Source organism: Hevea brasiliensis, chromosome 6 (assembly GCF_030052815.1).
Source record: "Hevea brasiliensis isolate MT/VB/25A 57/8 chromosome 6, ASM3005281v1, whole genome shotgun sequence".
In the NCBI taxonomy this organism is placed as follows: domain Eukaryota; kingdom Viridiplantae; phylum Streptophyta; class Magnoliopsida; order Malpighiales; family Euphorbiaceae; genus Hevea; species Hevea brasiliensis.
The window spans coordinates 54,609,923-54,682,011 of record NC_079498.1 but is presented as its reverse complement, the minus strand read 5'-3'; positions in this window follow the sequence as shown (position 1 = coordinate 54,682,011).

Below are 72,089 nucleotides of genomic sequence, written 5' to 3'. Positions count from 1 at the left end.
AAGAGGCAAAAATCTCGATTTACTCCGTGAAGAGGAAAATAGTCTGGTGCATCAGTAGGTAGTTCTCTGGGTTTAGCTACATAGGGATCAACCCCACCACCTACTTGTGCACATTGTGGCAGACCCACAGAGGAGAGTGCAGATTGTTGACTGGTGGATGTTTTAGATATGGGTCTATGGATCACTTCTTGAAGGATTATCCACAAAGGAATACTAATGTTCCCACTGCTCCACCCCAGATGGAAAGGTCTACCCCTGTAGCACAGTGGGGTAGAAGACCTGCGAGGCCTGATACAGCTGGTACATCACAGAAGCCTACTGTAGAGATAGTTCAGAGGCAGAATACTAGAGTAGCACCTCGTGCTTATGCTATGAGAGCTCGAGATGAGCCAGAGCCAGCTGATGTCATTAGAGGTACATTTTCTCTTTATAATCTGTTAGTATGTGCATTGATTGATCTGGGTTCCACACATTCATATGTGTGTATCACACCTCCAGTTGATAGTAGGGTACAAGTAGAGGAGTTAGAGCAAGACATACAAGTTACAAACCCTCTAGGCCATAATGTCATGGTGAGAAAGGTCTACAAGGGTTGTCTTCTGAGGATACAGGGTTATGAGTTTCCAGTTGACTTGATTGAGCTACCATTCCATGAGTTTAATGTGATATTGGGAATGGATTGTTTATCACGTCATCAGGCGATAGTAGATTATTAGCTAAAGAGGATGTCACTACAAGCAGTAGAACGGGATGAGATTACAGTTGTGGGTGAAGGAATGAGTTATCTTTCTACTATCATATCAGCCACAGCAGCCAGAAGAATGATAAGAAAGGGTTGTGAGGCTTTCTTAGCACATGTGGTTAACACCAGGAAGACTAGCCCTAGCATACAGGAGATCCCCACAGTATGTGCATTTTCGGATGTGCTTTCGAAAGAGTTATCGGGTTTGCCACCTGATAAAGAAGTGGAGTTTGCTATAGAGGTTATGCTGGGTACTGCACCGATTTCTATTGCTCCATATAGGATGGCACCCACTAAACTGAGAGAGTTGAAAGTTCAGTTGTAGGAGCTACTAGATAAGGGTTTTATACGCCTTAGTGTGTCACCCTGGGGAGCACCAGTGCTATTTGTGAAGAAGAAGGATGGTACACTTCAACTATATATAGACTACCAGCAGCTGAATAAGGTGATTGTGAAAAACAAATATCCTTTACCTCGGGTAGATGACCTATTTGATCAGTTGAGGAGAGCTGGAGTATTCTCCAAGATAGATCTCAGATCAGGCTATCACTAGTTGAGAGTGAAGGACACAGATGTTCCTAAGATTGCTTTCAGGATCCGGTATGAACACTATGAGTTTCTAGTGATGCCATTTGGGCTAACAAATGCACCAATAGCTTTTATGGACATGATGAACTACATCTTTCATCCCTACTTGGATCGATTTGTTGTGGTCTTTATAGATGATATCTTGGTGTATTCTAAGAACCAGGAAGAGCATGATGAACACCTGAGAGTAGCACTACAGACACTGTGGGAAAAGTAGTTGTATGCCAAGTTGTCTAAGTGTGACTTCTGGTTGGATGAGATATCCTTCTTTGGACACATTGTGTCAATAGATGGGATCAAGGTAGATCCAAAAAAGATTGAAGCAATAGTTGAATGGAAGCCTCCCAGAAATGTAACAGAGGTCAGAAGCTTTTTGGGGTTAGCTGGATACTACAGGAGATTTGTGAAGGGATTTTCCCTTATAGCAGCCCCACTGACTAAGTTATTGCATAAGAATGCAACGATTGACTAAAATGATAAATGTTAAACCAGCTTTGAGAAGTTAAAGGCTATGCTTATGGAAGCTCCAGTGTTGACACAGCCAGAGTCAGAGAAAGACTATGTGGTCTACAGTGATGCCTCTCACAATGGGCTTGGGTGTGTTCTGATACAGGAAGGGAAAGTAGCTGCCTATGCTTCCAGACAGCTAAGGTCACATGAAAAGAACTACCCAACTCATGATTTGGAATTGGCAGTGTAACACCCCTAAGTTCGGTAGTGCGTTCTACTGTTCTAGTGACTAGTGTTGTCCAGACAGCTAGGATGCCTAGAACTACACTTCGATATGAGTGAGGAGACATAAAATAATGAAATACAAGAAAATAAAATGCAAGAAAAACAAAGGAAAAATAATAGCAAATAAATGTAACCAAGTTAAGCGAGCCGAGAACCCTAGCGATGGGTGACCGCAACGGGAAGTCACGGCGTGGACCGTTGACTAGCCCTGGACCGCGAGGAACCCTGAAAAATATTTTTAGGACTTAGATAGACACCTATTGAAGTATAAATACCATTATAAATATCAAAGAAAAATTAATTAATTAGTACAAAAAAAAGTGAGAAAATCAAAAAACGGATAAAACCCGGTGTTACCGAAAAATCGGGAATGCAACCCGAACAGGGGCATTGCGGTCATTTGACACACCGAGTTGTCTTTTGACCTAAATTTCCATTAAAAACACATGATATTACACTTGGAAAATATAATGAAAAATTAAATTAGTGGTACCTAATGTAAATAGCAAAAATGGAGTGTAAATTGAGTAATAAACACTCAAAACATATTAAATCATTATCTTAGCGTGAGTGGAGCACTATGGGGTTAAAAAACCATTAAATGGGCAGGTGTAAATCCACTAACAAATCTGTAAACTCATCTTCAACCTTCATTCCTTACCCATGCCGAAATGAAACTCTCCCAATCCACCATGGCCGAATCTGGTTCAAGCTTCCTAATCTCCTCCATTTCCAACCCAAACACGTAAGCCACTTCACAAATTTTGATCCCCACCTAACAAGGAAGAAGTTGATACTAAATTCAAGGGAGTTTGGTGAAGATTTAACAAGCCCCAACAATAGGTAAGTGTTTAAATTGATTTATTTCTTAAGTAAAGTTTATGGGAAGCTTGAGATGATTGAATTGATGAAGAAATTTTGAGGTTTTGGTGAATTGTTATTATGCACTAGTTTAGGCAGCCATGGCAATTAAAGAACTTGAATTATTTTCACATGCAATTGATGGGTATTAGTGTTGATTAAAGTAAATCAAAGTTTAGTAGGTTAATGATTGGTGTATGTTAAGTTGAGCACTTGAGTTGGAATTTTTTGTTGAATTTGAAATTCTATACGTGATTGCCTAAATGGACAGCCATGGAATTGTACACTAAATGAAATATTATTACATTTATTGTGGATAATTAATGTTGACTAATGTGATTTAAAGTTTTGGTAAGTTAACTTCATGTATATGTAATGGTGGACCAAGTGAAAATTTGAGTTTGAAGGCAATTACGGAGGCTTTACAAATGCGGCAGTTTGTTAACTCTTGAAGAATGTTGGAATTCATGGAATAATAATGTTAAATTGTGATAGTTGTTATGGCAGCTTGGGTATATGTATGATGGTGTGAGGTTGGACATGTAAAAATGTTTTGGTTAGGTGATTGAATTGTTGTAAGTGAGTTTGACAAATTCGGCACTATATGGTGTATGTTGAGTGTGATTATAAGCTGCCAAAATAATCAACAATATGTTGTAAAATTTGTTTAGGTTATGGTACAAACCAGATTGGGTAAGAATGTGTAAATTGGTAAATGCTAAAAGTGATCTTTGATGAGTAATAAAGGAAATGCAATAGGGCAGTTTATGTTTTGGACCTAGAACCTTAAGTGTGTAGCTCCAATTGTTATGAGACCAATTGGAGGTGAAACTAGGCACAAAATGTGCCAACTTTCACGAAGGAAGCTTGCCAAAATTCTGCTTGTAAGGTAACTTGAAAAAAGACCAAATCCGGATTAGTGCATTTAAGGCCTGAAAATTGACCATTTGGGCAGCAGTTAGTATTTTGGCCATAACTCACTCAAAACAAGTCCAATTGACCTGAAATTTTGACCATGAATATTTAAGACCTATATCTACCAATCTTATGAAGACAACAAAGCCCAAAAATGACCATAAGCAAGTCAAACAGCTTGCACAAGTTCGGGTTCAAAAACTGGCCGAACCTAAAATGACCTAAAATGACCTAAAGTGACCAATTTTGGTACATTCTGACCAGCAATAGTAAAATGACCATAACTTGGTCTAGTAAACTCAGAATGACCTGAAATTTTGCCCCGTGTGCAATAAGACATAGTTCTACAAGTTTTTAGTTTTGACCAAAACCCGAAAACCGAGAGAACTAGGTCGTCCGGCTAGGTCAAACTAGCATCCCAGAAACCAGCAAATTGCAATAAAACGCAATATACATGAAAATGAATTTGGTAACATGTACCAATACAAAAAGGCTATAAAATGTGACATATTGGTAACATTAAAACCTAACTCACCTAGACTGCATCGAGGGTCAACATCTTAGGTTGACTAAGGAAATAATAGAGTTCAAAAAGTTAATTATTAAGCTTTATTCTTAGAGACAGTTTAAATGAGTACTGAAACACTTCAAATTGTGTTTCTCAGTTAGCAAAGACTCAGGGAAGGGGAAGGAAACACTGAGTCAGAGCCAAGAGACAGTTATCAGAGGTTTGTGCACAACTAGTTTTTAACTGATTTTGTTTTGAATATTTCATATGATTAAATGACATTTTTTTCTTATGTATTATGTTTAACGAGCATTGGATTTAATTCAATGATTATTGAAATTGTTATAGTATGTATGACTTTAGCTTTGTGAAATGGTATTTCCACAAGTATTAAGCATTGTTATGGATTGAATAAATTACGTTTTGAAAAATTGTGATAGGACATATTTTGAATTGTGATGGTAATTTTCATGGAAAAATGCAAATTTATGATTTGAATTGTGATGAGCATAAAAATTATTGGATATTGGAATTGAATTTAAATCGAATTATATTGTGATTTATGCTCACTAAAAGGATTGTGATATTGTTTTATATCTCACTATAGATGCTTGACTAGGTTATTACCCGTCTCTCTCATTTATTTAGAACGCAATGGAGTTAGTTGTGTTTTGATTACCATGGTACGTGCACAGGCTTAGATTTTCCTCTGATTTGAGGTTAGATCTAAGTTTTTTATTATTATGGCCCTTGAGGAAGATTCATTATTGTGATGTGTACTGTGCACGATGATTTGACCTCCCCGACCATAGGGAGTTAGAATCTGATTCGACCTCCCCGACCATAGGGAGTTAGAATCACATCGAATATGGCCCTTTCGGATTAGTCTTGCATAGTTAGTGAGATAAAGAATGATTTTTGAGATACAGCATGGTTTTTGAGATACACAATGGTTTTTGAGATACAGAATGTTTTTTGAATAGCAAAGAATTGTGATTTCAATTATGATTTATGTATAATTGATTTTGTTGGAATTACCTTAAATGGTTAGTCATGATTTGCTAAATTGAATTTCGTGATCAAAGTCATTTCATACAAATGATTTACATTATTGGCAATGAATATTTTGAGTTTTGAAATTTGATGAGTATTCAGATTTTCAAATTATTTGCTGTAAATTTTGTCAATGTATATTGTACTATGTTTTAAATTATAGTTGTGCACCACTGAGTTCACCACTCAACGATAGCTTTGCATGCTGTCGCAGGTAAAAAGAGCATAGAGCAGTGAGTAAGTTTCTTTAAAGACACATTCAGATCAGCTCCAGGTATATCATAGGTATACCCCTGTACATAGGTGTGACACCCCTTACCCGACTACAATGTAGCCGAGCAAGTTATGCCACTCAGTGTGCCGAGCACTCTATTTTATCTTAATTCATTTTTATTCTTCCTTTTGAATATAACTTGTGAAATATAATTTATTTAAGCCATTTATCGAAATTATAATTTATTTGAGGTTCCGAGAATTTTATAGAAAATCCGGCGAAGTACCAGCTAAAAATGGAGAAAACAGTTCTTCGGAACCTGTGAAAAACACTTCCTATGATCATATTCAATCATCTCATTACTCTCAAACTTCAATATCAAAATCTCAACATTTTTCACCATTCATTTCTCAATCATTCATCTCATGTGATATCATGTATAAATCACAGATAAACATTCACTTTTACATTCACTAATACGATTTTTCATTATTTACATGAACCTCAAAATACATTCCATAAGTTCAAATACATATGAGAAAATAGAAATTAGTTACAAAATGTCAAAATGAAACCTAGTGTCCTACCAATGCACTGTGGATGGTGAGGTGACACGGACACTATGCAGAACTGTGAACTGCCTTACCGAATCTGTGGTCTACTGGGCCCTCTGTCCAAATCTTCAGTACCTACGCGTTGCAAAAGCGACGCGCTAAGCATAAAGCTTAGTGGTGCAAATAATGCAAGAAAATATAATATGCAAATAAAAATAATAATTTCCTTGCTATTGTGTTCATAAGAAATGAATAATTACTAACTTATTGTTTAGTCGAGGGCTAATCATGTTTTATGATATTAACTTCTTCATGCATTTCGTTAATTATTTTCTTCATGATCTTGAGCTTCTTTGTATTTTTGTAATCATTCTTGATTCTTAATTTTCGTATTTTCTTTAATAATCAGCTCAATCACAGTTATACTTTTCCATGCCCAAGTAACCTATACTGGACGACTGGACTGGATAACGGGTCGTTGGCACTGGACACCGCGGTGCCTCGGGCCGTCATACCATGGGACGCAGAACATCTACCACGTATGCAGTCAGTATGGCTAAAAAGCCATGATATCACATAATTGGGCATAAAAGCCATGAATACAGGCATAAAAGCCATGAATACGGGCATAAAGCCATGAATACAGGCATAAAGCCTTTCGCAGTACTGCTAAAACAATACCCTATTGGCATGCCAAACTATCCAAACCACTCTTGTTAGGTATACTAGGGCACATAATATCATTAAATGTTCATAAGTTTTATTATTTCATTTTATGTTCCAATTATCGTTCATAGTATTTTAATTTTATTTATAGTAGAAGCATAAATCTTCAAATCTCATTTTTATATAATTTATGCATTCATCATACCATTCACGTTAATTGCAATTTACATCAATCGATTTTCATGTACCATTTGTACATCGAAATATTTCCATTTCTCCCATGATGAGAGCAATTAACCCATTTACACATCCATGTGATTCATCTAATCGTTACAATATTTATATGAATTAGTATTCACATTATTACCTCTCGTGTACCAATTTTTGTACAAGGTATTATAATCCTGTTTGAAACAAAGACGTAAATCCTAATGATAACTTTATCTCATTTATACTCTAAACAATCCATTTGTGTTAATTACATTTTATATTTCAAGTTGTATTACTTATGTAATATGTGTCATTTTGTTTACTATTCACCTTACTAGTCAACCAAAATGTTGACTTTTTCATACACAATAAATGTATTGAACCTAAGTTCTCCAAGATACCACATTTTGCATTTAAAACTTGTTGGAATTGAGCACCCATACCATTTCTAAACTTAAAACCAAGGGAAACAAAATTTTCAGTTTTTGAAGCGTAACTTTACTATTCCATTAAACACTGTTACAGTGGGAATTTGATGAAATGGTAAACATGAAAGTTGTTCCTTATTTTGTCTAGTTGAATTTCGTTTTTTGAATCACTCCATTTGGAGTTTTGTAGCTCAAGTTATGGCCAAAATAAGTTTACTGTTCACGTGTACTGTTCCTGCTGAAATTTTGGGTTTTGGCAGATTTTGGTCCAACTTTGGTCAGTAATTTAACCAAGTTAAGTTCATAATTTGTTCTAACTTTCTCCATATGAAATGTTCTACCATGCCTTAGGTTTCCATAGGTTCAAGAATCGCCTAAATCCGAGTTTTCTAGAGAGAGTTATAGCCATCCAAACATTACTGTTCAAATGTAAATCTGCAGAGTTGCAGGTTTGATAACTCAACTTTGTTCAATAATTTGAATGGGTTAATGGCATAATTTGGGGTGATGTTCTTCATGAAAGTTGTTTGTATATATCATATCTTGTTGCTGTAAAACTTTCAGGTCAATTGACCAACTCTACAGTGAGTTATGGCCAAATGAACAGTTACTGTTCATTTGGTCATTTCTACAGGTGCTGTTGCAGGGTATCCGGATTGGGGCCAACTTTTTGGTCCACTTGCTTTGGTCTTTTGGGCATGGTTTCTTCAGCAAAAATGTGCCATTATAAGCCTAGTTTCATGTCCAATTGGCCAAACACCAATTGGACCAACACAGCCCAAGATATGGCAGTCCAAGTGGACTGAAATTTCAGTCACCCTGCTGCACTTACAAGGCAGCCTACTCATTCCCTTTGCCATGCTACATTTCAGTCCAAATTATGGTCAACTTACCTAAAATGGTCACTAATTGACCCTTATAATGTTCTTTCACAATTTCATAAGCTAAATCCAAGTTTCACACCTCAAAACCCTAATTTCCATTATAAATTTTCACAACTACCTTAATTAATCACTTTCATTCCTTACATATATATATATATATATATATATATATATATATATATATATATATATATATATATTTAAACATACTCTCTAGTTCACTCTAAGTCCATCAAGACACTCAATCATGTTCCTTCTTTAGGGCTGCCAAAAATTTTGGTGGACATACACATAACTTTTATTCATTTAAGTTACAAATTCATGCTTGTTTCAAGTCTCTAGCATGGGATTAAAGAGTTTTAAGTATATATGTGCACTAACCTCTTGTAGGGTAGAATTTTCCCAAGTTAATCTTCACTTTCTTTCCCTTTCTAGGCTGCCAAACACTTCCCAAGAGGTAAAGACAAGTTTTTAGTGAAGGGACTTAGGGTTTTAGGGTGAGGAAAGCATGGAAATTGAAGCTTTAAAAAGTTTGTTAATGGAGGAGTGAGGCAGGAGGTGAAAAACGTTTTTGAAGGAGAAGAAGGGCTGCTGTTTGCTTTTTAATTCTTTGGTCTCTTTTGACTCTTTTTATTAGTTAATTTGATGGTTAGTTAATTGTGATTGGTGGACAATTTTAAATGACCTCATAATATGTCATAATTGGCATTTTATTGTATTTTCTTTTCTCTTCTTCTCTACTCACTTTCAATTAATTTTTTATCAATATTAATTCATATTTTATGTCATAATAATTATTTACTTAACTGGACAAGTCCGCCAAAAATCACCTCTGAAGGCGAAATGACCAAAATGCCCTCCGTTTGGCTTAACGGGTCAAAATTGTCTGTACCGATTGAAAAATTTTTCTAGGTATTTTCTTGGCATTCTAATGTCATAGGAACCTCAATGACCCTTCTCTGGAGTCCCAAAAATTATTTTATGAATTTTTCCCCCGGGTCTAGGGCTCCTCGTTGCGAGAACCGCAACTTACCTCTGGTTACCCATCGCTTGGGCACTGGCTCGTTTAACTTGGTTGTATTTTATTTCTAAAATTTTTACTAAATTTTTCTTATTAATATTTGAGTTAATTATGGTCCCTCACTTTAGTTTAAATATTTTTTTCCAGAAGTTCTAGGTATGCGGACCGACACCGATCAAGACGATGGTATGCGGAATTGTTACCGGGAGGATGTTACAATAGGTTTTGATGTATGCATGTAATAATATGTATGTAAATTATTTCAGCAGTTGTATAAAAACTCTTGCAAAATATTTTGGTATATAATTAAATGTAAATTATTGTAAAGGTAAATTTGGGATTTCATTTATCTGAATAGTTTTGTAATACTAATTTTGAGTCTTGAAATCAATGAAATGTTTCTTTTATGAGGAGATTGATTTGATTATTGAGATTTAAATTATGGGTTCAATTGAAGTTATTGAAGTTGTATTTGAGAAAACATATTGGGAGTGTATTCTTTACAGGTTTTGAAGAACTATTTTCTCAAAATACAACCGGCACTTTGCTGAAATTTTTAAAAAAATTTTATAACACCAGATTTTAATCGATGATTTAAATTTCATGAAAATTGTTTTAAAATCTCTTGTAGTATATTTAATGGATTATCGGTAGGTGAAGTACGGTAATTCATTAGGTGTACTACGGAATCATGTTACATCTTATAGGGGAGTAAGGTGTGACATGTTTTGTGGTATCAGAGTAATGGTTTTAAAGTAAATTTCGAACTGTGAATTTGAAATCTTTTTGTCGGTAACTACAACTGCTCAAATGTTTGATACATATAGTACATTTACATCATAAATATGAACTAATGGAGAGGAATCTCCTTATGTTGGTTATATATGAATAGAAAATCTTGTGAAAAGATATGGAAGGGAAGAATGAGACAATAGAACAGTCCGTGATGGCAGAAGTACAAGTTGATGTCCCAACTCTATAAAGTGTCGAAGGCCCGACTGTACCAGTTTTACTGGTACAAATTACTGCACAAATGGCCCAGCAAATGGCCACTTTCTTCCAACAAATGACTGATAATCTGTCAGCCCAAGCCCAAGTACAGACCCAACCCCCACAAGGGCAACATGAAATGGAGAAGAGTGAGAAAACTATGGGTCAGAGCTCGAGCAGTAATTTGGGGAAAAGAAAAGAATTTGAGGAACCCCGAGCTCAGGATACAATAGAGGCGGATCATCAGGGCAGAGAACTCCAAGATCTAGTCGTCGAACAACCAGAAGTTCCTATTCTGCCCATTTCTGCCATGTTTGTGGTAAGCTACATAGAGGTATTTGTCGAAGGGCCTCTGGAGCCTGCTACAATTGTGGAAAGCTTGGACACTTGGTTTGAGATTATACTAGACCACCTCGATCTACTCTCCGGAGTTCATAGACCGTTAGTCAGAGTCGAGATAGAAATAGAGTTGGTACTCCTCACCACTATAACACAGTGAATCAACCCGAATATAGTAGCGCACCAGTCAGAGCATCTACTAAGCGCCAAGGAGAAAGAGCAGAATCTTTGGATGTAGTTGTTGGTAAGTTCTTAATTTTTGAAAGAAATAATGAGTTATTATTTGATCCCAGCACTATTTGTTTATATGTTAGTATTAGAATTCTATGTTTTGTTGCTATTCCTTTACAGAGGAATAAATTTTGATGCGTTTGTAACACCCTCCCGGTAGCAACTCCGTACATTCTACTGTTCCGGTGATCGGTGTCGGTCCGGACAGCTAGAACGTCCGGAAAAATATTTAAACTAAAATCAAGAACCAAAATTAACTCAAATATTAATAAGAAAAATTTAGGAAAAATTTTAGAAATAAAATACAACCAAGTCAAATGAGCCGGGCCCAAGCGATGGGTAACCCAGAGGGAAGTTGCAGTTCTCGCAATGAGGAGCCCTAGACCCGAGAAAAAATTCATAAAATAATTTTTGGGACTCCAGAGAAGGGTCATTGAGGTTCCTATGGCATTAGAATGCCAAGAAAATATTTAGAAAAATTTTACAATCGGTACAGACAATTTTGACCCATTAAGCCAAACGGTGGGCATTTTGGTCATTTCGCCTTCAGAGACGATTTTTGGCCGACTTGTCCAGTTGAGTAAATAATTATTATGACATAAAATATGAATTAATATTGATGAAAAATTAATTGAAAGTTAGTAGAAAAGAAAAGAAAAGAAAATGCAATAAAATGCCAAATATGACATATTGTGATGTCATTTAAAAAGCTTCCTCCAATCACAATTAAACAACCCTTTAATTAACTAATAAAAGAGACCAAAGGAGACAAAAAATTCTGGTCATCTTCTTCTTCTTCTTCAGCCAAAACGTGACCTCCCCTTTTCCATAACCCTCCATGAAAGTTTCCTTTTATTTCTTCCATTTCCCATGAAATTCCACTACTAAACCCTAAGTCACCTTCACTAAAACTTGTCCCCACATCACAAGGCAACTCTAGGCAGCCACAAAGAGGAGAAATTCTAGAGTTTTCACAAGCTCAATATGTTGAGCAAAGAGGTTAGTGCTTAATTATGCATGTATATCTCTTGTTCCATGTTAAGGATTTAAAAATGAGTATGAAATTGTGGATTAAATGAATGAAACTTATGGGTATGTATGCCATGGATTTCGGCTGCCCTAAGGAAGGAATAGGATTGAGTGTTTGTGATGGACTTGGAGTGAACTAGAAACCATGTTTAAAGTGTATAAATATAAGGATAATGAACTAGTAGTTAATTAAGATAAGTTGTGAAAATTCATAATGGGAATTAGGGTTTTAAGGGTGAAAATTGGACTTGGAATTTGAATTGATTAATGGACATTCTAGTGGTCAATTAGTGACCATTTAAGGCAAGTTAATCATAATTTGAAGTGAGTTAATGCATGGAAAAGTGAATGTGTAGGCTGCCTAAAGACAGCAGCAGGGTGATTGAAATTTCAGTCCACTTGGACTGCCATATCTTTGGCTGTGTTGGTCCAATTGGTGTTTGGCCAATTGGACATGAAAGTAGACTTATAATGGCACATTTTTGCTGAAGAAACCATGCCCAAAAGACCAAAGCAAGAGGACCAAAAGTTGGCCCCAATCCGGATACCCTGCAAGCTGATTCTGCAGAATGACCAAATGAACAGTAACTGTTCATTTGGCCATAACTCACTGTAGATATGGTCAATTGACCTGAAATTTTTGTAGCAACAAGATAAGACATAGAAAAACAACTTTCATGAAGAAACCTTCCCCAAATTATGGCCAGAACCAATTCAACAAGGCAGTGGCAGTCACTGTTCATGGTACTGTAGATTTGGTAAATTCTGCAGAATTGAAATCCGGCCAGCTGTGGTTTTTGGACCATATCTGGAGCTACAAAACTCCAAATGGAGTGATTCAAAAAACGAAATTCAACTAGACAAAATAAGGAACAACTTTCATGTTTACCATTTCCTCAAATTCCCACTGCAACAGGACCCAATGGAACAGTAAATTTGGGTCACAAAAACTGAAAATTCTGCTCTCTTGGTTTTAGGTTTGGAAATGGATTTGGTGGTTAATTTCAACAAGTTTTAAATGTAAAATGTGGTACATTGGGGGTGCTAAAACCAATGTACCTATTTTCTATCCAAAAGTCAATATTTTTGTTGACCAATGAGGTGAATAGTGACACCAAAACTTGAAATTCAAAATTTGAAATTAGAAATGCATATAGGGGACTTTAAATTGCAATTGGCAATTAATACTAGCAAATGTAAAACTCAAAATGTGGTATCTTGGAGAACTTAGGTTCAATAAATTTATTATGTATTAAAAAGTCAACATTTTGGTTGACTAGTAAGGTAAATAGTAATCAAAATAATTAGCAAACTAATATGAAGACCTAGAACCAATTCTAAGCTTAAATGCTTAGAATTGTATGACAAATGTGGACTATGCATCCTAGTCAAAATTGTTAAAAAGAAATTAAGGCCATAAATTTGAAATCCATGAAATATTCATGGATTACTTGAAACATGAAAAATAAGTCACCTAATTGATGTGAATAGATAGCTAGGGCTTATATGCCCATCACAAATGGAATTCATAAAATATTAGTAACTCAACTTGAAATATAAAATTTGTAATTACATAAGTAGATTCTTGAATGTATAAATGAGAAAGGAAAAATGTTTTGAATACAATGGTACATGTGAACCATTGTTTAGAATTGTGATCAATATGAATAACATAATGAATAAATAAATAAACCATATTAATGTATAAATGAGACATTAGTTCTCATTATTGTAGAGAGGAGGAGTATTTTGAGTAAAATGGTATAAAAGGATAATTGATGTGAATTGTGATCATATAAATGATCAAATGAATGTATGAATTATAATTGAAATTTATCATGAAATAATAAAGTCATAAAACACAATATATTAATATTTAATGATATTATGTGCCCTTGTATTACCTAGACATGTGTGTCAGATTGGATAGTTTGGCATGCCAATAGGGTATTGTTTTAGCAGTACTGCGAAAGGCTTTATGCCTGTATTCATGGCTTTATGCCCGTATTCATGGCTTTATGCCTGCACTCATGGCTTAATGCCCGATTAGGTAATATCATGGCTTCTTAGCCATACTGACTGCATACGTGGTTGACGTTCTGCGTCCCATGGTATGACGGCCCGAGACACCGCGGTGTCCAGTGCCAACGACCCGTTATCCAGTTTAGTCAGCCTGTCATAGGTTACTTGGGCAGTGAAATTTATTGAAATAAGTTAAGAATATTAGTAATTATAAATATTAGAAATTAAGTAAATGAGTAGGATGACCTAAAATAAATTGGAATAATTATTTATTAGAAATAAATCGAAATGAACTGGACCGATATCAAAATTTACTTATTATGAAATAATCTGAGACAACCTAGAAAGTATTGAGAAAATGCTAAAAATTATAACACACATAAATATTGCAAATGTGACTTACACGATAAAATAAGCATATATTTATTATTTTTAGATCATTTTTTCTTTGTACATTATTACTGTACATTGGCGAAATAAACACTTCTAAAGAAGACTAAATTAGGATAAAACATATTAAATTTTAGAAACCGCATGTGAAGTATAAATAAATCTTAATTATCCGAATTTTGTTTCTATCTTTATTTATATATTATTTCCTTGTTATATTATTGCACCACTAAGCAGCAATGCTTAGCGCAATGGAATTGTTTCCTCGCGCAGGTACTGAAGTTAAAGCCCAGCGAATACTAAACAGAGATTTTGGAGTTTTGATCTCAGCGTTCAAGGTTGTCACCTCCTCAGCAATGCATGTAGATAGGGCTCACCTTAAGCATATCATGTATTTTGTGTATGTTATTTATTTCTTATATTGTAATATAAATTAGCAAATTGTAATTAATTTGTATATCATGTAAATTATGAAATTTTGTAATTACTTTGTAAATTATGTAAATTAAGGAAATTTGAAAATTTTGCTCATGAAATTTGAGAATGTTTACATATGAAATGAGTATGAATGGAAATGTATGGAAATGATTATGAAATTGAAATGTATGGATGAGATTTGAAATATGAGATAATTATGATTAGCATGGATAAGATTTTATTTTGGAAATATTATTGAATTTCAAACAGGTGAATATTGAAATATGTCAAATGATAATAAAATAGGAGAAACTCCGCTAGTTTCTCCGTCGGAAAAAATAATTGATGTCAAATTTAACGAATTCAAAATTATTAAAAAAATAAAGTAAGATAAATTAGGGTGCTTCTGCACCGATTGTAGCACGCCTTGCTCGGCTACATTGTAGACGGGTGAGTGGTGTTACAGCGTTAGTGATTAGTCTTTTAGGATCAAAACTACAATAACAAGTATGATTGACATTAATTTTGGAAGAATTGTCAGCTAAAAGTATTTTCTAACATACCATAAATTATAAAGCTATTTGGCAAGCCTACTTAATGTAAGGCAAGAGGACCTAAAAGTAAGTTACAGTAATAGAATTGCTCTAGATGAGGGCAAAGATGTTACTATTAGTAATTATTAAAGGAAATTGTATTCAGAATCGATTTAGGATATTAGTGGATTCGAGAAAGATAAGATGTTAGAAAACCTAGTCCATGAGGTTATTGAAGGAGCGGAAGCATGAAAAACACAAGTTTATACCATTGAATTCAAAAATTTTCACCTAGGGTCACATGCACCATGCAAGATTTATTTTTATCTATTTGATTTCAATGATAAACAACATATTAAAACTCTTTTAATATGTTTTTGGATCTGTATTTGCCATTTAAGATTTTAAAATTAATCAGATTAATTTTAGAACCCTAGATTAAATCAAGAACGATTACACTAACCTCTTGATGTCCGCAGCGTGTCTGCGCTTTGAGATTCGTCTTGAGGACACGGATGTTGTCCCTCTAGCTTGTCCACACCAAGAACACCTATGGCAGCCCTTGAACAGCTTCTAAAGCCTTTTCTATTAATTAGAAATTCAAGTTCTGCCTTTTAAGAGATTAGAGATGTAAACAGGACACTAGAAACAATTTCTAGTGTTCTTAATTCAAGAGATTGATGGCTAATCTCTTTGAATTGATGAGAGATGAAGAGAAATAGCTGGAGAGGCTCAAAGTGGCGTGACAATTGAGAGGAGAGGCTGCTAGTTATGTTTTCTTTTCATAACCACACTTAAATAGCTAGGTTAACACATTAAACCCTAGCCACATGTCACCTTTTGATTAGCTCTAGGTTTAAGTGACCCAATCACATTGTGCCAAGTGTCAAACCTATATTTAATCTTGATTTTAATCATCTTACATGATTAAAAAACATTTGGCAAGCTTATGTGTTATGCCATGTGTCAACATCTCATGGTGCCACGTGTCACACTGTGAAATGACCAAAATGCCCCTGTGTCTTAATTTTGAGTTCTTAACCCAAAATAATTATTTTCTTCTTCTAATTAATTTATATCAAATATAAAATAATTAATTAATCTCTATTAATTAATTTCTCATCAATTAAATTCATATTTAAAGACTTTAAATATAAATTTAATTTATACTACACATCCAATAATCTAGATTTGGTTTCAAGTCATGCTAGGGACTTTGCAATTTAATTGCAAACCAAATCTATTTAATTAATCAATTAAACTCTTTAATTAATTAATTAATTAAATCATATTTAAATAGGTGATAACTTGTGTATGTGTGTGACTTACTAGGCTCATCACTAATTGGCAATGAGACATGATATCAACTCTTAATATCATCAGAACTCTTTCTTACCATAAATGATTTCTCTAAATCATTTTATGAACCTCATAGACCATGGTTAACACCTAGCATAGCATGCCATGGCCACCCAATTAGTAATAAGATTTACCTTAAATGAACCTATAATCATATGTTACCATGCACTAGAATCTCTATGTTACAAAATCCCAACTCAAGCTGGAGTCATGGTTTATGTCAAACTCCATTTGCTATGAATATTATGTTCTCTTTTAATTCCAGTTCTTGATTAAAAGATTTTTCTCATCAGAAACTCTTTTCTGAATAAATCTATCTGTCCTGGCCAGAACTTGAAACATCAAGAACAATTAAATGAACATAGGATTTTATCTCTATTTACTTAGAGGAACAGATTCCATCTTGATCAACACCTACCTCCATATATAACTAGTAGGAGCCAACACATGCCCATATACCCATACATAGTACAAGTATGAAAGCAGTATCAAACTCAAACTACCTATATACAAGATAACTGTGCTATCTCGTGTCTAAAGATTATATGCATCGATATGATTTATGACAAAACATTGACAAGAGTAAACTCCATGTGCTTGTCATAAGTGTCACCGGTTCGGCCTACTTATCATTTATAAGTGCCTATCATGTTTGTTATATGGCATGAGACTCACCATTCCATCTTATTTATATCTCATATAAATAACTTGGGAACAAACATGAATACAATCTTTCTGGATAAGTCATGTCCTTATTATGAAGTATCCTCGAATGTGAACCTATTTATGATACTTTGTGCTAGAAATATTGTCACTCATATTCTTAACAACTTAAGAATAATATTTCTAACAAAATATCAATGGACATTTTCTATTACACATAAATATATTATGTAAACGGAAAAGTGGAAATGCCTTTTATTATTAAAAATATGTACAAGATACATACTAAATGATATGCTCTAGGGCATACTACTAACAATCTCCCACTAGCACTAGAGCCATTCATCACAATATCTTAGACCTATCTTCTCAAGATGTCGGTCTAACTGAGTCTGTGACATAGGCTTAGTGAATGGATCACTGGATTTTCACCGATGCTATTTTCTGCATGGCTACATCGCCGCCCAACTATTTCTCCGATAATGTGGTAGCGCCTTTCTATGTGTTTGGATTTCGTGAGACCTTGGTTCCTTAGCTCAGATGATCGCTCCATTGTTGTCACAGGTAATGGAACTGGCGACTCAATGGAAGGAACTACTGTAAGTTCTCACACGAACTTCTTTATCCAAACGACTTCTTTTGCAAAGATTCGATGCAAAGAATATACTCGACCTCGATAGTGGAATCTGCAATGTGCTCGCTTGGAACTCTTCCAACCGATCGCACCTCCATTACATATTAACACATATCCATAGGTAGACTTTCTATCATAGATATCTGATTGGAAATCATAATCGATAACCATCCAATTGCAAGTCTCCACCTCCATAAATCAAGAATAAATCCTTAGTTCTTCTCAAGTACTTAAGGATATTCTTGACACTATCCATGTTCCAAACTGGATTGGATTGATACCGCTAGTCAAACTAACAAAGATATGCGATATCCGCCTAGTACATAACATTGCATACATTAAACTTCCAATAGCCAAGCATATGGAATCTGGCCATCTTATCTCTTTCTTCGGTGTCTTTGGAGACATCTCTTTAGAAAGGTGGATACCATGTCTCACTGGTAACAATCCTCTCTTGGAATCAAGCATCTTAAACCTCTTTAACACCTTTTCCAAGTATAGACTTTGGGATAAACCAATTATTCTTTTCTCTCTATCTATATAGATGCGAATCACAAGAATATATGTTGCCTCCCCTAAGTCTTTCATGGAGAATGTATTTGATAACTATACCTTTATAGTCGTCAACATACCGTATCATTACCCATCAACAAGATGTCATCCGCATATAAGACAAGGAAAGTGATAGCACTCATCACTAACCTTCTTATATACACATGGCTCATCCTCATTTTGATAAAACCAAAAGATTTAATGGCTTCATCAAAACGGATGTTCCAACTCCTCGAAGCTTGTTTCAACCCATAAATGGATCGCTTTAGCTTGCATACCTTGGAACCATCTTGGGATTCAAATCCCTAGGTTGTTCCATGAAAATGTTTTCTTCAATGTATCCATTGAGAAATGCTGTTTTGACATCCATCTGCCAAATATCATAATAATAGTATGCAGCTATTGCTAATGAAATCCTAATTGATTTAAGCATGGCAACAGGCGAGAAAGTCTCCTCATAGTCTATTCCTTGCCTTTGGCGAAACCCTTTCGCTACTAGCCTTGCCTTATAGGTCTCTACCTTTCCATCAGAACCAATTTTCTTCTTGAAAACCCATTTGTTCCCTATAGGTACAATACCTTCAGGTGGGTCAACAAGATCCCAAACTTGATTCTTATACATGGAATCAATCTCGGATTTCATAGCATCAATCCATTTTGAAGAGTCTATATCTGATATAGCTTCTTCATAGGTAAGTGGATCATCTCCATGATCTACTTCTTCATGAGTAGACAACTCTTGTTCTTCTTCATGAAGAAAACCATATCTCACTGGTGGGTGAGATACCCTAGTTGTTCTACGAGGAACAGCTGTAGATGTTTCATCAATGGGTATAGGTTGACTAGATGGATCTATATCCATCTGATCTGTTGGTTGGTCAGAATTCTCCAATTCTAACTCTATTTGCCTTCCTTTGCCTCCTTCTTGAACAAACTGTTGTTCAAGAAATGTGGCATCTCTACTTATCACAACCTTTTGTGAAGTAGGCAAATAAAAATAATATCCAAAACTATCTTTTGGATATCCAACAAATCGACCTCTTTCTGATCTGGTCTCCAATTTATCAGTGTTCAGCTTTTTGATATAAGTTGGACAACCCCAATTCTTAACATGCTTAAGACTTGGTTTTCTTCCATGCCATATCTCATAAGGTGTGGAAGAAACTAATTTTGATGGAATCCTATTCAGAATATATAAAGCTGATTCTAATGCAAATCCCCAAAAGGAGATTGGCATATCAGTATAGCTCATCATACTACGTACCATATCCAATAAGGTACGATTTCTCCTTTCAGATACACCATTCAGCTGTGGCGTTCCTGGAGGAGTCAGCTGAGAAACAATGCCATGCTCTCTCAAGTATTCATCAAATTCAGTACTCAAATATTCACCTCCACGATCTGATCGAAGAGCTTTAATACTTTTTCCTGTTTGATTTTCTACTTCAGATTTAAATTCCTTAAACTTTTCAAAGGATTCATGTTTGTATTTCATCAAATACAAATACCCAAACCTTGATTTATCATCAGTAAAGGTAATAAAATAATGAAAGCCCCCTCTAGCCATTTCTTTAAACGGACCACATACATCACTATGTATTAGTTCCAAAATATTTTCAGCTCTTAGCCCTTGTCCAACAAAGGGTGATCTAGTCATTTTGCCTTGAAGGCAAGATTCACAAGTTGGAGTAGGCTCAGAGCCCAATGAGGATAGAATCCCCATTTTCTCCAATTTTGAAATCCTATCTTCTGCAACATGACATAACCTTAAGTGCCAAATATATTTTGAACTTGAGTTGGTTTTCACCATGGCATTGTATTCTTTTAGATCACTTGCATTCAATTTGTGTTTGTCATTATTATCCAAATAATAAAGACCATCATTCATATAACCCGAACCAACATATTTATTTCCAAAATAAATATTGCAAACATCATCTGTGAACTTAAATTCATAGCCATTTCTAGTCAAACTAGATATAGAAATGATGTTCTTAAAAGCATCAGGTACATATAAAATATTATCCAAATACAAAACATGTCCAGACATGTAAAAGGATTTAGATCCTATAGCTAAAGCTTCAACAGTTGAGCCATTGCCAATCCGGACTCTAATATCTTGAGAACGCAAGTCGCCATCGCTTGCTAGTTCTGCATATCATTAGAAATGTGAGAACCGGCACCGATCTAAAACCCAAGTCAGATGAACTATGAGTATCATCAGAATCTAAATAACAAGATATGGACATACCTTCCGAAGGTGTATCCTTCTTGTCCTTCAGAGAAGCAAGATACTCTGGGCAGTTCCTTTTCCAGTGCCCATCCTTTTGGCAGTGGAAACACTTTCCTTTGCCTCCATCAGCTTTAGTCTTCCTTTTCTGTTTAGATATTTTCTTGGAAGGACCAGGAATCTGAGGTTTCTTTTTCTTATTGCCCTTCTTCTTGTTGGACTTTCCAGCAGAAAAAGATGCAACCAAAGCTACCTCTTTTCCTTTATTGCCTGGCATATTCTTTTGGGCAATTACCAGCATGTTGAGTAATTCAGCTAAGGTGCATTCCTGTTTAGTCATATGGAAATTTGTCACAAAATTCCCAAAAGACTCAGGAAGGGACTGAAGGATCAAATCTGTTTATAGTTGGAAATCCATGTTGAAGTCAAGATGTTCCAACTGCTCAATCAGCCGAATCATCTTGTGGACATGATCCCCAGCATTCTGTCCCTCAGACATCCTCATACGGAATAACTGTCTAGATATCTCATACCTAGCATTCCTGCTGTGCTCACCATACAACTCTTGTAGGTGAAGGAGGATCTCACTCGCACTCAGCATGTTCTCATGTTGCTTCTGTAACTCATTACTCATAGAAGCAAGCATGTAACACTTAGCTCTCATATCATGCTCCTTCCACTTGTCCAAAGTTTCATGTTCCTCTTGTGTGGCCTCTGGAGGTAAGGGACTAGGAACATTTGAATCTAGAACATATCCTATATGTTCAAGGTTCAGGACAAGTTTCAAATTTCTTAGCCAATCAGACAGATTTGGTCCTGTCAACCTGTTGTGATCAAGTATGCTTGCAAGGATATTGGATGGTGGTGGTTGTTTTTGTGCTTATTTTTATCAGAAAATTAACTGCAGAAAATAACCAGATTAATTAGTAAATGTATCATGTAATTAACCAAAATGATTATGGTCTTTTAATCAAATTGGTCCTCCCACTAACTTAGCGAATCCTACACTTCCAAAGTAGAAAACGGAAATCCTAGTTGGATGGATTTCTAGTGGGTGATTGAATTCTTATAATTCTATTGATCATCCTCAGGTACATCCATTATTGGAATTACAATAAACTATAAGTGAGCAACTCCTTGCCCATCACATCTCATGTGAGGTTCAATCCTTTACCTAGCCCCTAATGCTCAAAATCTCAGGTACATCCATTATTGACTTATCTTGCATTAGTTAAGTTGATCCCATTGAGCCAGTAATTATGCAAATAATTTTAATGTCCTCAGGTACATCCAATATTGGCCACCAAACCATTTACATATTTACAACATCTCATGCTTAACAATTATTCTTAAGAAAATCTCTTAAATTAATTGCATCTCATGCAATTATTTAAAATTTCTTAAAATAATTGCCCCAATGGAGGGCTTATGTTATAATTACTTTAATTATAGCATTTCCAACTTAATCATTTGTTTGGAAGATTTTATAGCCATCCTAATTACTATTAAGGTCTCACTTTGCACATTATCCATTTAGCATGCATATATCATATAATTGCATACATTCCCATACATCTCATGCATTCATGGATAAGCAGTAAATATGGTATGATCATGAACTTTCTAAGGGATTCAATTCTGAGCCACCAAGAATTGAATCAGGGCATTCCTAGGTGCATTTCATTCATTCATTTTACAAGAGTTGCTGAAGGAGTACATAATCAACACTTGATATTGAATTCCTCCCACTGGTCCCACCAATGCTCTTGACCTCCTTGAACTTCTTGCAATCCAATATTACATTGTAATCCTTGGCATACCAAGGCGAATTTACAAGAACTTAAATAAATGAAACTACAACCCAAAAATATTACAAACTTAATAATACATGCCCAAAATAAATTAAAATTAATTAATTAATTTACAATCCCAAAGAAACATAAAAGAAATAAATCCAATCACATTGGTCTTTTATAGTCCATGATCATCCATCATGCATATCACTATTTAACAACTAAATAAAACATACATACTTAAATTAAATTGAATATCTCATATTCAACTTAAAAATCCAGATTTGAATATGATTCAAATAAATTTAAAAATTCAGATTTGAATCTCATTCAAACAAATTTAAAAATTCAGATTTGAATCACATTCAAACAACTTCAAAAATTCAGATTTGAATCACATTCAAACATTTTTTAAAAAATCAGATTTGAATCACATTCAAATATTTTTTAAAAAATCAGATCTGAATTTTATTGCATCAATTTTAAAAAATTAGATTTAAATATGATTCAAACAACTTTAAAAATTCAGATTTGAATCACATTCAAACAACTTTTAAAATTCAGATTTGAATCACATTCAAACATTTTTTAAAATTCTGATTTGAATCATAATTTAATTGTGTGATAAAAACAACTAATTAAACACTTTAATTAGTCGAAGAATAGGCCTTAGATCATACAACAATTGCAGAATTAAAAGCCAAACCTTGAACCACCCATGGAACCATTGTTGCCGCCACCAATGGTGGCTTCACCATGTGTGACGCCACACCTCATGATCCAACCAGCAATGAATCTCTTGATCTCATGATCAAACACACAATTAAATCATATAATCAACAATCTAAATGGCAAATATAGTGGCTCTGATACCAATTGAAGGAGCGGAAGCATGAAAAACACAAGTTTATACCATTGAATTCAAAAATTTTCACCTAGGGTCACATGCACCATGCAAGATTTATTTTTATCTATTTGATTTCAATGATAAACAACATATTAAAACTCTTTTAATATGTTTTTGGATCTGTATTTGCCATTTAAGATTTTAAAATTAATCAGATTAATTTTAAAACCCTAGATTAAATCAAGAACGATTACACTAACCTCTTGATGTGCCGCAATGTCTGCGCTTTGAGATTCGTCTTCGTGACACGGATGTTGTCCTCTAGCTTGTCCACACCAAGAACACCTATGGCAGCCCTTGAACAGCTACTAAAGCCATTACTATAAATTAGAAATTCAAGTTCTGCATGTTAAGAGATTAGAGATGTAAACAGGACACTAGAAACAATTTCTAGTGTTCTTAATTCAAGAGATTGATGGCTAATCTCTTTGAATTGATGAGAGATGAAGAGAAATAGCTGGAGAGGCTCAAAGTGGCGTGACAATTGAGAGGAGAGGCTGCTAGTTATGTTTTCTTTTCATAACCACACTTAAATAGCTAGGTTAACACATTAAACCCTAGCCACATGTCACCTTTTGATTAGCTCTAGGTTTAAGTGACCCAATCACATTGTGCCAAGTGTCAAACCTATATTTAATCTTGATTTTAATCATCTTACATGATTAAAAAACATTTGGCAAGCTTATGTGTTATGCCATGTGTCAACATCTCATGGTGCCACGTGTCACACTGTGAAATGACCAAAATGCCCCTGTGTCTTAATTTTGAGTTCTTAACCCAAAATAATTATTTTCTTCTTCTAATTAATTTATATCAAATATAAAATAATTAATTAATCTCTATTAATTAATTTCTCATCAATTAAATTCATATTTAAAGACTTTAAATATAAATTTAATTTATACTACACATCCAATAATCTAGATTTGGTTTCAAGTCATGCTAGGGACTTTGCAATTTAATTGCAAACCAAATCTATTTAATTAATCAATTAAACTCTTTAATTAATTAATTAATTAAATCATATTTAAATAGGTGATAACTTGTGTATGTGTGTGACTTACTAGGCTCATCACTAATTAGCAATGAGACATGATATCAACTTTTAATATCATCAGAACTCTTTCTTACCATAAATGATTTCTCTAAATCATTTTATGAACCTCATAGACCATGGTTAACACCTAGCATAGTATGCCATGGCCACCCAATTAGTAATAAGATTTACCTTAAATGAACCTATAATCATATGTTACCATGCACTAGAATCTCTCTGTTACAAAATCCCAACTCAAGCTGGAGTCATGGTTTATGTCAAACTCCATTTGCTATGAATATTATGTTCTCTTTTAATTCCAGTTCTTGATTAAAAGATTTTTCTCATCAGAAACTCTTTTCGAATAAATCTATCTGTCTGCCAGGAACTTGAAACATCAAGAACAATTAAATGAACATAGGATTTTATCTCTATTTACTTAGAGGAACAGATTCCATCTTGATCAACACCTACCTCCATATATAACTAGTAGGAGCCAACACATGCCCATATACCCATACATAGTACAAGTATGAAAGCAGTATCAAACTCAAACTACCTATATACAAGATAACTGTGCTATCTCAGGTCTAAAGATTATATTCACTGATATGATTTATGACAAAACATTGACAAGAGTAAACTCCATGTGCTTGTCATAAGTGTCACTGGTTCGGCCTACTTATCATTTATAAGTGCCTATCATGTTTGTTATATGGCATGAGACTCACCATTCCATCTTATTTATATCTCATATAAATAACTTGGGAACAAACATGAATACAATCTTTCTGGATAAGTCATGTCCTTATTATGAAGTATCCTCGAATGTGAACCTATCTATGATACTTTGTGCTAGAAATATTGTCACTCATATTCTTAACAACTTAAGAATAATATTTCTAACAAAATATCAATGGACATTTTCTATTACACATAAATATATTATGTAAATGGAAAAGTGGAAATGCCTTTTATTATTAAAAATATGTACAAGATACATACTAAATGATATGCTCTAGGGCATACTACTAACAGTTATAACGTAGTGACTATGTAATATTCTCGATGTTTGTATTATAAGCTGCAGATTACAGTACCGACACGGGATTATTGTGTAGAGCTACGTGCTTCCTCGTGGCACAATAAATTAAGAATATTTGTAAGTAATCTATAAATTGATACAGTTGCGCCCGAGTAGAGTACTATTACGGGAAATAAATGTGAAAATTCTAGTAAGAAATTTAAAACTTCAGAACTAGCCTATCAAATGACTACACTTGTAAGGTAGCTAGAGTCAGTGACTCAGTTACATTAATGTGAATTACCTGTACCACAGTAATTGCTATAAGCTTAGAGATATCAGTACGATTTATCATCCTCAGACGGATGGACAGTCGAAACAAGAGATTCAGGTAAATTTTGAAACTCATTGAATTTTTATAAATAATGAAATGAAATGATAATAATAACTTGTAATATGTGATAAGCCCTCAAGAATATATTGAGAACTTGTGTCATTGAATCCGAGGGGAAATGGGACAGATACATCCCACTAACAGAATTTATATACATTAATAAGTGTCAAGCTAGCATACAAGTGGCACCCTATGAAACATTGTAAGGGAACAGATAACTATGGATTTTGTGATGAGATTCCGAGGACACAGAATAGTCATGATGCAGTATGGGTTATAGTTGATAGACTAACTAAGTCTGCTCACTTTTTGCCAGTCCGGATGGACTATAGCCTGGGCAGATTGGCCAGATTGTACATAAATGAAATTGTAAAGCTACATGGAGTGCCAGTATCAATTGTATCAGGCAGAGATCCTAGGTTCACTTATAGATTATGGGGTAGTCTTCAGAGAACCCTAGGAACTAGATTGAACTTCAGCACGGCATTCCACCCACAGATAGATGGCCGGTCTGAGAGGGTAATTCAGATATTGGAGAATATGCTACGGGCTTGTGTGATTGAGTTTGAAGGTAGTTGGGATACACACTTGCCTTTGATTTAGTTTGCTTATAACAACAGCTACCAATCAAGCATTGAAATGCCTCCATATGAAGCTTTGTATGGCAGGAAGTACATAATTCCCCTATGTTGGGATGAAGTAGGTGAAAGGAAGATGATTGGGCCAGAAATTGTTCAGCAGACAGAGGAAAAGATCAGATTGATCAGAGATAGACTCAAGGCTGCATCAGACCATCAGAAGTCCTATGTTGGTCTGAAGAGAAGAGATATTGAATATGCAGTGGGTGATAAGGTATTCCTCAAAGTTTCTCCTTGGAAGAGGATTATGAGATTTGGCAGAAAGGGAAAACTGAGTCCTCATTTCATCGGACCATATGAGATTCTAGAAACAGTGGGTCCTTTGGCATATCGGTTGGCATTACCTCTGGAGTTAGCAAGGACACACAGTATCTTCCATGTGTCCATATTGAGGAGGTACAGATCTGACCCATCTCATGTACTATCAGTTGAAGAGATTGAGGTAAATCCAGACCTCTCATATGATGAAGAACCCATAGAAATTCTGGCATATGAGGTGAAGCAGCTGAGGAACAAACAGATACACCTGGTTAAGGTGCTGTGGAACCATCATTCAGGCCAGGAAGCTAGTTGGGAACGTGAAGAGGATATGAGGAGACAGCACCCACAACTGTTCGAAGACTAATGCCAGGTAAAATTTCGAAACGAATTTTTTTTAAGGGGGGGAGAATTGTAACACCCATAAGTTCGGTAGTGCGTTCTACTGTTCCAGTGACTAGTGTTGTCCGAACAGCTAGGATGCCTAGAACTATACTTTGATATGAGTGAGGAGACATAAAATAATGAAATACAAGAAAAGAAAATACAATAAAAACAAAGGAAAAATAATAGCAAAGAAATATCACCAAGTTAAGCAAGTCGAAAACCCTAGCGATGGGTGACCACACCGAGAAGTCACGGCGTGGACCGTTGACTAGCCCTGGACCCCGGGCAACCCTAAAAAATATTTTTAAAACTTAGATAGACACCTATTGAAGTATAAATACCATTATAAATATCAAAGAAAAATTAATTAATTAGTACAAAGAAAAGTGAGAAATCGAAAAACGGACAAAACCCGGTGTTACCAAAAAATCGGGAATGCAACCCGAACAGGGGCATTGTGGTCATTTGACACCCCGAGTTGTCTTTTGACCTAAATTTCCATTAAAAACACATGATATTACACTTGGAAAATATAATGAAAAATTAAATTAGTGGTACCTAATGTAAATAGTAAAAATGGAGTGTAAATTGAGTAATAAACACTTAAAACATATTAAATCATTATCTTTGCATGAGTGGAGCACTATGGGGTTAAAAAACCATTAAATGGGCAGGTGTAAATCTACTAACAAATTTGTAAACTCATCTTCAACCTTCATTCCTTAACCATGCCGAAATGAAACTCTCCTAATCCACCATGGCCGAATTTGGTTCAAGCTTCCTAATCTCCTCCATTTCCAACCCAAACACCTAAGCCACTTCACAAATTTTGATCCCCACCTCACAAGGAAGAAGTAGATACTAAATTCAAGGGAGTTTGGTGAAGATTTAATAAGCCCCAACAATAGGTAAGTGTTTAAATTGATTTATTTCTAAAGTAAAGTTTATCGGAAGCTTGAGATGATTGAATTAATGAAGAAATTTTGAGGTTTTGGTGAATTGTTATTATGCACTAGTTTAGGCAGCCATGGTAATTAAAGAACTTGAATTATTTTCACATGCAATTAATGGGTATTAGTGTTGATTAAAGTAAATCAAAGTTTAGTAGGTTAATGATTGGTGTATGTTAAGTTGAGCACTTGAGTTGGAAATTTTTTGTTGAATTTGAAATTCTATACGTGATTGCCTAAATGGACAGCCATGGAATTGTAAACTAAATGAAATATTATTACATGTATTATGGAGAACTAATGTTGACTAATGTGATTTAAAGTTTTGGTAAGTTAACTTCATGTATATGTAATGGTGGACCAAGTGAAAATTTGAGTTTGAAGGCAATTATGGAGGCTTTACAAATGCGGCAGTTTGTTAACTCTTGAAGAATGTTGGAATTCATGGAATAATAATGTTAAATTGTGATAGTTGTTATGGCAGCTTGGGTATATGTATGATGGTGTGAGGTTGGACATGTAAAAATGTTATGGTTAGGTGATTGAATTATTGTAAGTGAGTTTGACAAATTCTGCACTATATGGTGTATGTTGAGTGTGATTATAAGCTGCCAAAATGATCAACAATATGTTGTAAAATATGTTTAGGTAATGGTACAAACCAGATTGGGTAAGAATGTGTAAATTGGTAAATGCTAAAAGTGATCTTTGATGAGTAATAAAGGAAATGCAATAGGGCAGTTTATGTTTTGGACCTAGAACCTTAAGTGTGTGGCTCTAATTGGTATGAGACCAAATGGAGGTGAAACTAGGCACAAAATGTGCCAACTTTCATGAAGGAAGCTTGCCAAAATTCTGCTTGTAAGGTAACTTGAAAAATGACCAAATCCGGATTAGTGCATTTAAGGCCTGAAAATTGACCATTTGGGCAGCAGTTAGTATTTTAACCATAACTCACTCAAAAAAGGTCCAATTGACCTGAAATTTTGACCATGAATAGTTAAGACCTATATATAAAAGTCTTATGAAGACACTAAAGCCTAGAAATGAACATAAGCAAGTCAAACAGCTTACACAAGTTCGGGTCCAAAAACTGGCCGAACCTAAAATGACCTAAAATGACCTAAAGTGACCAATTTTGGTACATTTTGACAAGCAATAGTAAAATGACCATACTTGGCCTAGGAAACTCAGAATGACCTGAAATTTTGCCCCGCGTGCAATAAGACATAGATCTACAAGTTTGTAGTTTTGATCGAAACCCGAAAACCGAGGGAACTAGGTCGTCCGGCTAGGTCAAACTAGTATCCCGGATTCCAGCAAATTGCAATAAAACGCAATATACATGGAAATGAATTTGGTAACATGTACCAATACAAAAAGGCTATAAAATGTGACATATTGGTAATATTAAAACCTAATTCACCTGGACTGCATCGAGAGTCAACATCTTAGGTTGACTAAGGAAATAATAGAGTTTAATAAGTTAATTATTAAGCTTTATTCTTAGAGACAGTTTAAATGAGTACTGAAACACTTCAAATTGTGTTTCTCAGTTAGCAAAGACTCAGGGAAGGGGAAGGAAACACTGAGTCAGAGCCAAGAGACAGTTATCAGAGGTTTGTGCACAACTAGTTTTTAACTGATTTTGTTTTGAATATTTCATATGATTAAATGACATTTTTTTTCTTATGTATTATGTTTAACAAGCATTGGATTTAATTCAATGATTATTGAAATTGTTATAGTATGTATGACTTTAGCTTTGTGAAATGGTATTTCCACAAGTATTAAGCATTGTTATGGATTGAATAAATTACGTCTTGGAAAATTGTGATAGAACATATTTTGAATTGTGATTGTAATTTTCATGGTAAAATGCAAATTTATGATTTGAATTGTGATGAGCATAAAAATTATTGGATATTGGAATTGAATTTGAATCAAATTATATTGTGATTTATGCTCACTAAAAGGATTGTGATATAGTTTTATATCTCATTATAGATGCTTGACTAGGTTATTACCCTTCTCTCTCATTTGTTGAGAAGACAATGGAGTTAGTTGTGTTTTGATTACCATGGTACGTGCACAGGCTTAGATTTTCCTCTGATTTGAGGTTAGATCTAAGTTTTTTACATTATAGCCCTTGCGGAAGATTCATTATTGTGATGTGTACTGTACACAATGATTTGACCTCCCCGACCATAGGGAGTTAGAATCACATCGAATATGGCCCTTTTGGATTAGTCTTGCATAGTTAGTGAGATAAAGAATGATTTTTGAGATACAGCATGGTTTTGGAGATACAGAATGGCTTTTGAGATACAGAATGTTTTTTAAGTAGTAAAGAATTGTGATTTCAATTATAATTTATGTATAACTGATTTTGTTGGAATTACCTTAAATGTTTAGTCATGATTTGATAAATTGAATTTCGTGATCAAAGTCATTTCATACAAATGATTTACATTATTGGCAATGAATATTTTGAGTTTTGGAATTTGATGAGTATTCAGATTTCCAAATTATTTGCTGTAAATTTTGTCAATGTATATTGTACTATGTTTTAAATTATAGTTATGCACCACTGAGTTCACCACTCAGCGATAGCTTTATATGCTGTCGCAGGTAAAATGAGCATAGAGCAGTGAGTAAGTTTCTTTGAAGACACATTCAAATCAGCTCCAGGTATATCATAGGTATACCCATGTACATAGGTTTTGATGTATGCATGTAATAATATGTATGTAAATTATTTGAGCAGTTGTATAAAAACTCTTATAAAATATTTTGGTATGTAATTAAATGTAAATTATTATAAAGGTAAATTTGGGATGTCATTTATCTGAATAGTTTTGTAATACTAATTTTGAGTCTTGAAATCAATGAAATGTTTCTTTTATGAGGAGATTGATTTGATTATTGAGATTTAAATTATGGGTTCAAATGAAGTTATTAAAGTTGTATTTGAGAAAACATATTGGGAGTGTGTTCTTTGCAGGTTTTGAAGAACTATTTTCTCAAAATACAACCGGCACTTTGCCGAAATTTAAAAAAAAAAATTATAACACCAGATTTTAATCGATGATTTAAATTTCATGAAAATTGTTTTAAAATCCCTTGTAGTATATTTAATGGATTATCGGTAGGCGAAGTACGGTAATTCATTAGGTGTACTATGGGATCATGTTACATCTTACAGGGGAGTAAGGTGTGACAGGCAGCAATAATATTTGCATTGAAGATATGGAGGCATTACCTTTATGGTGAGAAATGCTGCATCTATATGGATCACAAGAGTCTGAAGTATTTGCTAACCCAGAAGGAACTCAATCTGAAACAGAGGAGATGGATTGAATTCCTTAAAGATTATGACTGTGTGATCGACTATCACCCAGGAAAGGCAAATGTAGTGGCTGACGCACTGAGTAGGAAGTCCATGATGGCTTTGAAAGCACTGAATGCTTGATTGTCTTTAGCACAGGATGGGGAAATTTTGGCTAAGTTGCTTGTAAAGCCAAGCTTGTTATAGCAAATATAAGAAGCGCAGCTAAGGGATGAAAAGTTGCTAACTATTATGGGCAAAACTCAAGTGGGGAAGGAGACTAACTATGAGTTAAAAGGAGATGGTTGCCTGTATTTTAAAGGCAGAATATGTGTACCAGGAGATGAGGAACCAAAGAAGAATATCTTGAAAGAGGCTGTAACACCCCTCGCCCGTCTACAGTGTAGCCGAGCAAGGCATCCTACACGGCGTGCCGGAGCACCTAGTCTGTGATTATCTCAATTTCTGAACTCAATTTGATTTTAAGAAGTCTTTTATGTAATATTCATATCATACTGATACTATTTTCATACTTTAATAAAATCAGTATTTCAAAAATGGCAATAAAAATCCAGCAAGGTGCCGTCTGTATTTTGGACAAACTATCCTTCTAAACCTATTAAAAACAGTTCAATAAGATAATCTCAACCTTCCAACTAATTTTTTAGTCTCACAATTTCATAATTTCAAAATATAGTCCATCATATTTTACATTGATCAAAACACTATCCATAGGAGTTTAATATATACAAATTATTACAAACTTTAAAGTTTTATAATATTTATACATATTACATAACAAAATGTTAAAATACAATTGATAGTCATTGCACAAGATCCTAAGTCCTACCATGTATGCAGTGTAGTGCAGATGACTCTGGACTCCTGTGCAGAGCTGATGTCTCACCCGGTCGTAGGTCTGCTGGGCCCCCCAGCTGTGTCTCTAATACCTACCCATTACAAAAGCAACGCGCTAAGCAGTTTTGCTTAGTGGTGCCAAATATAAAGAAATATACACTAAAATAAAGTAAATGAATTATTTATGAATTTATGGCATTGATATTCTTTACAGTTGTTGATTCTACTTTTATTTGCTAACCTTTCATTTTTGCTAATTTTGGTGGTGCTGTATATCAATAAACTGAATTTAGCTATTTGAATTTAATAATGCTTAAGTTAACTACCCGTGTAGCCTATATACTGATCAGACTGGATGAATGGATATACTGGCACTGGGTGCCTAGTACCTCAAGCCGTCACACCATCGGTCACAAAGTGTTTCCTAGTGTACAAACAGTGTGGCTAAAAAGCCATATAGTCAATCTGGCGATAAGCCAAGTATAATAACACAATACATATGCCGTAGGCTATTAAAGTCACAGTGCGGCATAATATGCCATAAAAACACAGTATGGCATAAAGCCATTATCCAAACTAGTCAACTAGGCAAACTCGGGCACATTATAAATTAATTGTTTAATTCTTCAGTTTTTAGAGTTTACTAGCTATTATGTAATTCATAAGTCAATGCATATGTTGAACTTTTTTTAGGAAATATAGATAAGTTGTTTCTAGCATCAACATGTCACAATTTACAATTCAATATGTTGTCAATATAATGCAATGTACTTCAAGCATCATTTTATGTAATTATCAAATTTTCAGTTTTAGTGTTCTAGATTCGTCTAGCTTATTGTCCTATTTCTTTTGGTTTTTAGCTTCTGGTCAAAGTAAAATTGTAGCTCTATGTCTCATTGAACTTTTGACACAAATTTCAAGTTATTCTGAGTTGTATAGACCAAGATATGGTCAATTTACTAAAGCTGGACAGATTGCACCTTTAGTGCAAAATTTGGTCAATTTTAGGTCACATTTAGTTCTGACAATTTTGGTACCCAAACTTGTGCAAGCTATTTGACTTGGTTCTGGCCATTTTTGGGCTTTGGTGTCTGTCTAAGCTATCCATGGTAAAACTTTCAGGTCATTTGGACCTGTTTTGAGTGAGATATAGTAATTTTAATGACTACTGTTCATATGGTCAAAAATCTGGGCCTGCACTTACCAATTCCGAATTTGGTCATTTTTAAGGTCAGTTTCTAAGCAGAATTTTGGCAACATTTCTATATGAAAGTTTGCCAATTTGGTGTCTAGTTTCACCTCCCATTGGCCTCATACCAATTGGGTTCACAGTTTTGCACTTATAACCTAATTTAGGTACTGCCAACACACACAACCTGCATTTGAAAATTACACTTCCAATTTTGACAATCCTCCTCCTCCCAATACTTCAATATTCAATCATGGCACTTCTATATATATTGTACACAATTCTAGCAAAGCATTTTGGGTAGAACACTCAAGTGCTCAATGCACACAATACACCATTAAAGTTCAACATTTACTTCCACCGAAATTCAACATACCTCAACACCAATATTACACATACACTTCCATGGCAACTATACATGCTGCTCATAATTTAACACCATCACATCTTATTAATAAATTACATAAACTCACATACAATTTCATAATATTATAGGCTACCAAACATGGCAGTTTACCAAAGTATCAAAGTCCCATTTTCAAACCCTTAATTCAAGCACTAACATGCACATACTTGGACATTAACCTACTACAACTTCCATTTGAGTTAATCAACCTTAATTCCCATGCATTAGAGGTAAGAAAAACTCAAACACAACAAACTTTCATGGCTGCCGAAAATGGACAAGTTAATATCTCAATTTTTTCTTCCTTTCTCTTCACCAAATTACTCACCTCAACTTAAACACAAAGTTTACTAAAGCAAGGGAGAGGATTTGGACACTTACCACTTGAGAGCTTCCCTAGAACTTCACTAAATCTTCTTTTTCTTGTTCCCATTATCTTCCCCAAGGTTAGTAGGCAATGTAACACCCCTGTTTACATAGCCTGGTATATTTCACTATTCTAGTGACCGGTGTCGGTCGGGACAACTGAGGGGATTAGAACCACACTTAAGACAACTAGATAAGCCATAAACAAAAAAAATTATTAATTGTCAATTGGTTAAGTATAAATAAGAAAAATAGAACATAAGAAGTTAAATGAGCCGAGAGTCACAGCGATGGATGACCTTCTCGGGAAGGACTACGAAGTCGACTTAAACTCAAATTTTGAACCGTAAAATGTGACACCGTGGTCCTTAGGACTATTGTGAACATAGTGGAAAAGAGAAAATCATGAAAATGAACTGTTAAGCCAGTCAAATAATTAGGTCAGGGATCTGGAAGAAATGTTGAATTATTTGTAAACTGGGTTGAACCGGCGAGGGGCAATTTGGTCAATTGACCCTGAAAGCTGACTACTGACCTAACTATCAAATAAAATTGGAGAAAAGAAAATTTCAAAATTGGGAATTAAATTAAAAAACTAAAGAAAAATAAATAGAAAAAAAAAGAAAAAGGAAAAGTGGAAATTGGTGACATCATGCATGACATCATGCATGATGTAATAAACACTAATTAAAAAAAATAAAAATAAATTTGGATAATTTGTGGTCTTCCATAAAGGATAAACTAATAAAAGAAAAAGAAAAGAAAAAAAAAAAAGAGGTCTTCATCTTCATTGCTGTCTCTCTCTCTCTCTCTCAACTCTCCCTCTCCACAAACTCCATTAAAACTCATTTTTGGAGCTTGAATATTACCAAATTCTGTAACACCCTCCCGGTAGCAACTCCGTACATTCTACTGTTCCGGTGACGGGTGTCGGTCCGGACAGCTAGAACATCCGGAAAAATATTTAAACTTAAGTGAGAAACCAAAATTAACTCAAATATTAATGAGAAAAATTTAGTAAAAAAATTTTAGAAATAAAATACAACCAAGTAAAACGAGCCGGTGCCCAAGCGATGGGTAACCGGAGGGAAGTTGCGGTTCTCGCAACGAGGAGCCCTAGACTCGGGGGAAAAATTATAAAATAATTTTTGGGACTCCAGAGAAGGGTCATTGAGGTTCCTTTGGCATTAGAATGCCAAGAAAATACCTAGAAAAATTTTTCAATCGGTACAGACAATTTTGACCCGTTAAGCCGAACGGAGGGCATTTTGGTCATTTCGCCTTCAGAGGTGATTTTTGGCCGACTTGTCCAGTTGAGTAAATAATTAATATGACATAAAATATGAAGAAACATTGCTAGAAATTAAATTGAAACTTGATAGAAAAGAAAAGAAAGAAAAAGGAGCTTAATTGGGAATTATGATGTCATGCTTAAGTAATTAAAAGTGTATTGGCCAATCAAATTTAAGCAACTCCATTAAAATGAAATAAAAATGGGTAATGAGGCAGAATTCTAGAGACCCAAAACCAGCTCCCTCTCTTCTTCTTCACGCCACTCACTCACTCTTACCCATTCCACCATTAACAACCTTTCATCCTTCATCTTTCTTAGCTTTCTTCCACTAAAAACCCTAACTACCAACACAAAAATTCATTCTATCATCTTGGTGATTATTGTGGGAGCAAAAAGAAAAGGAAATCAAGACTTTGAGGAAGGGAAAAATTCTGCCACTTGAGGTTAGTGCATTTATATCTTAAAAACTCATTATTTTCATGGTTTGGGACTTGAAACTAGTAAGGATTGTGATTTAAATTAACAAAAACTTATGTGTATAACATCTTGAATTTTGGCTGCCCTAGCTATGGAATAGGGGGAAGTGTTTTGATGAGCTTAGAGTGGAATAGAAACCATGTTGAAGTGATAAACATATGAGCAATGCATTGGTAGCTACTAAGATACATGGCATAAACCATGAATTTGAATTAGGGTTTGGAAAGGTGAAAATGTGACTTGGCTTAGGAAATTATTAGAGAGCATTTTAATGGTCAATTAGTGACCATTTTAGGTAATTTGACCAACAAATGGACAGAAAAATGAGATTGCAAAGTGAGGATTGCAGGCTGCCCTAGGACAACAGCATAGGGACTGAAAATTCAGTCCCTTTGCACTGCCATAACTTGGGCTTTGTTAGTCCAATTGGTGTTTGGCCAATTGGACATGAAACTAGGCTTATAATGGCACATTTTTGCTAAAGAAACCATGGCCAAAAGACCAAAGCAAGAGGACCAAAACTTGGCCCTAATACGAATACCCTGCAAATAGCCCCTACAGAATGACCAAATGAACAGTAACTGTTCATTTGGCCATAACTCACTGTAGATTTGGTCAATTGAGCTGAAATTTTTACAGCAACAAGTTAAGACATAGAAAAACAACTTTCATGAAGAAACCTACCCCAAATTATGACCAGAACCTAACCCAAATGGCGGTCACAGTTACTGTTCAAACTTGCAACTCTGCAGATTTTCATTTGAGCAGTAATGTTTGGATGGCTATAACTCTCTCTAGAAAACTCGGATTTAGGCGATTCATGAACCGATGGAAACCTAAGGCATGGTAGAACATTTCATATGAAGAAAGTTAGACCAAATTATGAACTTAACTTGGTCAAATTACTGACCAAAGTTGGACCAAAATCTGCCAAAACCCAAAATCTCAGTAGGAGCGATTACCGTGAGCGATAAACTTATTTTGGCCATAACTTGAGCTACAAAACTCCAAATGGAGTGATTCAAAAAAAGAAATTCAACTAGACAAAATAAGGAACGTTTTCTATGAAGGAAGTTTTGTCAAATTCCAACAGTAAATCGAATAATGAAACAGTGCAACTTCGGAGCACCAAAACCAAAAATTGGCAATTTTGCCAAAATGACCTAAGCTTTGAGAAAGTGACCAAAACCAACAAGTTTTAAATGAAAAATGTAGTATGTTTGAAGTGCCAAAGTCAATGTACATATTTTCTATGCAAAAGTCAACATTTTAGTTGACTAATGAATTGAATAGTGACATGAAAACTTGAAATAAGCTTGGAAATGGATTTGGTAATTAATTCCAACAAGTTTTAAATGCAAAATGTGGTACATTGGGAGTGTTAAAACCAATGCACCTATGATCTATGCAAAAGTCAACTTTTTGTTGACTATTGAAGTGAATAGTGACATAAAAACTTGAAATTCAAAAATTGAAGAATTCAAAAGTATCAAATGCCCTAGTAGCCCTAATGTGATTGGTTTGGATAGGTTGGCATGCCAATAGGGTTCTGATAGCAGTACTGCGTATGATGTATGGCTTCATTGCCATTCTGTGATGTGATAGCCTATGACTATACTGATTATGATGTTTTACTTGGCTTTAAGCCTTATTGCTTATATGGCTTATTAGCCATTCTGTTTGCACACCTGGAGACACATTGTGATCGATGGTGTGACGGCCCGAGGTACCTGGTACCCAGTGCTAGTTTACCCGTTTATCCAGTTCGGTCAATTTGTATAGGCTACTTGGGCATGGAAAAGTATAACTCTAATTGAACTGATTGTTAAAGAAAATACGAAAATTAAATATCAGAAATGATTATGATAGAATACAAAGAAACTCAAGATCATGAAGAAAATAAATAAACAAAATGCATGAAGAAGTTAATATCATAAAACGTAATTAGCCCTCGACTAAACATTAAGTTGGTAATTATTCAGTTCTTATGAACACAATGGCTAAGAAATTATGATTTTTATTTGCATATTATTTCTTTCTATTTTATTATTTGCACCACTAAGCTTTATGCTTAGCGCGTCGCTTTTGCAACGCGTGAGTGCGAAGATCTTGATCGAGAGCCGTAGACCACAGTTGGGTAAGTCCATCCTGCAGATTACGCATAGTGTCCGTGTCACCTCACAACTCTGATTGCATTGGTAGGACACTAGGTGTCATTTTGGTATTTTGTAATTGATCTTATTTTCTCATGTGTAAATGAACTTATGAAATGTAATTTGATGCTCATGTAAATAATGAGAATTGTGTTTGTAAATGAAAAAGTGAATGTTTATCTGTGATATATATATATGATTATCACATGAAATGAATGATTGAGAAATGAATGTGAACTGAAAAATATTGAGATTTTGATAAATGGAGTTGAGATGAATGAATAAGAATATAGGAAGTGTTTTTCACAGGTTCTGAAGAACGGTTTTATCCATTTTTAGCCGGTATTCTGCCGGATTTTCTTTAAAATTTTCGGAACCTCAAATAAATTACAATTTCAATAAATGAATTATATTTCACAAATTATTTTCAAAACTACGATAAAAATGAATTAAGATAAAATAGAGTACTCCGGCACACTGAGTGGCATAACTTGCTCGGCTACATTATAGTCGGGTAAGGGGTGTCACAAATTCGCACCATAAAAAATAGTCTATCATAGATAAAACCTTGTGTTGAGCTTTGGGAAGAAGATTGAAGAAGAAAGAAGAGGAGAAAACTTGAAGGAAAGGAAGAAGAAAATTCTACAATTCAAGGTTAGTGAGTTCACCTTAAATTTTAGTTTAATTAAATTATTTATAGCATGAAGAACTTGGAAATATGTTTAAAATGAAAAGAAAATTATTGTGGAGGGACCATATGTGAATTCGGAAAGCAATAAATTTAGGTTGATATGAGTGAATTTGATGTATTTAAATGGTTGTTTAAATTCAATATTGAATATAAACCATGGATTGGTGTTTGGAATGCATTAAAGTTGAATTGCATGAAAGTTAGGGTTTGCACCTAGGGTTTGGAAGACAAAAGTGTGAAAATTTGTTAAATGATGTGTTTGACTTTGTTAGAGATGAAAAATGGTCATTTGTGACCAATTGATGTGTGTTGGAAGTGTTAGAACCAATTGGAAATTCAGACTGGTTATAGGCAGTATGCAGGCAGCATGACCAAGGTCCCTTTCAGGGACCAAAACTGAAACTTTACAAGTCCAATTGGTGTGAGGCCAATTGGGAATGAAAATAGACAAAATGGAACATTTTTTATTTAGGAATCATGCCAAAAAAGTGACCATAGCATAGTGAACAAATTGACCGAATCCGGATTAGGCAATCTGACCTGTACAAAAATGACTAAATAAACAGTGTTTGTTCATTTGGCCATAACTTGAGCTAGGCAGGTTTAAATGACCTGAAATTTTACCAGTTGAAAGCTGAGATATAGACCTAAAACTTTCATGAAGAATAAAAACCCAAATTATATCACACCCTACCCCTCTGTAAGGCATAACATGATCCCGTAGTATACCTAATGAATTACCCACTCCGTCTACTGATAATCCATTAAATACACTACAAGGGATTTTAAAAACTTTTCTTACTTCTTTTACAGTGGTGAGCACTATTTACAGGTATTAAAAACTTTGGTGAACTGAAGTGAAACAACTAACTCATTTGGTTTATTTGGAATTTCTGTAAAAATTTTGGCAGAGTGCCATCTGTATTTTGGACAAAACAGTTCTTCAGAAAACCTGAAAAAAAAGCACTTCAATAATGTTCCAAATCTCAACTCCAATACATTTCTCAACACAACAATTTATCAACTCAATTCCATAGAAATTTTTCAAAGTCAGAGATAAGGAAATATAATACAATTTTTACAAGTCAAATAACTCATAATTAATTTACAACTTCAAGGTACAATTTGAATTTACAACTGCTCAAAACCAAAAACAAAATGTACATACAGTGTCATACATTACAATACAAAATGCAAAATATTGGTATACTCATTATACTAGGTAATCCCTCGCTGGATGTATATGCAGCCTAGTTCACGCCTGCCTCTCTCTCTACTGCGACAAAGAATAAAACTATCATTTGAGACAATGTCTCAGTGGTGCACAACATTAACCAAATACAATTTAAATCACAATTCATAAATCATGTAAATAGTGGATACTTAAAACCATAGTTAAATTCAAGACAATGAATGTCAACAAGAATTTAAACTCCATTTGTCAATATCACAATAATTTTCCATAAGTCAGATCATGTTTGAATTCAAAAGACAGCATATGTCAATGAGGGTTTAAATCCATTTCACAATCTCATAATACACATCAATAAATCACACACAGCTTAATCATGATCCATAGTTCAATTCGTCCCAAAAGCCAATGGCTAATGAGGTATTCAATTCGTCCCAAAAGTCGATGACTAATGAGGAATAACATAGCTAGCTAGCAAAAATATGAGTACTCATCCAATTCGTCCCTCAATGTGCACACACCTCAACACTTCAGCCAGAGAGGGAATTCAATTCTTCCCACTAGACAAGCTAATGAGGAATACAATCAATATACATGATAGCTGTGGTTTCAAACCATTTCCAATGCTTTTCAATCAATAAGTATCCATCAATGTCATTCAAACAATTATTCACAGTTTCAAACCATTCACAATATTTTTCAATCAATAAGTGTCCATCAAACACATTTTCACAATTTAAAACAATGATATACAAATAGTCAATATTTATTTCAATTGAAAATAATTCAAAAGAAACAGTTGTTGTGCACAAACCTCGATGATCTGCCCTCACGGTCCGACTCGGTGTTTCCTTCCTTTTCTTTGAGTCCTTGTTAACTGAGAAACACAATTTGAAGTGTTTCAGTGCTAAATTAAACTGTCTCTATTGATGGTGTTTGGTAAATAATGCACTGAACTCAATTATCACTTAATCACCTAATATACCGACCCTCGTTGCGTTTTAGGTAAATTAGGTTTTAGTGTCGTTAATATGTCACATTCGATAGGGTTTTAGGTTTGGTACGCTTTGCCAAACTCGTTTCCTTGTTTAGTGCATTTTAATGCAACTTGCTGGATTTCGGGATACTAGTTTGACCTAGCCGGACGGCCTAGTTCCCTCGGTTTTCGGGTTTCGGTCAAAACTAAAAACTTGTAGATCTAGGTCTTATTGCACGCGGGGCAAAATTTCAGGTCAATCCGAGTTAAGTAGACCAAGTTATGGTCATTATACTATTGCTGGTCAAATGGTACCAATTTAGGTCAATTTTAGGTCAATTTGGTCAACTCTGGTTCGGCCAGTTTTTGGACCCGAACTTGTGCAAGTTGTTTGACTTGCTTATGGTCATTTCTGGGCTTTGGTGTCTTCATAAGACTTGTAGGTATGGGTCTTAACTATTCATGGTTAAAATTTCAGGTCAATTGGACCTGTTTTGAGTGAGTTATGGCCTAAACACTCACTGCTGCCCAATTGGTCATTTTTCAGGTCCTAATTGCACCTAATCCGAATTGGTCATTTTCTTAGGTCACCTTGCAAGCAGAATTTTGGTATGTTTTCTCAATGAAAGTTGGCACATTTTGTGCCTAGTTTCACCTCCAATTGGTCTCATACCAATTGAGGTTACACATTTAAAGTTATAGGTCTATTTGCACACTGCCCTCTATATGTCTTTCAAACCCCAATTCAAACACACATTTAACTTGCTCTACTTTAAATCCCCATACCTAATTCTGATTTTATACCATTCCATATTCATTTATCACTTCTTACTATGGTCAATTTGGACAGAATACAAACATTCTCAATACATCAAATACAACCCTAAACCACAAAGTCCAAATTTAGCAATATATGTACATAAATACACCTAATCATTGCATATAATCTCCACTACTAATTTATATATACATTCATCAATTCTTCTATGTCAACATTCTGCCAACACTTCCATCAATACATACAATTATTCAAGGGTTCCCAAGCTGCCGAAAACCTTCTTCAACACCACATTGCCCTATAATTCATCAATTCTCATCCAAGTGCCAAAATCACCATATAAACATGAAGTAATTCACTAGGTTATTAAATCATCATGATCAACACCATTTCTCATCAATTATATGCACAAATATCTCATCAAAAACGTGACTCCATGGCTGTCCAAAATGAAAACAACAATAACTCTTCAAACTCAAAATTTTCCTTCACAAAACCAACACCCATAACATGCACACAAAACTTAACAAAGCTATCTTCAAAATTATGAACTTACCTTATGCTTGGAGCTTGTTAAACCTTGCTTAAACTTCTCAAATTTAGTATCAAACTCTTCCTTGTGATGAGTAGACAAAGTTTCATGAAGGAACCTAAGAGATTGGAGTTGAAAATGGAGAGTTAAGAGAGCTTGCATGAAAAATGGCCATGGTGGTTTCCATTTTCTTCAATTCGGCAACTTTGAATCCAAATGAGGAAGATGAAGTTTCTGTTGGTTTAGTGGAAGTACAGCTGCCCCTCTTTGTTTTATTTTATTCCCTTAGTGGTCCACTCATTTAAATTATATCATAAAATAAGTTTAAATGTGTTATTTACACATTTTTCACCCCACTTTTGGCTATTTGTATTAGGTACCCCTCTTTTAATTTTTCATTTCATTTTCTAAGTGTAATATTATTTATTTTTAATGGACATTTAGGTCAAAAGACACTTCAGGATGTCAAATGACCATAATGCCCCTGTTCGGGTTGCATTCCCGATTTTTCGGTAATACCGGGTTTTATCTGTTTTTCGATTTCTCACTTTTCTTTGTACTAATTATTTAAATTTTCTTTGATCTTTCTAATGATATTTATTCTTCAATAAGGTTCTATTTAAGTCCTAAAAATGTTTTCCAGGGTTCCCCGCAGTCCAGGGCTAGTCAACGGTCCACGCCGTGGCTTCCCAGTGCGGTCACCCATCGCTAGGGTTATCGACTGGTTTAACTTGGTTACATTTCTTTGCTATCATTTTTCCTTTGTTTTTCTTGTACTTTTTTTTCTTGTATTTCATTATTTCATGTCTCCTCACTCATATAGAAGTACGGTTCTAGGCATCCTAGCTGTCCGGACAGCACTGGTCATCGGAGCAATAGAACGCACTACCGAACTTAGGGGTGTTACAAATTATGCCCTTAACCAAGTCATTTGGCCACCCAAATTTGGTGACCTAAAACTGCTAGAACCAGTTTGGTGCCCAGAAATCAGGGTTAAGTCCAATCCGATAGCCATGATTCAAATGGCTATAACTTGAGCTAAAAAACTCCAATTGGAGTGATTCAAAAAGGAGAATAAAGTTAAGATAATAAGGAACAATTTCTATGAAGAAAACTTAGCCAAATTCTAATAGCAAAATGACTAATGGAACAGTGCAACATAAAATACCAAAACTGAAAATTTGCAATTTGGCCTAAAAGACCTAAGTTTTGAGAAAACAACAAAAACTAACAAAATTTGTGACCAAAATGTGGTATGTGAGTATAGTTGGAGTTTCCATACCTTTTACGAATAAGAAAGTCAATATTTTGACTTGAATAGTACCATGAATAGTAACCTCAACATGAAAATTTGCAAGAATATATTTTTAAACATATTGAAATTAGTTATTGAAATTGTTATGAAGTAAAAATACTAAGACACTATAAATTTTGTGTTTCAGCTGAAAAAGACTTGGAAGGTCTGAGAGACTGAATCAAGGCCTAGAGGCGACTCACGTTAGGTTTGTGCACAATAAACCTTATTTGAGCATTTTGTCATTGAAAATTTGATTTAGTATAATTTATGAAAATTTGAAGTTAATCATGAATTGTGTTGTCACCTTGTGAATGAAATTATGACTTTGGAAATTTATTGGATTTCTCATGAATCATTTGAATAAAATGTTTGAAATTGATTTTTGATTCACACTTAGCGTGACAGTGCCTTATTATTCCTCCTCTATTTATGGGGTGAGATCGATTATTTTCCTCCCTTTCTGGTTTACCAGTTGAGGTTGTAGATCGGATGAGTACTCATTAGCTAGCTAGCCACCTCCCCCATTGATTTCGATTAGTGGGGTTGTAGATCGGTTTGTCATGGTGTACAATACAGCATTGTTCAAAAATTTTGTGTCATGGCTTAAGTTGTGTATGAATTGGTAACACTATGTTTATTAAATTGTTTAACCAAAATTGTGCTATAATGAGTTTTGATGATTTGTGTAATATTTAAATTGTGATTTATCAATGAATGTTTTATGTACTGCATTTCAAATCTTTATTGTGCACCACTGAGTATTTTTATACTCAGCAATATCTTATTTTGCTGTCGCAGATAGGAGCAAGGAAAAAGCAGCAGAGTGAGCTGCTGAACTGGAAAAGCCTTCGCTGATTTTGTACGGGTATTATTTTATACCCAATGTAATTTAGTTTGATGTAAATAAATATTGTTCATATGTATTAATGTAAAGTTGAGCAGTTGTATTTATAAATTATAATAATATTATTTTTGGGATTTTATATCTGTAAATTAAACTTGTTAATGTAAATTAGCTTTATCGAATGCAATGTTTGTGACACCCCTTACACGTCTACAGTGTAGCTGAGCAAGTTATGCCACCCAGTGTGCCGGAGCACCAATTCATGTTTCTATTACAATTTATCCCCTTTAATTCATTTATTTTCAATTTTTGATAAATCTGAATTTTTTCTCAAATTTTATAGAAAATCCGGCAGAGTGCCGGCTATAAATTCGAAAAACAGTTCTTCTGAACCTGTTTAAAAGCACTTCCAATATAATTTCCAAATCCAAACTCCATTATACACATTTCAAATCAATCTCAAAATCTCAATACTATTTTCATAAATTTTTCTTTTCTGTTCACATCATTACTGGAAGTACATTCATAAATATTTCTCAACATTTCATTTATCAACATACATTATATAGAAAATTTCAATAACATGAAATTTCATATATTTACATTATTACATAGTTACAAGAGTTTATAATTACAATCTAAAACTAATACAAAATGCAAAATACAAAATGCTACTCAAAATCCTAATTTCCTACCATATGTAGTGTAGATGTGAGGTGACTCTGGACCCCAGATGCAGCTCTGAAGACTCACCCTGTCAGATGTCTGCTGAGCTCCCCAGCTAGGTCTCCACTACCTGCACGTGGCAAAAGCGACGCACTAAGTAATTCTGCTTAGTGGTGACAATATAAAATAAAATAAAATATAATAAAAATAAGTATGCAGAATGTATGTTTACATTTTTTAGTAGACTTAATTTTTGATATTATTTGCAGTGTTATTCAAATAAAAATTGGTAAAATTTATTATCATTGCCCGAGTAACCTATATTAGTCGACTGGAATGGATAAATAGATAAACTGGCACTGGGTACTAAGTACCTCGGACCATCATACCATCAGTCACATTGTGTCTCCCAATGTGCAACAAAATAGCTAATAAGCTGTAATAATTATCAGGGATAAAATCCCGAGTGTCACAACTCAAATAACATAGCCAAATGCTATTATGTCAAAGAATGGCATGGGAAGCCATGAAACATAGAATGGCATGAAGCCATATGCAGTACTACTGATAGAACCCTATTGGCATGCCAACCTATCCAAACCAATCTTGCTAGGTGTACTAAGGCATATTACACTTTTAAACTTTACAATTCTTGAAATTTAAATTTAGGTGTTACTATTCATTTTATTGGTCAACTAAAATGTTAACTTTTGCATAGACAATAGGTACATTAGTTCTAATAATCCCAACATACTACATTTTGCATTCTAAATTTGTTGGTATTGGTTGCCAATACCATTTCTAAACTGAATGTTAATTGGACAAAATTTTCAGTTTTCATACTTTATATTTACTATTCTATTAGTTATTTTTGCAGTGGGAATTATGAAAAATGATCAACATGAAAGTTGTTCCTTATTTTGTCTAGTTGCACTTCCTTTTTTGAATCACTCCATTTGGAGTTTTGTAGCTCAAGTTATGGCCCAAAAACCATAACTGGCTGGATTAAAAATTTGTCAAGAATTTCTGGACTTAGCAAATCTATAGTACTTGGAATAGTGAATGCAACTCACTTTTTGAATATGTTATGATCATAATTTGGGTTAGGTTTCTTCATAAAAGTTGTAGATCTATATCTCAGATTTTTGCTGGTAAAATTTCAGGTCAATTGGACTTTTGTACAATGAGTTATGGCCAAATAACTAAATACTGTTCATTTGGTCATTTTGCCCAGGCAGAATGTAGGTCACCTAGATTAGGGCAAACTTTTGGTCAACTTGGCTTGGTTTTCTGGGCATAGTTTCTTCACCAAAGTTGTGCCATTATGTGTCTAGTTTCATGTCCAACCTGCTGGACTCATGTCCAGACCTGTAGGTCACCAAGGGCAGCCACACCAAACCCAAATCCCACTACACAATTCACTTCATTTTTTATTCAAACCAAACCAAATGGTCACTAATTGACTATTAAAACCTACTTTCATTATCACATGTTTAAAGTCTCATTTTTCACCCTAAACCCTAACTCAAATATCACAAACTATGCATTATCTTGGCATTTCATCAATCCATTCAATTCATGCATATTGAGGGCAGCCAAACTATCATTTTAACTTAATAAAACTCATCATAATCATACCCTAACCAAGGCTGCATAAATTTATGGGATGGCATACACATAGTATTTAACAAATTTTCTTTGTAATTTGCACTCATACATAGTCCTTAACATGAATTTAAGGTGAAAATTAAGGTTAGGTCACTAACCTCTATGGAGTGAAGTTTCCCCACTTGCTAGGGTTCTTGTTCTCCTTTTCTTTTTGCTCCCAAAAGAATCACCAAGATGCAAGAACACTTTTTTGTGTTGCTAGGTTAGGGTTTTGTTAGGTAGAAGATAGGGAAATCAAGCTTTGAAAGCTTGAAAATGGGTGGCTATGGTGGGAGTGGTCACGGCAAAGAAGAAAGAAGAAGAAAGAGTTCTAATTTCTTTTCTTTTTTTTTCCAGCCCATTTTTCTCTTTTAAATAAGTTTATGCCATGTGTCCACATTGGGTTGGTTGGGAGAATCTTAATGACATCATTATGATGTCATAAGTCCATTTTCTTTCATTTTTCTCATCTTTTCTTGTCTATTTAATTGCAATTAAATTTTTAACAACATTTATTCATATTTTATGTTATATAAATTATTTATTTAACAGGACAAGTTGGCCAAAAATCATCTCTGAAGACGAAATGACCAAAATACCCTCCGTTTGGCTTAACGAGCCAAAATTGTCAGTACTGATAGAAAAAATTTTCTAAGTATTTTCTTGGCATTCTAATGCCACAAAAACCTCAATGACCCTTCTCTGAAGTCTCAAAAATTATTTTATAATTTTTTCCCCAGATCTAGGGCTCCTAGTTGCGAGAATCGCAACTTCTCACTAGGTTACCCATCGCTAGGGCACCGGCTCATTTAACTTGGTTGTATTTTATTTCTAAAATTTTTCTTAAATTTTTCTTATTAATATTTGAGTTAATTATGGTTCCTCACTTTAGTTTAAATATTTTTCTGGATGTTCTAGCTGTTCGGACCGACACTGGTCACCGGAACAGCAGAATGTATGGAGTTGCTACAAGGAGGGTGTTACAACTCTTCCCCTCTAATAAAAATTTCGTCCTCGAAATTTACCTGATGCAAACAGTTGAGGAAACTGTTGCCTCATTGTCTCTTTACTTTCCCCAGTTGCCTCTTCAGTGTTGTGGTGCCTCCAAAACACTTTCACTAGTCAAATTTTTTTATTTCTCAGTTCCTTCACTTCCCGAGCTAGGATTTGTATAGGTTCTTCTGTATATGTCAAGCCTGGTTGGATTTCAATTTCTTCCAAGGAAATAACAAGTGAAGGGTCTGAGCGATATCTTCTCAGTGTAGAAACATGGAATACATTATGAATTTTATCAAGTTCTGGTGGTAAAGCTAGCTGATAGGCCACTAGTCCTACACGTTCAATGATTTCATATGTGCCAATGAACCTAGGGCTTAACTTACCCTTTCTCCCAATTCTCAGTACTTTCTTCCACGGTGAGACTTTGAGAAACACTTTATTGCCAACTGCATACTCTATCTCTTTTCTCTTCAAGTCGGCATAAGATTTCTGTCTATCTGAGGCAACCTTCAAATTAGCTTTGATTATCTTCACTTTTTCCTCAGTCTGTTTCACCAGGTCTGGTCCTACCAGCTTATCTTTGCCTAATTTAGTCCAACACAGTGGGGTTCTACATTTCCTCCCATATAGTGCTTCATACGGAGCCATTTGAATGCTAGCTTGGTAGCTATTGTTATATGCGAATTCTGCCAGTGGGAGATATCTATCCCAACTCCCCTCAAACTCAATGACACAACTCCTTAGCATATCCTCCAGGATCTATCACATAATTTACATTGTTACTATCATTTCAATTTATTAACTATGAAAATTCAATTAGGTTTTAAATTTACCTGGATTACTCATTCTGACTGTCCATCTGTCTTGTCACACCCTACCCCTCTGTAAGGCATAACATGATCCCGTAGTATACCTAATGAATTACTAACTCCGTCTACTGATAACCCATTAAATACACTACAAGGGATTTTAAAAACTTTTCTTATTTCTTTTACAGTGGTGAGCACTATTTACAGGTATTAAAAACTTTGGTGAACTGAAGTGAAACAACTAACTCATTTGGTTTATTTGGAATTTCTGTAAAAATTTTGGCAGAGTGCTATCTGTATTTTGGATAAAACAGTTCTTCAGAAAACCTGTAAAAAAAAGCACTTCAATAATTTTCCAAATCTCAACTCCACATTTTTCTCAACACAATATATTTCTCAACACAACAATTTATCAACTCAATTTCATAGAAATTTTTCAAAGTCTGAGATAAGGAAATATAATACAGCTTTTACAAGTCAAATAACTCATAATTAATTTACAACTTCAAGGTTCAATTTGAATTTACAACTGCTCAAACCAAAAACAAAATGTACATACAGTGTCATACATTACAGTACAAAATGCAAAATATTGGTATACTCATTATACCAGGAAATCCCTCGCTGGATGTATATGCAGCCTAGTCTGCTGCCCTGTCTGTCTCTCTACCTGCGACAAAGAATAAAGCTATCATTTGAGACAATGTCTCAGTGGTGCACAACATTAACCAAATACAATTTCAAATCACAATTCATAAGTCATGTAAATAGTGGATACTTAAAATCATAGTTAAATTCAAGACAATAAATGTCAACAAGAATTTAAACTCCATTTGTCAATATCACAATAATTTTCAATAAGTCAGATCATGGTTGAATTCAATAGACAGTATATGTCAACAAGAGTTTAAATCAATTTCACAATCTCACAATACATAATAACGCAATTTAGTCGAATAATTTAAGAATACAGTGTTGCCAATTCATTCACAACTTAAGCCATGACACAAATTTCCGATCAATGCCGTGTTGTACACCACGACAAAGCAATCACAACCTCACTAATCGAAATGAATGAGGAAGGGGAGCTAGCTATATAATGAGTACTCATCCGATCACCTCAACTGGTAAACCAGAGAGGGAAAAATAAACGATCACGACTCCATAAATGGAGAAGGAAAATAAATGATCACAACCCCATAAATGGAGAAGGAATGATACGATACTGTCATGCTAAGTGTGAGCACAAAATCAATTCCAAACATTTTATTCAAATGATTCGTGAGAATTCAATAAATTTCCAAAGTCATAATTTCATTGACAAAATGGCAACACAATTCATAATTAACTCCGATTTTCACAAATCACACTAAACTAACTTTCCCACAATTTCAAACCATTTACAATGCTTTTTAATCAATAAGTATCCATCAATGTCATTCAAACAATTTTTCACAGTTTCAAATCATTCACAATATTTCTAAATCAATAAGTGTCCATCAAACTCATTTACACAATTTAAAACAATAATATACAAATAGTCAATATTTATTTCAATTGAAAATAATTCAAAAGAAACAGTTGTTGTGCACAAACACAATTTAAAACAATAATATACAAATATTCAATATTTATTTCAATTGAAAAATTCAAAAGCAATAGCCATTGTGCACAAACCTCTGATGACTGTCTCCCTGGTCTGACTCAGTATTTCCTTCCCTTTCCCTGAGTCTTTAGTAACTGAGAAACACAATTTGAAGTGTTTCAGTGCTAATTTAATTTGCCTCTAACGATGGTGTTTGGTAAATAATGCACTGAACTCAATTATTCACTTAATCACCTAATATACCGACCCTCGTTGCGTTTTAGGTAAATTAGGTTTTAGTGTCGTTAATATGTCATGTAACACCCCTAAGTTCGGTAGTGCGTTCTACTGTTCCAGTGACCAGTGTTGTCCGGACAGCTAGGATGCCTAGAACCACACCTTAATATGAGTGAGGAGACATAAAATAATGAAATACAAGAAAAGAAAACACAAGAAAAACAAAGGAAAAATCATAGCAAAGAAATGTAACCAAGTTAAGCGAGCCGGGAACCCTAGCGATGGGTAACCGCACCGGGAAGTCACGGCGTGGACCGTTGACTAGCCCTGGACTGCGGGGAACCCTGGAAAATATTTTTAGGACTTAAATAGACCCTTGTTGAAGAATAAAAATCATTAGAAAGATCAAAGACAAATTAAATAATTAGTACAAAGAAAAGTGAGAAATCGAAAAAGCATAAAACCCAGAATACTGAAAAATCGAACGTAATCTAACAGGGGCATTATGGTCATTTGACATCCCGAATTGTCTTTTGACCTAAATGTCCATTAAAAATAAATAGTATTACACTTAGAAAATAAAATGAAAAATTAAATTGGTGGTACCTAAAATAAATAGTGGAAATTATGGGTTAAATGTGGAATAAATGCACATTTGGCTTATTATATGATATAATTTTTTTTAGTGGGGCACTATGGGATTAAAATATATGCTAAGTGGGCAGATGGCTTCCATTAAACTTCATCTTCAACATTTCTCCTTACCCATGCCGTAAAGAAACATCCATGGCCGAATTTGAGTGAAGCTCCATCAACCCCTCCATTTCAACTCCAATCCTTTAAGTTCCTTCATAAAAAAATGGTCTACACATCACAAGGAAGATATTGATACCAATTTTGAGAAGTTTGGTGAAGGTTTAGCAAGTTACAATTAAAGTTAACAAGGACTCAGCAAAAGGGAAAGAAATACTGAGTCAAGTCCAGGAGACAAATATCAGAGGTTTGTGCACAACGGCTATTGCTTTTGAATTTTTCAATTGAAATAAATATTGAATATTTGTATATTATTGTTTTAAATTGTGTTTGTGCACAACAACTGTTTCTTTTGAATTATTTTCAATGGAAATAAATATTGACTATTTGCATATCATTGTTTTAAATTGTGGAAATGTGTTTGGTGGACACTTATTGATTGAAAAACATTGTGAATGGTTTGAAACTGTGAAAAATTGTTTGAATGGTATTTGATCGAAACTTATTGATTGAAAACCAATCAAAATGGTTTTTGTGGAAATTGAAGTGAATTACGAATTGTGTTGCCATTTTGTGAATGAAATTATAACTTTGGAAATTTATTGGATTCTTACGGATCATTTGAATAAAATGTTTGGAATTGTTTTGACTCACAATTGGCATGACACTGATAATATGTTCCTCCTCCATTAATGGGGTGAGTGTGATTATTCCTCCCTCTTTGACTTATTAGTCTGGGGTGAGTATGATTATGTTCCTCCCTCTTTGACTTCCCAGTCTGAGGTGAGTATGGATGAGTTCTCATTATATAGCTAGCTTCCTCCCTCATTGATTTCGATTATTGGGGTGAGCATGTCTTGTCGTGGTGTACAACACGGCATTGATCGGAAAATTGTGTCATGGCCTAAATTGTGTTATAGATTGGCAACACTGTATTCTTCAGTTATTTGATCGAATTGTGTTATTATGTATTGTGAGATTGTGAAATTGATTTAAACTCTTATTGACATATACTGTCTATTGAATTCAACCATGATCTGACTTATTGAAAATTATTGTGATATTAACAAATGGAGTTTAAATTCTTGTTGACATTTATTGTCTTGAATTTAACTATGGTTTTAAGTATCCACTATTGATATGATTTATGAATTGTGATTTAAAATTTGTATTTGGTAAATGTTGTGCACCACTGAGACATTGTCTCAGCGATAGCTTTTATTGTCGCCGCAGTAGAGAGAGACAGTAAGAAAGCTAGGTCGCTAGTATCGCCAATGAGAGATTTTTGGGTATAGTGAGTATACCACATGTGGCATTTTGTAATCAGAATGTATATTCACTGTATGTATATTTTGTTCTTGGTTTTGAGCAGTTGTAAATTTATGTTGTACAGTAAAGTTGTAAAATAATTATGAGTTATTTGGCTTGTAAAAAATTGTGTTATATCTTTGTATCTTAGTCTTTGAAAATCACTGTGGATTTGACTTGAGAAATGTGTTATGTTGATAAAAATGTTGGAGTTGAGATTTGAAAATATATTGAAGTGCTTTTTACAGGTTTTCTGAAGAACTGTTTTGTCCAAAATACAAATGGCACCTTGCCAAAATTTTTACAGATATTCCAAATAAATCAAATGAGTTAGTTGTTTCACTTCAGTTCACCAAAGTCTTTCACACCTGTAAATAGTGCTCACCACTGTAAAAGAAGTAAGAAAAGTTTTTAAAATCCCTTGTAGTGTATCTAATGGATTATCAGTAGACGGAGTTGGTAATTCATTAGGTATACTACGGGATCATGTTATGCCTTACAGAGGGGTAGGGTGTGACATGTCACATTCGATAGGGTTTTAGGTTTGGTATGTTTTACCAAAGTCATTTCCTTGCTTAGTGCATTTTAATGCAAATTGCTGGATTCTGGGACACTGGTTTGACCTAACCGGACGATCTAGTTCCCTCGGTTTTCGGGTCTCGGTCGAAACTACAAACTTGTAGATTTAGGTCTTATGGACCGCAGTGCAAAATTTCAGGTCAATCCGAGTTAAGTAGACCGAGTTATGGTCATTATACTATTGCTGGTCAAATGGTACCATTTTAGGTCAATTTTAGGTCAAATTGGTCAATTCTGGTTCGGCCAGTTTTTGGACCCGAACTTGTGCAAGTTGTTTGACTTTCTTATGGTCATTTCTGGGCTTTGGTGTCTTCATAAGACTTGTAGGTATGGGTCTTAACTATTCTTGGTCAAAATTTCAGGTCAATTGGACCTGGTTTGAGTGAGTTATGGCCTAAACACTCACTGCTGCCAAATTGGTCATTTTTCAGGTCCTAATTGCACCTAATCCGAATTGGTCATTTTCTTAGGTCACCTTGCAAGCAGAATTTTGGTATGGTTTCTCAATGAAAGTTGGCACATTTTGTGCCTAGTTTCACCTCAAATTGGTCTCATACCAATTGAGGTTACACATTTAAGGTTATAGGCTAAATTGTACACTGCCCTCACTATGCCTTCCACACCCCACTTCAAACACATATTTACCTTGCAAAGTTTACTTCCATACCCTACCAATCTGTTTTGGTACATTACCAAAAGCATTTTCTACATTACATTAACATGACTTTGGGCAGATTACCATTACCCTCAACACACCAAATATAATTCACATTTACAATTTCTAAGTACCATTACATACACACCTAACCATTACAAATTTTACATACACTTTACATCATCAATCTACATACATGTCCATCAATCCTTCTAGGTCAATATTCTGCCTATACTTTCATCAATACATACAATTATGCAAGTGTCTCCAAGCTGCCGCAAACCATTCTTCAACATCAAAGTGCCGTCCAACTTACCAATTCCCATCCAAGTGCATAAATCACCATATAAACATGAAGTAAATCACTAGGTTACTAAATCACCATGATCAATATTATTTCCCATCAATTATATGCACAAATATCTCATCAAAAACGTGACTCATTGCTGTCCAAAATGAAAACAACAATAACCCTTCAAACTCAAAATTTTCCTTCACCAAACCAACACCCATAACATGAACATAAACTTTAACAAAGAAATTCTCAAAAATGCAAACTTACCTTTAATTGTAACTTGCTAAACCTTCACCAAACTTCTCAAAATTGGTATCAATATCTTCCTTGTGATGTGTAGACCATTTTTCATGAAGGAACTTAAAGGATTGGAGTTGAAATGGAGAGAGGAAATCAAGCTTTACACAACACGTCCATGGAGGTTTCAAGGTTCTTCATTTCGGCAAGTTGAATGCAAATGAGGAAGATGAATTATTCAGCTGCATTTTAAGTGTACACATGTCCCACTATGTATTTAATTAATCCCCTTAGTGGTCCACTAACAAATTAAATCATATTTTAAGCTAACTTCCCACTTATTCCACATTTAACCCATGATTTCCACTATTTATTTTAGGTACCACCAATTTAATTTTTCACTTTATTTTCTAAGTGTAATATTATTTATTTTTAATGGATATTTAGGTCAAAAGACACTTCGGGATGTCAAATGACCATAATGCCCCTGTTCGGGTTACGTTCCCGATTTTTCGGTAACACCGTATTTTGTCTATTTTTCGATTTCTCACTTTTCTTTGTACTAATTATTTAATTTTTCTTTAATCTTTCTAATGAGATTTATACTTCAATAAGGGTCTATTTATGTCCAAAAAATGTTTTCCAGGGTTCCATGATCCAGGGCGATCCAACGGTCCACGCCGTGACTTCCCAAGGATCACCCATCGCTAGGTTTCCTACCACGTACTCGGTTACATTTCTTTGCTATGATTTTTCCTTTGTTTTTCTTGTACTTTCTTTTCTTGTATTTCATTATTTTATGTCTCCTCACTCATATTGAAGTGTAGTTCTAAGCATCCTAGCTGTCCGGACAACACTGGTCACCGGTACAGCAGAACGCACTACCGAACTTAGGGGTGTTACAATTCTCCCCCCCTTAAATAAATTTCGTCTCGAAATTTTACCCAATAGCCATCTTACAATAGTCATACGTTTATTTTCTCCTTTCTATATGGTCGTAAGACTTTTAAAAATCTAATACAATGTTTAATTTGCTTGGATAACCCCAATCTCCTCTTACTATTATGTTGTCTAATATTTCAGCTCACGTTCCTTCTTGAATGACCCTTGAGGTCATGTTAGAATCATTCATCAGTCATTGGTCCTCTGACCATTCTAATCCATAGTCTTCCTCACATTCGTAATATTTCTTTGTTACATATGAATCAACTGTTCAAATCTCTACTTCCGTAACTCTTTTTATCTGTCAATATTCTATAACTTACTTCCTTTTGTACTGAACTATAACCTTTCGATATTCTAACTTTTGATTTTTAGATCCCTAAGTAGGATTTTCAAACTTATTTCTAACAATTAAATTATGTCCTGGCATAACTATACAAAAATAGATGCCGTTGGCAACTATCCTCATCTAGGTGTACTATCGGGTAGTACGTAGCTCTACACAATAATCTCAAGTTAGTACTGTAATCTGCAGCTTATTCAATAGATCAAACTTTCCTGTCTTTTATCCTTTTCGAATTCACTGATATCCGAACTTATTCTGATTACAATATCCATTAACAATTACTGACAGTAACATCTCTGCCTTCATCTAGAGCAATTCTATTTCTGTAACTTATTTTTACGTCCTCTTGCCTTACATTAAGTAGGCTCGCCAATTAGCTTATAATTTTATGGTGTGTCAGCAAATACTTTTCGCCGATAAACTCTTCCAAAACTAATTTCACTTGTTATCACAATCCTTATCCTAAAGGACTAGTCACTAATGCATCAAAATTTATTTCCCTAACCTCCTGTCCTAGCGGACTTGTTACTAGCACCTCAAAGTCCATTTTTGTACATGGAGCAAAGAATGCAATCAATGATGCTAGCACACACATAAGAATGGGTAGAACCCGATCGATTAACACAAACACATCTTGGTTAAAAGTTGAGAAGGTACAGCCACGACATCGATGTCTCGCCACTTCTCTCTGTCTCATGGCATAGACTCGATCGAGCACTATCTTGCTCTGAATGTTTTATCGTGCCTTGGTCACTCTTGGGCTACCTCTACCCCTGCCTCTACCTCTACTGGGTGGTTGTGAACTTCTGGTAACAAGGCTTTGAACTGACCCTTCTGTAGTAGTAGGAGGTGGTCCAACTCTGCGACTCATCGGTGCGATCCTTGGCAAAGTGTCCTATGCCTCCACAGCTTATAACAGCTCCAATAGCCTTATAGCATATCCCACCATGATATCTTCCACAATTTTCACATTGGCGGAATGGTAGGAACCTCCTGTACTATGCCGACCAGATAAAGGAGGTTTCATCACGAATGTTCTCCCTACTGGACTTCTTGCCACCTCTGTTGTGTCCCTCATAGTTCTTCCTCTTTCCAAGAGGGACCACCTGGAACTCGTTTCTCTTGACTTTCCTCTTCATCTGTCTTCTCCGATCTCTTTTCTCAGAGCGGTCTCAAACTCAACTCTTTCCAACTCTAGGGCTTGAGAAACAAGTTCAGAGAAGTTAGTGTTTTTGAAGCCGAGCACTTGTACTCTGATACTGAGCTTCAAGCCAGTTTCAAACCTCTTGCATCTCTCCCTGCTGGTAGCAAGCAAACTTACTGCATAGTAGCTAAGGTGGGAGAATTCTCTTTCATACTCACCACCGACCGCCTGCTTTCAAACTTAGGAATTCTTGCGCTTACGGTCTACATAAGCATCGGGACATATTTCGCTGAATTCCTCGAGGAAGTCATTCCATGTTAGCACTGCAGCTCTACTAGACTGTGGGGAATGGTTTTCCACCACCATAAGCATCCTCAGAACAAAGATACGGAGTATTCAAGTCCGAGCTCTTCAGTACAATGAAGTTTCTTGAATACCCTATCCATCCTCTCTAACCACTGCTCACCTCTAGAGGATCTGCTGTCCCCTTGAACTCAGAGCCCCATATTTCATCAATTTATCATATTGCCTCGTAGGAGATCGTGGTTGTACCATCGTGTCTGTATTGGGACTTGAGTAGGCGCATTACTAGCCATTTGTTGGAATATTGCAGCCATCTCACGAGCGAATCGAGCAGAAATGCAGATGCTGGGCCGGGTGCTATTGAACCATCGACATTATGTAGGCATGGGGCATCCTTGCACCTCGGCCTCTATCGATTGATCGATGAACGATCACCCTCTTCCATAGTCAATTCGAGGATTTTAGACCTCTGTACAATAATACAAGGAGATTTCCTCCGTTAGTGCATATTTATAATGTAATGTCTTGTATGTATCAAACAATGATATTGAGCGGTTGTCTTGTGAAGAAAGAATATTCAAGTAACAAGTGAAAATAGAATTTAAAAACTTTGCTCTGATACCACTAAAACATGTCACACCCTACCCCTCTGTAAGGCATAACATGATCCCGTAGTATACCTAATGAATTACCAACTCCATCTACTGATAACCCATTAAATACACTACAAGGGATTTTAAAAACCTTTCTTATTTCTTTTACAGTGGTGAGCACTATTTACAGGTATTAAAAACTTTGGTGAATCAAGTGAAACAACTAACTCATTTGGTTTATTTGGAATTTCAGAAAATTTTGGTGAGTGCTATCTCGTATTTTGGATAAAGCAGTTCTTGTAAAACTCAGAAAAAAAGCACTTCAATAATTTTCCAAATCTCAACTCCACATTTTTCTCAACACAATATATTTCTCAACACAACAATTTATCAACTCAATTTCATAGAAATTTTTCAAAGTCTGAGATAAGGAAATATAATACAGCTTTTACAAGTCAAATAACTCATAATTAATTTACAACTTCAAGGTACAATTTGAATTTACAACTGCTCAAACCAAAAACAAAATGTACATACAGTGTCATACATTACAGTACAAAATGCAAAATATTGGTATACTCATTATACCAGGAAATCCCTCGCTGGATGTATATGCAGCCTAGTCTGCTGCCCTATCTGTCTCTCTACCTGCGACAGCAATAAAAAGCTATCGCTGAGAGAATGTCTCAGTGGTGCACAACATTAACCAAATACAATTTCAAATCACAATTCATAAGTCATGTAAATAGTGGATACTTAAAATCATAGTTAAATTCAAGACAATAAATGTCAACAAGAATTTAAACTCCATTTGTCAATATCACAATAATTTTCAATAAGTCAGATCATGGTTGAATTCAATAGACAGTATATGTCAACAAGAGTTTAAATCAATTTCACAATCTCACAATACATAATAACGCAATTTAGTCGAATAATTTAAGAATACAGTGTTGCCAATTCATTCACAACTTAAGCCATGACACAAATTTCCGATCAATGCCGTGTTGTACACCACGACAAAGCAATCACAACCTCACTAATCGAAATCAATGAGGAAGGGGAGCTAGCTATATAATGAGTACTCATCCGATCACCTCAACCGTAAACCGAGAGGGAAAAATAAACGATCACGACTCCATAAATGGAGAAGGAAAATAAACGATCACAACCCCATAAATGGAGAAGGAATGATACGATACTGTCATGCTAAGTGTGAGCACAAAATCAATTCCAAACATTTTATTCAAATGATTCGTGAGAATTCAATAAATTTCCAAAGTCATAATTTCATTGACAAAATGGCAACACAATTCATAATTAACTCCGATTTTCACAAATCACACTAAACTAACTTTCCCACAATTTCAAACCATTTACAATGCTTTTTAATCAATAAGTATCCATCAATGTCATTCAAAAAATTTTCTGATTTCAAATCATTCACAATATTTCTAAATCAATAAGTGTCCATCAAACTCATTTACACAATTTAAAACAATAATATACAAATAGTCAATATTTATTTCAATTGAAAATAATTCAAAAGAAACAGTTGTTGTGCAAAAACACAATTTAAAACAATAATATACAAATATTCAATATTTATTTCAATTGAAAAATTCAAAAGCAATAGCCATTGTGCACAAACCTCTGATGACTGTCTCACAGTCCGACTCAAGATTTCCTTCCTTTCCCTGAGTCTTTAGTAACTGAGAAACACAATTTGAAGTGTTTCAGTGCTAATTTAATTTGCCTCTAACGATGGTGTTTGGTAAATAATGCACTGAACTCAATTATTCACTTAATCACCTAATATACCGACCCTCGTTGTGTTTTAGGTAAATTAGGTTTTAGTGTCGTTAATATGTCACATTCGATAGGGTTTTAGGTTTGGTATGTTTTACCAAAGTCATTTCCTTGCTTAGTGCATTTTAATGCAAATTGCTGGATTCTGGGACACTGGTTTGACCTAACCGGACGATCTAGTTCCCTCGGTTTTCGGGTCTCGGTCGAAACTACAAACTTATAGATTTAGGTCTTATGGACTGCGGTGCAAAATTTCAGGTCAATCCGAGTTAAGTAGACCGAGTTATGGTCATTATACTATTGCTGGTCAAATGGTACCATTTTAGGTCAATTTTAGGTCAAATTGGTCAATTCTGGTTCGGCCAGTTTTTGGACCCGAACTTGTGCAAGTTGTTTGACTTGCTTATGGTCATTTCTGGGCTTTGGTGTCTTCATAAGACTTGTAGGTATGGGTCTTAACTATTCTTGGTCAAAATTTCAGGTCAATTGGACCTGGTTTGAGTGAGTTATGGCCTAAACACTCACTGCTGCTCAATTGGTCATTTTTCAGGTCCTAATTGCACCTAATCCGAATTGGTCATTTTCTTAGGTCACCTTGCAAGCAGAATTTTGGTATGGTTTCTCAATGAAAGTTGGCACATTTTGTGCCTAGTTTCACCTCAAATTGGTCTTATACCAATTGAGGTTACACATTTAAGGTTATAGGCTAAATTGTACACTGCCCTCACTATGCCTTTCACACCCCACTTCAAACACATATTTACCTTGCAAAGTTTACTTCCATACCCTACCAATCTGTTTTGGTACATTACCTAAAGCATTTTCTACATTACATTAACATGACTTTGGGCAGATTACCATTACCCTCAACACACCAAATATAATTTACATTTACAATTTCTAAGTACCATTACATACACACCTAACCATTACAAATTTTACATACACTTTACATCATCAATCTACATACATGTCCATCAATCCTTCTAGGTCAATATTCTGCCTATACTTCCATCAATACATACAATTATGCAAGTGTCTCCAAGCTGCCGCAAACCATTCTTCAACATCAAAGTGCCGTCCAACTTACCAATTTCCATCCAAGTGCATAAATCACCATATAAACATGAAGTAAATCACTAGGTTACTAAATCACCATGATCAATATTATTTCCCATCAATTATATGCACAAATATCTCATCAAAAACGTGACTCATGGCTGTCCAAAATGAAAACAACAATAACCCTTCAAACTCAAAATTTTCCTTCACCAAACCAACACCCATAACATGAACATAAACTTTAACAAAGAAATTCTCAAAAATGCAAACTTACCTTTAATTGTAACTTGCTAAACCTTCACCAAACTTCTCAAAATTGGTATCAATATCTTCCTTGTGATGTGTAGACAATTTTTCATGAAGGAACTTAAAGGATTGGAGTTGAAATGGAGAGAGGAAATCAAGCTTTACACAACACGTCCATGGAGGTTTCAAGGATATTCATTTCGTCAAGTTGAATGCAAATGAGGAAGATGAATTATTCAGCTGCATTCTAAGTGTACACATGTCCCACTATGTATTTAATTAATCCCCTTAGTGGTCCACTAACAAATTAAATTATATTTTAAGCTAACTTCCCACTTATTCCACAATTAACCCATGATTTCCACTATTTATTTTAGGTACCACCAATTTAATTTTTCATTTTATTTTCTAAGTGTAATATTATTTATTTTTAATTGACATTTAGGTCAAAAGACACTTCAGGATGTCAAATGACCATAATGCCCTGTTAAGTTCACGTTCGATTTTTCTGAACACCGTATTTTGTCTGTTTTTCGATTTCTCACTTTTCTTTGTACTAATTATTTAATTTTTCTTTAATCTTTCTAATGAGATTTATACTTCAATAAGGGTCTATTTATGTCCAAAAAATGTTTTCCAGGGTTCCTCGCAGTCCAGAGCCAGTCAACGGTCCACGCCGTGACTTCCCGGTGCGGTCACCCATCGCTAGGTTTCCCGGCTCACTTACTCGGTTACATTTCTTTGCTATGATTTTTCCTTTGTTTTTCTTGTACTTTATTTTCTTGTATTTCATTATTTTATGTCTCCTCACTCATATTGAAGTGTAGTTCTCAGCATCCTAGCTGTCCGGACAACACTGGTCACCGGTACAGCAGAATGCACTACCGAACTTAGGGGTGTTACATGTCTGAGGATGAAAAGTCGTGCTAAAACGGAGTTGTGTGCCTAAGGCTTCTTGCAACTTTTTCTAAAATCTCGATGTAAACCTTGGGTCTCGGTCAGATATGATGGAAAGTGGGATTCCATGCAGTCTAACTATCTCACTGATATACAATTCGGCTAGCTTCTCCAGTGAGTAGTCAGTCCTAACTGGCAGAAAATGTGCTGTCTTCATCAATCTATCCACTATCACCCATACTGCATCGTGCTTCTTCTGGGTGAGAGGTAGACCACTAACAAAATCCATAGTGACCCGGTCCCATTTCCATTCAGGTATGCTTATAGGCTATAGCAATCCTGATGGTACTTAATGTTCTGCTTTAACTTGCTGACATGTCAAACACTTAGTCACATAGTCAACTATATCCCTCTTCATACCAGGCCACCAATAATGAGGCTTCAAATCATTATACATTTTTGTGCTTCCCGGGTGCATAGCATAAACACTAGTGTGTGCTTCTTTCAGAATACTAGTCTTCAATTCCCCATTATCTGGTACACACACTCTTCCTCTGTAGTACAGACACCCATCTACTTTCACCTCATATTCAGTTTCCTTTCCCTCTGCAATTTTACCTACAATGGCTATTAATTTTTCATCTACCCTCTGTCCATCTCGTATCTGCTGTAGCAGGGTTGGCCTCACTTGTAACTCAGCCAAAATAGCTCCATCTTGAGCTAAGGACAGACAGGCATTTAGTGATCTTAAAGCTGTGATGGACTTTCTACTTAAGGCATCAGCAACTACATTTGCCTTCTCGGGATGATAATTTATCACACAATCATAGTCCTCTAAGAACTCAATCCATCGCCTCTATCTAAGATTGAGCTCCTTCTGGGTTGGCAAATATTTTAGACTCTTGTGGTCTATATAGATGTAGCATTTTTCACCATATAAATAATGCCTCCATATCTTTAGTGCAAAGATAATTGCTGCTAACTCCAAATCATGAGTAGGGTAGTTCTGTTCATGTGGCCTTAACTGCCTGGAAGCATAGGCGACCACTTTCCCCTCTTGCATCAATACACACCCTAGCCCATTATGTGATGCATCACTATAGACCACAAAGTCTTTTCCCGACACTGGCTGTGTTAACACTGGTGCTTCTGTCAACATAGCCTTTAGCCTCTCAAAACTAGCTTAGTACTTTTCGTTCCAGCTAAATTTCACATTTTTGTGCAACAACTTGGTCATTGGAGTAGCTATAAGAGAAAACCCCTTCACAAATCTTCTATAATACCCAGCTAGCCCCAATAAACTTCTGACCTCAGTTGTATTTCTGAGAGGCTTCCATTCCATCACTGCTTCTATCTTTTTGGGATCCACTCTAATCCCCTCTGCTGATATTATGTGTCCAAGGAAAGAGATTTCACTCTCTAGAAGTCACACTTGGACAACTTAGCATATAGCTTCTTTTCTCGTAGGGTTTGCAGAACAATCCTCAAATGTTGATCATGTTCTTCCCTGGTCTTGGAATACACCAGAATATCATCAATAAAGACCACTACAAACCGATCTATATATGGATGGAAGATACGGTTCATAAGGTCCATAAATGCTACTGGTGCATTTTTTAACCCAAATGGCATCACTAGAAATTCATAATGCCCATACCGGGTTCTGAATGCAGTTTTTTACACATCTGCATCCTTTACCCTCAACTGATGATACCCTGATCTGAGATCAATTTTTGAAAATACACTGGCTCCCTTTAACTGATCAAACAGATTATCGATTCTGGGCAATGGATATTTACCGGTAATCAATACCCAATCTCAAAGTTCCATCCTTCTTCTTAACAAACAGCACTGGAGCTTCCCATGGTGACACACTGGGGCGTATGAACCCCTTATCGAGTAACTCCTACAACTGAGTTTTCAACTCCTTCAATTTAGTGGGTGCCATCCTATAAGGAGTAATAGAAATTGGTGGTGTACCCGGTATTACCTCAATAGCAAACTCGACTTCCCTATTTGGTGGTAAACTAGGCAACTCTTCTGGAAATACATCTGGAAAGTCTCTTACTGTGGGTATATCACCCAGGTTTGGCTTAGCCTGCCTAGTATCAACCACATATGCTAGGTAAGCTTCATAGCCTTTTCTCATCAATCTTCTTGCAACTGTAGCTGAGATAACATTGGACAGGAAATATGTTCTTTCACCCAAAATAGTAATCTCATTACCCTCAGAAGTTTTCAGAGAAATCCTCTTCAATTTGCAATCGACTATTGCCTAATGACGTGATAACTAGTCCATTCCCAAAATCACGTCAAACTCGTGGAAGGGCAATTCAATTAGGTCTGCCGAGAATTCATACCCTTGAATCCTCAATGGGCAACCTTTATACACCTTATTCACTACCACACTATGGCCCAGTGGATTTGTGGCCAGAATGTCTTGATCACTCTCCTCTACTGGAACTCCCCCCTCTATGGGTAGTTTGATGCAAATGTAGGAATGAGTGGATCCTGGATCCACCAATGCATGCACAATAATGTTGTAGAGGGAAAACGTACCCTTGTTGACATCCAAGGCATCTTGCTCCTCTTGAGCTCTGATGGCATAGGCCCTAGCAGGTACTCTAGTATCTGGCCTCTTAGCTGACTCGGATACAGGCCTCAGTGATGGACCAGCTACCTCAGATTTACCAGGCTTCCTACCCCTTTGTGGTGGAGGAGCAGGTCTGTTAGCTTGTGTTGGAGCAACTGTAGTAGTCCTCTTCGGACAATTCTTGATCTGATGTTTTGTCGATCCACACCGTAAGAATGCACCGGTCACTCACCAACAATCCCCCTTATGCCACTTCTGACAGTACTAACAGGCAGAAGATGTTGGGGCTGGTCCCCTAAACACCGTCCCTAGAGAGCTGCCCACTGATGGTGTGGACTGGCCTCTCCTAGGTGTGAGCGTGGTGCAGGTCCCCGAGGCCGACCACGACCTGTGGTGGTCCTGAACTCTAAGCAGGAGGACCCTTACTCTTCTTACTGGGAGTAGAAAATGTACTAGACTGACCCGGACCCCTCTTCTGCTGTCTTTCCCTTCTATTTTATTCATTTATTCGGACCCTTTTCACTTTTGATGCAGCATCTGCCAGTTTAGCAAAATCCGTGATCTCCAATGCTGTGATCATGACTTTGATGTTGTCATTGAGCCCTTCTTCAAACCGTCTGCACCTCTCTGCTTCAGTAGGCACTATCTTCCTCTCATATCGGCTCAGTTTGACAAACTCACGCTCATACTCAACCACTGACAACTGTCTCTATCTCAGACTGATAAATTTCCTTCTTCGCTCTTCTAAATACACTTTGCTAACATATTTCTTCCTGAACTCAGTGAGGAAGAATTCCTAGGTGATCCGTTCCGGTTGCACCTCACTAGTTATTGTGTCTCACCACTGATATGCATCATCTTGAAGTAGGGACACAACACCCACCAGGTTCTGCTCGGGGGTGCAGTTTAGCTGTTTCAGCACTCTGATGGTTCTATCCAACCAATTTTCTGCTGTCATGGGATCATCCTCCCTCTTTCTAAAGAAGTTCACAGCCCCATGCTTTTGCAGTTTCTCCATATGAGATTTCTGTGGTACTGGTGTAGGTTGTGGCTGTGGTTATGGTGGTGAAATTGCCCCCATCATTTGCCTATAGAATTCAATCATTTGCTGAAATAGAGCAAACTGAGGTTGGGCAGGTGCCTCAGCTGCTGGTGGAACAGATTCTCCCCTGCACCCAGATTCAGCCCTTGGTGGAGCATGACTCTCCACCTCTTCATCAACTGCTCTTTACGAAGCAGGATCCATATCCTATTCAAAATAAGAAAACAAACAGATCTGCATCAGTGTCACCTCAACACTTACAAATGCAATGCAATGGTATGCACTCTATCTAGGCCCAGAAACGCCTAAACTGATGCTTTAATACCACTAAATGTGACATCCCTTACTCGTCTACAGTGTAGCTGAGCAAGTTATGCCACCCAGTGTGCCGGAGCACCAATTCATGTTTCTATTGCAATTTATCCCCTTTAATTCATTTATTTTCAATTTTTGATAAATCTAAATTTTTTTGCAAATTTTATAGAAAATCCGGCAGAGTGCCGGCTATAAATTAGAAAACAGTTCTTCTGAACATGTTTAAAAACACTTCCAATATAATTTCCAAATCCAAACTCCATTATACACATTTTAAATCAATCTCAAAATCTCAATACTATTTTCAGAAATTTTTCTTTTCTGTTCACATCATCACTGGAAGTACATTCATAAATATTTCTTAATATTTCATTTATCAACCTACATTATACAGAAAATTTCAATAACATGAAATTTCATATATTTACATTATTACATAATTACAAGAGTTTATAGTTACAATCCAAAACTAATACAAAATACAAAATGTTACCCAAAATCCTAATGTCCTACCATATGCAGTGCAAATGTGAGGTGACTCTGGACCCCGAATGCAGCTCTGAAGACTCACCCTGTCTGATGTCTGCTGGGCTCCCCAGTTAGGTCTCTAGTACCTGAGCGTGGCAATAGCGACGCGCTAAGCAATTCTGCTTAGTGGTGACAATATAAAATATAATAAAAATAAGTATGTAGAATGTATGTTTACATTTTTTAGTAAACTTAATTTTTGATATTATTTACACTGTTATTCAAATAAAATTTGGTAAGATTTATTATCATTGCCCGAGTAACCTATATTAGTCGACTGGACTGGATAAACGGGTAAACTGGCACTGGGTACTAAGTACCTCGGACCATCACACCATCAGTCAGATTGTGTCTCCCGATGTGTAATAGAATAGCTAATAAGCTGTAATAATTATCAGGGATAAAATCCCGAGTGTCGCAACTCAAATAACATAGCCAAAGGCCATTATGTTACAGAATGGCGTGGGAAGCCATGAAACACATAATGGCATAAAGCCATATGCAGTACTGCTAACAGAACCCTATTGGCATGCCAACCTATCCAAACCAATCTTGCTAGGTGTACTAAGGCATATTACACTTTTAAACTTTTCAATTCTTGAAATTTAAATTTAGGTGTTACTATTCATTTCTTTGGTTAACTAAAATCTTGACTTTTGCATAGACAATAGGTATATTGGTTCTAATACTCCTAACATACCACATTTTACGTTTTAAATTTGTTGGTATTGGTCACCAATACCATTTCTAAACTTAATGTTAATTGGACAGAATTTTCAGTTTTTATGCTTTGTATTTATTGTTCCATTAGTCATTTTTGCAGTGGGAATTTGGCAAAATGATCAGCATGAAAGTTGTTCCTTATTTTGTCTAGTTGCATTTTCTTTTTTGAATCACTCCATTTGGAGTTTTGTAGCTTAAGTTATGGCCCAAAAACCACAACTGGCCGGATTAAAAATTTGTCCAGAATTTTTGGATTGACCAAATCTATATTACCTAGAATAGTGACTGCAACTCACTTTTTGAATATGTTCTGGTCATAATTTGGTTTAGGTTTCTTCATGAAAGTTGTAGATATATATCTCAGATTATTGCTGGTAAAATTTCAGGTCAATTGGACCTTTGTACACTGAGTTATGGCCAAATGACTAAACACTGTTCATTTGGTCATTTTGCCCAGGTAGAATGCATGTCACCAGGATTAGGGCAAACTTTTGGTCAACTTGGTTTGGTTTTCTGGGCATGATTTCTTCACCAAAGTTGTGCCATTATGTGTCTAATTTCATTTCCAATTAGCCTTGCACCAATTAAACCTCTACAATTCAAATTATTGTTGCCCAAACCTGCTGGACTCATGTCCAGTCCTGCAGGACACCAAGGGCAGCAACACCAAAACCAAATCCCATTACACAATTCACTTCATTTTTTATTCAAACCAAACCAAATGGTCACTAATTGACCATTATAACCTACTTTCATTATCACATGTTTAAAGTCTCATTTTTCACCCCAAACCCTAACTCAAATATCACAAACCATACATTATCATGGCATTTCGTCAATCCATTCAATTCATGCATATTGAGGGCAGCCAAACTATCATTTTAACTCCATAAAACTCATCATAATCATACCCTAACCAAGGCTGTTGAAATTTATGGGATGGCATACACATAGTATTTAACAAATTTTCTTTGTAATTTGCACTCATACATAGTCCTTAACATGAATTTAAGGTAAAAATTAAGGTTAGGTCACTAACCTCTACGGAGTGAAGATTCCCCACTTGCTAGGGTTCTTGTTTTCCTTTTCTTTTTGCTCCCAAAAGAATCACCAAGATGCAAGAACACTTTTTTGTGTTGCTAGGTTAGGGTTTTGTTAGGTAGAAGATATGGAAATCAAGCTTTGAAAGCTTGAAAATGGGTGGCTATGGTGGGAGTGGTCACGGCAAAGAAGAAAGAAGAAGAAAGAGTTATGATTTTTTTTTCTTTTTTTTTTCCAGCCCACTTGTCTCTTTTAAATAAGTTTATGCCATGTGTCCACATTGGGTTGGTTGGGAGAATCTTAATGACATCATTATGATGTCATAAGTCCATTTTCTTTCATTTTCTCATCTTTTCTTGTCTATTTAATTGCAATTAAATTTTTAACAACATTTATTCATATTTTATGTTATATAAATTATTTATTTAACAGGACAAGTTGGCCAAAAATCATCTCTGAAGACAATATGACCAAAATGCCCTCCGTTTGGCTTAACGAGCCAAAATTTTCTGTACCGATAGAAAAATTTTTCTAAGCATTTTCTTGGCATTCTAATGCCACAAGAACCTCAATGACCCTTCTCTGAAGTCCCAAAAATTATTTTATAATTTTTTCCCCGGGTCTAGGGTTTCTAGTTGCGAGAACCGTAACTTCTCACTAAGTTACCTATCGCTAGGGCACCGGCTCATTTAACTTGGTTGTATTTTATTTCTAAAATTTTTCTTATTAATATTTGAGTTAATTATGGTTCCTCACTTTAGTTTAAATATTTTTCTGGACATTCTAGTTGTCCGGACCGGCACTGGTCACTGCAACAGCAAAATGTACAGAGTTGCTATAAGGAGGGTGTTACAATATTGTTGGAATTATTTTGAAGTGGTTTGATTAGAGAAATTTGAGTTGATTTAGGTTGGGAGTTGTGGAAATATTTATTGGAAGTGTTTTTCTCAGGTATTTGAAGAACTATTTTCTCAAAACACAGATGGCACTCTGCCAAAATTTTTATAAAATTTGCGAAAAAATAAAATGGGACAAAAATTTTAAGTAGTTTTAAAACTTCGAATAAATGATTTTAATTCCTACCAAAATGCTTTCTACTTCCAAAATATAAGAAAATGGTTTTAAAATCCCTTGTAGGATATTTAATGAGTTATCGGTAGGTGAAGTTCTGTAGTTCATTAGGTATTCTACCGGATCATGTCATGCCTTACAGAGGGGTGAGGTGTGACTGGCAAGCTTTAATGAAGGATCCAAGTGAAAATGATGGCTAAATCAAGGTTGCATGGTGGTGGAGCTCATTCGGCCATGGAGGTCTTCCATGGAGATTCACTTCGGTCAAGGTTCTAAAGGTTGAAGATGACCTTTATTTTTGTCCACTAAGACCTTATTATATGTCTCTTATGATGTAGTTAGCGGAGCACTAGGATTAGTTTAATGTTTAATTATTCCAAGTTTCACAAATTTCATTTTATGCCCCAAACTTCCATTATTTATATAATGTATCACATTTTAATTTTTCATGACATTTTCAAAGTGTAATACCATTTATTTTTAATGGATATTGAGGTTAAAAGGCAACTCTAAGTGTCAAATGACCAAAATGCCCTACTTCGGGTTATATTCCCGATTTTTTGGTAACACCGATTTTTATCAGTTTCTTGATTTTTTTGTTTTTCTTTATACTAATTTATTAATTTTTCTTTGATATTTCTAGTGTCAATTACATTTCAATAAACCTTTAATTATGTCTCAAAATTTAATTCCGAGAGTTCCCCGCAGTCCTGGGTTCGGCAATTGCCTTCGCCATAACTTCCCGGCTCGGTAACCCATCGCTACGGTGTCGGCTCGTTTAACTTAGTTTTATTTTCTCTCTTTTAATTTTCTTTAATTTTTCTTGTATTTTCTTTTTATTTATTTCATCATTATATGTCTGTTCACTATCATCAAAGTATAGTTCCAGACATCCTGACTTGCTTGGACTGACATTAGGTCACCGAAGCAATAGAACATACAGAATACGTACAGGGAGGATGTTACAACTCTTCCCCTCTAAATAAAAATTTCGTCCTTGAAATTTACCTAATGTGAAGAGCTGAGAAAACTGTTGCCTCATTGTCTCCTTGCTCTCCCATGTTGCTTCTTCCATGTTGTGGTGCCTCCATAGGATTTTCACTAGTGGAATTGTCTTGTTTCTGAGTTCTTTTACCCCTCGTGCTAAGATTTTAATCAGTTCTTCTTCATATGTCAGGTCAGGTTGCACAACTATTTCTTATGCTGAGATGACATGTGAAGGATTTGATCTGTATCTTCTGAGCATTGAGAAATGGAACACATTATGTATCTTGTCCAGCTCAGGTGGTAAGGCTAATCTGTAGGCTACTGGTCCCACACGTTCAATAACTTCATATGGGCCAATAAACCTAGGGCTTAATTTTCCTTTTTTCCCAAATCTCAACACTTTTTTACACGGTGATACTTTGAAAAATACCTTCTTGCCAACTTCATACTCAATGTCCTTTCTTTTCAAGTCAACATAAGATTTCTGTAGGTTTGAGGTAACTTTCAAATTGGCCTTTATCAATTTCACCTTTTCCTCTGTCTGTTTTACCAGGTCTGGCCCCACTAGCTTATCTTCACTCAATTCAGTCCAACATACAGGTGTTTTGCAGTTTCTTCCATAGAGTGCTTCATAGGGTGCCATTTGTTTGCTAGCTTGATAACTATTGTTGTATGAAAATTCTGCCAGTGGAAGGTATCTGTCCCAATTTCCCTCAAACTCAATAACACAACTCCTTAGCATATCCTTGAGGGCCTGGATTATTCTTTTTAACTGTCCATCCGTCTGAGGATGAAAAACCATACTAAAATGGAGTCGTGTGCCCAAGGATTCTTTTAATCTCTTCCAAAATCTAGATGTAAACCTCAGGTCTCTATCAGATATAATGGAAAGTGGAATTCCATATAGTCTAACTATCTCACTAATTTACAATTTTGCTAGCATTTCCAATGAGTAGTCAGTTATGACTGGCAAGAAATGTGCTGATTTGGTCAAACTATCCACAATCACCCATACTATATCATGCTTCTTCTGAGTGAGAGGTAGACCACTAACAAAGTCCATAGTGACTCGGTCCCATTTCCATTCAGGTATGTTTATGGGCTGTAACAAACCTGATGGAACTTGATGTTTTGCTTTGACTTGCTAACATATCAAGCATCTAGTTACATAGTCATCTATGTCCTTCTTCATACCCGGCCACTAGTATCGAAGTTTCAGGTCATGGTATATTTCTGTGCTTCCTGGCTGCATAGCATACACACTATTACGTGCTTCTCTCAGAATACTAGTTTTCAACTCTTTATCATCTGGTACACACACTCTTTCTTGATAGTACAGGCACCCATTTTCTTTCACTTCATATTCAGTTTCCTTCCCCTCAATGATTTTGCCCATAACAACCATTAATTTCTCATCTGTTTTTCTGCCCATCCTGTATCTGTTGTAACAGATTCGGCTTCACTTGTAACTCAGCCAAAATAACTCCATCATGAGTTAAGGATAGTTGGGCATTCAGAGATCTTAATGCTACAATAGATTTTCTGCTTAAGGCATCAGCAACTACATTTGCCTTCCCAGGGTGGTAGTCAATCACACAATCATAATCTTTCAGGAATTCAATCCATCGCCTCTGTCTCAAATTAAGTTCCTTCTGGGTTGGCAGATACTTTAGACTCTTATGGTCTATATCTATATAGCATTTTTCTCCATACAAGTAATGCCTTCACATCTTCAATGCGAAGATAATTGCTTCTAACTCTAAATCATGAGTCGGATAATTCTTTTCATATAGCCTTAACTGCCTAGAAGCATATGCGACCACTTTCCCTTCTTGCATGAGTACACACCCTAACCCATTATGTGAGGCATCACTGTAGACTACGAAGTCTTTTCCCGACACTGGCTGTGTTAACACTGTTGCCTCTGTTAACATAGCCTTTAGCCTCTCAAAACTGGCTTGACACTTGTCATTCTAGTTAAATTTCATATTCTTGTGTAGTAATTTGGTCATTGGAGCAGCTATCAGGGAAAATCCCTTTACAAATATACTATAATATCCAGCTAACCCCAAGAAACTTTTGATCTCAGTTGTATTTCTGGGAGTCTTCCATTCCATCACTACTTCAATCTTCTTGGGATC